Source organism: Humulus lupulus, chromosome 1 (genome assembly GCF_963169125.1).
Source record: "Humulus lupulus chromosome 1, drHumLupu1.1, whole genome shotgun sequence".
Classification (NCBI taxonomy): Eukaryota; Viridiplantae; Streptophyta; class Magnoliopsida; order Rosales; family Cannabaceae; genus Humulus; species Humulus lupulus.
Window position 1 is genome coordinate 179,912,970 of NC_084793.1, and position 72,089 is coordinate 179,985,058.

Sequence of the window (72,089 nt, forward strand, 5' to 3'; positions counted from 1 at the left end):
GAGTTTTATCAAAAGATGGTAGTCATTCCTAAATATAACTATATTTTCAATAATTTTAACATTTTATAAATTGTAAAATAACAATAATAGTTTCATAACTATGGTGAGAAATTTAGAAAGTATATTTTATGATATTATAGTAAGAGTATATCATAATCACATGTATATGAGTTATCAAAATAAGAAATCATAAATGAAGAAAATGTTGCAACGATAGAATGAAGGTGTGCAAAAATCATCTAATTCAATTAGATCTGACCGATCCAATTACAACCGACCGCCGAAAATTGGATATCTAATTATGATTGGATCGGATTGGATTTTGAAGATCCAAATTGGATCGGATCGGTTATTGAATTGTATATGCAAAAATCCAATAAAATTGAACCAGTCCAATTGTATATATATTTATTTATTTAGGATTATATTTATAATTTATGTTGTATTTGTATGGTGTTGTATCATTTTGAACAAATTACTCTTTCTATTTATAATATTATGAATTATTTGAACAAATTAAGCTAAATAAGTGCTCAAAAATATTGGATGGATCCAATACGATCAAATACATAAGCAAGGGGATACATCCAATGGATAAAACCAATCCAATCCAATGGATAATTGGATCGAATCGGATTGATTGAGACAAGTTAATTGGATTGGAACGGTTGTAAAAGTTCAACATCTAATGGATAATTTGATAGGCCTAAAAATATAGTCAAAGCATATCATAATCACATGTATATAAGTTATCAAAATAAGAAATCATAAATGAAGAAAATGTTGCAATGATAGAATGAAGAGAAGACATAGCAGAGCTTGGAGGAGACACGGAGGGCTGAATGTGTGTGTGTTTGAGGAAGGAAGGAATAATGAAATGGTGTGAAAATTGGAGGATGAGAAGCCACTGGAGTGTTGCTGAAGTAGGAGCAGGAATGCTGGCCAGATTGTGAGGAAGAGTTAGGGCTAGAGTGTGCTCATTGGATTTTACCCTTGAGTGGAAAATATGGGACAATGCTCTACTGTGTTGTGAAAGATGAAGGGTTAACTTAAGTCATTGTGTCATGGTGTAGTGTTTCTGTAACGCTCTGCGTTTAGGGGACCGGGTAAAATTCAGATTTATAAGAAATTTTATTCTCAGAAATTTTATTCCCAAGTATTTTGATACTTGTAAGAAAAATGGTATGCCTTGTAAGTAAGTTATGTGTTTAAATATTGGTTATTATATAATAAGTTTGGTTATGCAATCAAACTAAGACTGCGGCCGCGGACCAAGTCAAAATCCTTAATCATGTAAAAATCTCAGATCTAAAATATTCTCCAATAATTATGGAAAAAGGAAAATTAAGTTGAGCATAAAATAATTATGAATAAGGGAAAACAATTAATTTTAATGAATTTTCATGCAAAATTCAATATGTCCAAGCTATGGGAAAATACTTAATGCTACTTAAGGTGGAATTAAGACCAAAGGAAATTACATAAGTAAAATTATGTAATATTTATTTTTGTAAGACTAATGTCATCAAATTTTTGGTATGGCATTCAATTTTATTAAAACTCCTTTAGTTGAAAACTATAGGAAATTACATTTTTTACAAAAAGTACCATTCTAGCCTTGGGGATAAGTAGTTTTGTTTAAAAATTAAAGAAAATAGGAGGGCATAAGTCTATTTTAGAGGGGTTGGCTGGCATGTGAGTGTTAAGAGAGTCATCATATTCATATTGTCACTTCAAGTCTTACATTAAACTAGCTAAGAGGAAAACCAACAACCTATTATTCCTCTTTCTTTTCCTCTCTACACGCCTAGCCTCTCTCTCTCCCCCCTTTCATTTTTTTTATTCTTTCTTTGCACCATTTCAGCAAGAAAGCTCTCTCATCTCACTAGAAAATCTGAAAAATAAATCTCTCTCTCTCTCTCCTCACAAGAACTCCATTAGAGCGCCTCCAAGCTTGAGCTCATCAAAGAGGTAAGTTCTCATGAACATTTCTTTTTCTTCTTCCCTTCTCTTGGTCGAGTACCCTTGGGTGCTTTCTCATTTTTTTTATTGAGTTGGAACTCTATCTAGCTCAGATCATGTATGTTGAAAGAGTAGGAATCCATTTCAAGTGGAGAGAGGAGCTAAAATTTTGTGCATGTAAGCCTTATTCTAAGATTTCAAGGTAAGTTTTAGGGTTTCAAATTCTCTCAATATCCTTCTTTATTCTAAGATTGGTTTGAATCTGATCATGGAGAGTTTTGGATGATTGCTAAGGTTCCAAGAGGATAGAGGAGTGGTTCGAAAAGCTCAAGGACCCAAGAGAAACAAAACCTAGAACTTCAAAAGTAAAAAATCTTGTGTTTTGGTAATAGTTTATGTTTAATCTTCCAATCTGAGTTTTTGAGATGCATGGAAGGTTTTGATCTCTTTTTTATGTTGTAATAAGGTGTTTGATAGCATTATATGATGCATGCATGTGTTCTATGTTGATCTTTTAGTGGAACTCCAAAGTTTTCACAGGAAGTTTATAAAAATTTCTTGCTGCCAGATTTTATGGGTGACTTCCAACGAGTCAAACCCTAATTTTAAAATATGTTCTCATAAAAAAGTTTTTACCACTGCTAAATATTGGAATAGTACATAATTTCAGGCTTTTGAACCACTAAAAATGTTTTGTATAACTCAAGTAATGAGCATTTTGGGATTTCATGTGCAATCTGAAATGTTGACTGGCAGATTTAATACTGAGAGTTTCAGCAACAATTTGAATGGTACTAATTATTTGTGGCTAAATTTTTAACTGGACATTCTTTGTATATTTAATATTAAACCTATAAAATATTTTTTTTAAATCGACTATATTTTGTGAGTTATGAATTCTTTAACTTAGATGCTCAAAACGGTTTGCTGTCAAGATGATGTTGTTATGGTGGCATCCAACGGGCAAAACCTTAAGTCATTTGTCAAACTTTCAAATGGGACTTTTAGCATTTCATTATTTAGAAAGATTGCTTAATTTTATCATTTTGAAACAATAAAAAAACATTTTTTCTAGGTCAAGTTATAAGCTTTTTGTGATTGATGTGCAAGCTGGAGTGAAAAACTGACAGCTTGAAAAATGCATGTTTGAGCAACGTTTTGACAAATTTAAAATCAACATTTTTAGCTGGTTTTAATTATTTAGACTCTTTTTTATATTAATTAATAGTTCTGCAAGAGTTGACTAAGAAAGGTAAATTTGATTATTGATGCATAAAAGGGGATCATATAACAAAATTATTCCATGATAATTAAACATTACCCTTTTATGCTAGTATTCTCCTAGATTCCCAAAATGCCCCTAACATAAATTTTCATCTCTTTTTCTGATATTGTATTCTCTCTCTATCTCTCACGCTTTCCCTTCTCTGAAGCTCTCTCACTCAAAAAAACAAGGTAGCCACCATATATTCTATCTATCTATAATAATTTTGGAGCTCATCTAATCTGAGATTTGAAGTTGTTTTTTGGGCAAGTTTTGAATCCTATCAAGGCAGGAAACTCCATGTTGGGTTTGTGATCTAGTGGCACAAATCTTATGGGTAATTATATTTTTGTTATATGTAGTGAGGAAGCTTGTTTATTTACATTGCTTTAACTATTTCGAACAGATATGTGTCTGCATTTTGGATTTTTTTACTGTTTCATGATCGGATTAGAACTGGGTTTTTTATGGGTTCTCTGTCTGCCTCGATAAGTTTCGATGAAACTCAACATGCCTCGATGCTCCTCGATGTACCTCGACATGCCTCAATGTAGATTAGGAATGAAACACCTCGATTAGCCTCGATGGATCTTGATGGACCTCGATAGGGACCCATAGTGTCCTATAGATGACCACCTGAATTAACCTCGATGGACCTTGATACATAGACAAAATTTTCCATACTTTTCTACCTCGGTATACCTCGATAGGGATTCGTAGAGTCCTATAGATGACCACCTCGATTAACCTCAATGGTCCTCAATGGACCTCGATATGTAAAGAAAATTTCCCATACTTGGCCACCTTGATTAGGCTTGATTGTCCTCGAGGGACCTCGATAGGGACCCGAAGTTTCCTATAGACGACCACCTCGATGAACCTCGATGGTCCTCGATGGACCTCGATACATAGACAAAATTTCCCATACTTGGTGTTGACGCGGTTCTTCGGCAACAGGTAATTAAGAGAAAGAGAGGAAGGGGTTAGCGCGGAATGTAGAACCGTCACAGATATAAGATCTTAGTGAATGAAATAGGTGACTCAAGACACGTTTTTAAGTGGTTCAAAGGTTAAAATCCTTCTACTCCACTAGTCAATATTATTGATATATTCTGGGTATTTGGTTACAAAGTATATCTCTCCAGAGACTATTTTTTCCAACCCTTATCAACTCCCAGGGTCTCCATATTTATAGGAGAAGGCACCTGGAAGTTGGTAAGGAGGTCCTCCCGTGACCTTCTTATTTGTCATATCAACTCTGTGACATTCATGATTAATTCCTAAACCTGACACATAAGTATGGTCAAATCGATGGGTAAGGAGATAATGGGCCGCACGGCCCAACCCAGCCGTGGGTGTCTGAACACGCACGTTCCTGCAGCGTGTCCGAGAAGTCTGGGAGATATCGGACACGTGATGTCAGATATATGCACGTTTATCTTGCGTGTGTTGACTTTACAGGGGGTCATAGCCTCCATATCTAGCTCGTACCACGAGCTGTGCATCTGACCCGACCTTCGGCCTTCCGATTCCTTGCTCCAGTCTTGGGAGTCTTGGCGAGTCCTTGAGGATTCCTCGAGCTAACGGGGGTACGACCTCAAGACAGGAGCTCCAACCTGGGGGATGTTTATGGACTAACCATGATTAGTTCGAAGCTCGGCCTGCTAATCAGCCCGTGGGAAAAACCGGGCGTACATCTGCCCCCCAAGCTCCTGCCGTGGTATATGACGTCGTATATAAGACCATAGCAGGGGCTTTTAGACTTCCCCACAACTCTTCGAATTCCACTCTTTATGCAGGCGCCTGATACGTGGCACACCATGGGTGGTGACGGTACGTCTTACGAGAACCGCATTTAATGGCCTAGCCTATGCCCAGCCGTCGTTTCGTATTTCGAGTGGAAGGCCTCAGATCCCTCATCAGGGCCATCCAAGAGCCTTCTACACGTGATCCTTCACGCATATAAAAAGGGGGTGGACACCCTACGCACAGGCCACCCTTTCATTCGAAATTTTTCAAACCTCTTTTCCTCTTTCCTCTCCATATTCCAGAAGAACGAAACCCTTGACTCTGCTACTGCCATTTTCATCGTTCAAGAAGCTTAGGCGCACGGATTTCTCCGAAGCTTTGGAAGCTACTACACCGACGAAGCTCTTACCAACGCAACACTCTCATCTACCTCCCAGTCATACACAGTAAGTTTCCTGACCCTGCGTACTTTGAAAACATGCTACTGTAGCTTAGGTAAAAAAATTCACTGTAGCCGCATGCAAGGGTTTTCTAGGTTTTGTGGATATGGAGGGTGACAGCCCTTTTTAGGTTAGGGTATATTTGTTGTAGGAAATCACTTTAGAGTATGGGTTTCAGGATACTTTTTCTGGGGAAAATTTCTGGGTAGGAGTTTTGGGAACTTTGGGTGCAAAACCGGGTAGCTTAGGGAACACGCCTCATTAGCGGTTTTGTAATTTTCTGCCTATTGAAATTTTCCCCCCAAGGAAAATTCTATTCTGAACCTCCTGACACACGAATTCCGAGTAATCTGGGATCTGTTGGGAGTATACGCGCGTGTTCACTGAACCGCGTGGTTCCACTCTCCACGAGCTGGGCTTACCTCAGCTCGTGCAAATAATAATTGCTTCTTCCTCCTGCTTGGGTCGCCTTTTCTAAAGTGTTTTCTTTTTTTCGCTAGGCGACCAGATGGCTCCAAAAAAGAATCTCCCCCAGAAGAACGTTGGAAGCTCGGCCTCCCAGCAGGAGAAAGGAAAGGCGGTGATGCCTAGCTCCCCGATCCCCCGTTTCGGGCCGGCAGTGGAGAAGGAGGTCGATGTGGCCCCTGACGCATTCTTTGAGGCAGAGAGAATCGTCTCCAAGATAACCGATCAGACGAAGATTAACAAACTCTTCCTCACTCACAATATCACGTTGGGGAAAGCCTCCATCATAGCCCGACCTGCTGCGGAGGGCGAGCAGAGCTGCTCGCCGCTCGACGAGTCGTTCGCGGCCTGGAGCGGTGAACACTTTAAGGCAGGGGCCTTCCTTCCCCTGGATCAGTACTTTGCTGATTTCTTGAACTTCGTGGGGTTGGCCCCATTTCAGCTCCCCCCCCCCCCCCCCCCCAACTCCTACCGTCTGCTGGCAGGGTTGAGGTACTTATTCCAGAAGCATGAGTGGGAGGTCCCCACTCCTGCGGATATTTTATATTTCTTTTGCTTCAAAGCCAGCCCGTACCAGCGGGGGCGAGGCGACGGGTTTTATTATTTAACCCTTTTTCCCAACACGGCGGCGATCATCGAGCTGCCCAGCCACCCCAATGATTTCAAGGACCAGTTCTTCATGTCAACTGGGTTCCGGAACTGCGAGCACCACTACTTCAATCGTCCTCGTAAGTGCTCCCGTAGCTCGCCTTTTAAGCGTTATTTTAGCTCCTCCCATACTCCACTCTGACTCAAACTAATCTTTCAGCCATCTTCACGAGGACCGAAAAGTTTGTGACCCTCGGGGGCCAATATGACACGCTGGCAGGCTTGCCCCCCAGTGAGAAGGATTATCGCGCGCTCGTGACGGACGAGACGATGGTGTTCTGCAAGCTGATTTTTCCAAATCAGACCTTGAACCTAAAGAGGCCCCGTGGGCCGCCTCCATCTCGGGACACCAGACCTATCAACGTGGAGGAGGTCGCGGAAGATGAAGACGAGGAGGACGAGGGTGACGAAGTTCCGCTCGTGAGGAGCAGGAAGAGAACTTTGGAGGTCGCCCAGAGGACGAGCGAGGAGAGGATCCAATCCAGAGCAGCCACGGGTCCTTCTGGCCAAGGTAACCCTTACTTGTTTAGGAGCCTAGATAGGGCCGCTGCAGACCCCCGGCTGGCTAGGTTCAATCCTAGGCAGCTTGTCCATCGTCACAAAAGCAATCCGGACCTGAACACACTCCTGCTCCATTGTGTCGACCGGCTCGTGCTGGATCACCAAGAAAGCCGGCCTAGGGGTACCATAGTAGTAGATAATACCCTAGCCTTTAGGTCGATCCTTTTCCAAGAGTATGGGACAAACCTACGAACATGGTCATCACTCCAAAGGGGTATCTATGCTCCGGGGCTTAGGCAGTACGTAGGAGAATCTAGCCCGGAGTCGGACCTGGAGCCAGAATGTAACGACCCAAATTCAGTGTTAAGGCTTAAGGGCCTGGAGTAGTGTGCCTGGAGGGCATGATGGGATTTGGTGTGTGTTTCTATTGAGTTTTATGCATGATTATCATTTAATGCACGTTATATGACTAATTGATTATTTGAGATGCATGACTATGTGAATTAGTATGCATGTAGACCTGATTGTCTTAGAATGAGCATGATTATAATCTGGCCATGTTAAGGCATAACTGTGATAATTGTACTACGTGAATCGTGCCATGTGAGGTGGTGTTTTTATCAGGATGCACGCATCGAGACGGTCCTAGTGAGCCAATTAGTTTAAAAGTCACAACGGGATGTTGTACCCGGCTCGGGTTAAGCCTAGGGGTACTTTGGGAATCTTATAAGTTGAGCTGAGAATGGGTGGTTGGTTATTGGTAATTGAGTAACCTGGGTAACCGTTTGTAACTTCTGTGGGTAACAAGTTTTAAGATAGAAAGTGGTAGAATTGAAATGAAAGTGTAAAGACTTAAGTGCCCTTGAAGGTTTAGCTAAGGAGGGATTATTAGGAAGGGGTAAAATGGTCTTTTGGCAAGACAAATAGGCAAGTTTCAGCTGGGTATATGGGGTATACGGTTTGGGCATTGGATCATTTAGTGTCTTGATAAAACTAGAAGAGAAGGAAAAGAAGAGGAGAGAAAGGCTAGGGCAAGCAAGAAGAAGAAGAAGAAGAGAAGGAGAAGTGGGAGTCTAGGAGGAGGTCAAGGACTTTGTGTGGATTCTTCATTTGAGGTAAGGGTTTTATACATATTTAAGTTTGGATTTTTGTCTTGAATTAAGGAATTTAAATGCCTAAGCTAAGCATGGTTGAGTTTTGGGTTTGTTGCTGAAATTTGAAATCAAAGGAGTGGATCTTGAGTGTGTTGATGTTTTGATTTGATTCTAGTGTTTATGGGGTGTTAGATTGTTCATATGAGGTTTGGATTTGAGTTTTGGGGTTTAGGTATTGGTTTGGGGTGATTTGGAGAGGTTAAAACTCGGGAAAAATGCAGGAAAAACCCAGAAAATCTGGGTTCGCGATGGAGCCCCGCGGCCCTGTTTTTGGGCGCCGCGGCGCGAGGAGGCTTCAGGATGGGGCATGGGCTCTGGGCGCCACGGCCCTTGATGGGTGTGCCGCGGCCCTAGGCCATTTTGGCAGCCCAAATGTTGGAGTTTTAGGGGTTTTGCCCGGGGACACGGGGGATGGTTCCGATGCTTTGTTTTATGGATTTAGAGGTCCCGGGAGTGCGGGATTGGTCCCGGGAAGTGGTCTTGGGCTTGGTTGGTATTAAAAGTGTTCTATGTGTGTTGTGACTAGGATTTCGGAGGGGCTCGTGCTAGAGGACCGTGCTCGTGACCGTGGTGCATCGGAAAGCTCGAGATACAGGTAAGAAAACCGTAACACCCGAGAATAGGGCATGGCCCCACTGTGTGATTGCAGGGCATGGCCCCGGATTGTATTATGTGCAAATGTTTAACCTTAAATGAATCGTGATGTGTGTGAATGTTTATTTCTAATGTACTATATGTGTGATTATGATGAATTGAACGGCAAGGGCCGAGTGCGGCGTAGGCCGGGTACGGCCGTGGGGCCGAAAGTAACACACAGCACATGGGATGCTTATATTCAGGGTGGGACCCAAGGGATACATGAGTTATCCTCGCGGTGAGAACCGAAACCCCAGGCTTTGGTAAGGCCTCGGGGGTGGCATGGCCGTACTTGTTTATTATGATGGTTTTCCTATTTATCAGTGAATTATGCCAGCTATATGATTTGCATATGTTATGTACTATTTGAGTTTTCTTGCTGGGTTTCAGCTCACGGGTGCTCCGTGTGGCAGGTAAAAGCAAGGAGTCAGTCAACCGGCCATGAGCATGGAGAGCGTGGGGGCGGCGCGTACATGTTCGGCCTGCCCGACTGCTTTGGTTGGGGGCATTTTGTATATGGCTGTATTTAACCATTCTTTTGATAGCTGATCAAGTGTAAATCTATTTTGAGTTGTAAATATTTTGTAAACCTTATTTTGGGATCCCAGATGTTTTATAATTAACGTTTTAATGAAACTAAACATTTTCAAAGAGTACAGCCTTAAACTCTGGTTTATTCACACTTTTGGTTTTAGAAACCACTTAGAGTCAATTAAATGCACAATTTCTGTTTTAAACTCACTTAGTAACGGCTCTACGGTAGTAGGGCGTTACACAGAATCTCCGCCAGTTCGGGAAATAATCGTCTTAGGTTCTTCCAGCTCGGGGGGTAGGGTTCCCTTAGTATTCGTATACTTTTTTAGCTTTAACATTTTGTCTTTATCTGTGTATGATTGTTAACTTGTAATAACCATGTTCTTTGTTTGACAGAAGAGATGTCTCAGCCCGAGGGGAGCTTGCGAGGCGCAGTCTTTGGGGGAAACCCCTCAGCCGGGCCAAGACTGAAAAGGCTCCGGGGGTCCAGGAGCACTGCTGGGACCTCCACCAAGTCCCCAGCAAAGGAGAAGGAGAAAACCCCGGTAGCCCAGGACGCGGGAGCGATTCTTCTTGCTGCCGGAGCAGGCCAAATGCCTCCGCCACCTTAGCGAACTCCAACTGTCACCCAGGACGCAGGGACGGAGCTCGGGACTCCGTCTGCGGTGGCCTCCGATGTACGCATCCCGGTCAATCCCCAAGACCTGGAGAAGATCCCAGAGGCCTTCCGGGGAACGGTGTACGAATCGGCGAACTACGCCGTTAGCCATATCTATAAGTTCACCGAGAAGGAACTCCGGACTATTGAGACAATGAGCCCGGTTGACGTTATGGACTCTTCAATGAGCATGACCCTAACGGTAAGCTGCTCTATTCTTTTAAAGCTTTTACCATTACACTCCGCCTTATTTTTCCTCTGAGCCAGTTTATCTTTCATTCCTCGCAGGGTGTCGTCACCCTTCACTGGAGCATCATCAGGGCCAGAACTCAGCTCGATGACATGAGGACCGAGCACCAGGTCACCCTTCAGGAGGTTAAGGCGACTAAGGATGTCCTGGCGACCTCGAAGGTCGAGTTGGAGAGGACCCAGGTCGACTTGGAGAAGACCCGCTTGAAGGTCCAGGAGCTCGAGACCTCCCTTGCCACCTCGCAGGTAGACCTCGAGGCGGCGAAGACCGAGGTCCAGGCCGCCTTGGAAGCCGAACGGGCCACATCGGAGTAGTCCCTGCAGGACCTGTTTTATCACTGCTGGGCTTTCAACCCGGAGGCTGACTTCTCCTTTATGTCACCGAGCCTTTGGGCGAACTTGGTGGTGAAGTTTCAAGCTCGCCTTAAGAAAGAGGTGCCGCCTTCAGAAACTGGGGAGGCCTCTGGCGCGGCGGAGCAGGGTGAAACAGCGACCTCCAAAGGGCCAACTGACGGGGCCTAGGGCGCTTTTTCTTTCTGCCTTTGAGTATTTTTAAGTTCTCTTTTTTTTTGTATGTAACCTTTGCATGAGGTGTTTTCACCTCGAGACAATTTGCCTTACACCTTTAACTCATATTTTTTCATGCTTTTGGCTACAATATATATATATCTTTTTGATAAACTTAGTTCGTGTTAGCCGCTATTTATATCTCGAGCTCTTGGAAAAGAACAGCGAGCGATAAATAGATTTACATCAACGTCTAAGTTTTATGACCCAGTTAAAACCAGGAACTTATTTAGAAAACTTAGTTTGTGTTAACTTTTATCCACATCTCAAGCTCTTTAAGAAGAACAACGAAAAATGGATTTATATTAACTTCTAAGTTTTATGACCCGATTAAAACCAGGAGCTTATTTAGAAAACTTAGTTCGTGTTAACTTTATCCATATCTCAAGCTCTTTAAGAAGAACAAGGAGAAATAGATTTAAATCAACTTCTAAGTTTTATGACCCGGTTAAAACCAGGAGCTTATTTAGAAAACTTAGTTCGTGTTAACTTTATCCATATCTCAAGCTCTTTAAGGAGAACAAAGAGAAATAGATTTAAATCAACTTCTAAGTTTTATGACCCGGTTAAAACCAGGAGCTTATTTAGAAAACTTAGTTCGTGTTAACTTTATCCATATCTCAAGCTCTTTAAGAAGAACAAGGAGAAATAGATTTAAATCAACTTCTAAGTTTTACGACCCGGTTAAAACCAGGATAGGACTTAGTTAGCGTTAACCCTTATCCAAAGATTAGGATCAATATCTAAGTCGTTAAGGAGACCTGGTTATATCCAGGTACCATATGCCCCCCAAGTAACTGGGAAAGGGTCTTTCGTGGTTACTTTAAGATTACAATTGCAAATATGCGTAAAAAGCTGATTTTTATTAATACATAGAAAGTGGCTTTCCAGGCCTTACAAGTGGATCATTGATAATATTTCTTTAAGTGGATGGCGTTCCAAGTCCGTGGGACGGTCCCTCCATCAAGTCGAGATAACTTATAAGTTCCCTCCTTGATGACTTCAATGACCTGGTAGGGTCCTTCCCAGTTCGGTCCCAAGACTCCATCTTTGGGATCTTTTCCGGCCAGGAAAACTCTCCTTAGGACCAAGTCGCCAATGCTAAAGGCGTGTTTTCTGACCTTGGTGTTAAAGTAGCGAGTGATCTTCTGCTGATAATGGGCGAGCTGGAGTTGCGAATCTTCTCGCCTTTCATCAATTAGGTCTAGGGAATGGAAACGGAGCTCATGGTTCCGACCTTGGTCGTAGGACTGGACTCTATGCGACAGAACCTTAACTTCCACGGGGAGGACTGCTTCACTCCCGAAGGTTAGGGAGAAAGGAGTATGACCCGTAGGAGTCCGATGCGAGGCCCGGTATGCCCATAGGACCTGTGGGAGCTGTTCCAGCCAGACTCTCTTTGCTTCATCTAATCTTTTCTTGAGGCTCGCCTTTAGAGTCTTGTTGACAGCCTCGACCTGGCCGTTCGCCTAAGGATAGGCCACGGAAGAGAAGCTTTTCACAATTCCGTGCCTTTCACAAAACTCGGTGAACAGGTGGCTGTCGAACTGAGTGCCATTATCGGAGACGATCTTCTTGGGCAGGCCAAATCGACAGATGATGCTTTTAACCACGAAGTCAAGCACCTTTTTAGACGTGATTGTTGCCAACGGCTCTGCCTTGGCCCACTTAGTGAAGTAGTCGATGGCGACCACGGCGTAACGGACCCCGCCCTTTCCAGTGGGCAGGGCGCCCACTAAGTCTATTCCCCAAATGGCAAACGGCCAAGGAGCCGAGATCATTTTTAGCTCGACTGGAGGAGCTCGGGTAACCGAAGCGAATCACTGGCATTTGTCGCAACTCTTTACGTATGAAATCGAGTCTTTGGACAGAGTCGGCCAATAATAACCTTGCCTGAGAACCTTTAAGGCCAAGCTTTGCCCCCCAGTGTGGTCTCCGTAGAATCCTTCGTGAATTTCCTGCAAGATGGCCTTCGCTTCACTTGGAAGAGCGCACCGGAGGAGAGGTAAAGAGTGCCCACGTCGGTACAACACTCCATCGACTATCGTATATCTCAGAGCTTGATATAGGACTCGTCGTTACGTCCCTCAGGCAGCTTGCCCTCAACGAGATATTCAAGAATGGGGGTTTTCTAGGTTGGCCTGGCGTCGATCACCTCGACCTCTGCCCGATATCCTTCTATACTTGGTTTTTCCAAGAATTCTATTGGCACCAATCCCAGGGTTTCTGTCTCTCCCGAGGTGGCGAGCTTGGCAAGAGCATCTGCATTGGTGTTCTGTTCTCGAGGTATTTGTTCGATCGATCCTCGCCCAAACGCGGACAGCTCGGCTTTTACCTTGGCCAGATAGGCGGCCATCTTGGGTCCTCGTGCCTGATACTCGCCCAGGACCTGGTTAACCACGAGCTGGGAGTCACTGAAGCACTGGACGGAGCTCGCCCTTAACTCTTTGGCTATCCTTAGGCCGGCCAGCAAAGCTTTGTATTCCGCCTCGTTGTTGGAGGCCTTGAACCCGAACCTTAGCGCCGAGTGGAACCTATGTTCCTCGGGGGATATCAGAATGATTCCGGCCCCGGAGCCGTTCTCGTTGGATGAACCGTCTACAAAGATCTTCCACAACGATTGGGGCGAGGTGAGCTAAGATGAGTCCTCCGCTGGATTCTCCTGGAATCCCGTGCATTCTGCCACAAAGTCGGCCAAGGCCTGACTTTTTATGGCAGTTCGCGGAGTATAGAAAATCTCGAACTGACTGAGTTCGACCGCCCACTTTAACAAACGTCCCGATGCTTCAGGCTTTTGCAAAACCTACCTTAGAGGTTGATCGGTCATGACGTGTACCGAGTGAGATTGGAAGTAGGGCCTGAGCTTTCGCGAGGCCGTGATTAGGCAGAACGCCAATTTTTCCATTAGCGGGTATCGTGATTCTGCCCCGAGGAGTCTCTTGCTGATGTAATAGACTGGCTTCTGGACTTGGTCCTCTTCTCGTGCTAGTACGGCGCTAGCCGCGTCCTCAGTGACAGCCAGGTAGAGGAAAAGAGGCTCTCCTGCCTTGGGCTTGGATAGCACGGGCGGTTCAGCCAGATGTGCCTTCAGGTCAAGGAATGCGCTTTCGCATTCTACTGTCCATCCAAACTTCTTGTTTCCCCGAAGCAGGTTGTAGAAGGGCAAACACTTATCGGTTGACTTGGAAATAAACCGGTTCAGTGCGGCCACTCTCCCTGTCAAGCCCTGGACATCTTTCCGCGACCTAGGCGAAGGAAGCTCGAGCAGTGACCTGATCTTGTCGGGGTTTGCTTCGATTCCTCGGGTATTAACTATGAACCCCAGGAATTTCCCGGATGCGACACCAAAAGTTCATTTCTGGGGATTGAGCCTCATGCCATATTCTCGTAGTATTTTAAAACATTCTTCCAGGTCGGAAACATGGTTGTCGGCAGTCTTTGACTTGACGAGCATGTCATCAACATACACTTCCATGTTCTTTCTGATCTGGTCCGCGAGCATTTTGTTTACTAGCCTTTGGTAGGTAGCTCCGGCGTTCTTCAGACCGAACGGCATGACCTTGTAGCAATAGACATTAGTCGGGGTCATGAAGCTGGTGTGTTCCTGGTCCGCCGGATTCATCGTGATCTGATTATAGCCTGAGTACATGTCCATAAAGGACATGAGCTCGTGCCCCGCCGTGGCATCCACCAGCTGATCGATCCTTGGCAGTGGAAAACAATCCTTGGGGCAGGCTTTATTCAGATCAGAGAAGTCAATGCAGGTCCGCCGTTTCCCGTTGGGCTTTGGAACTAGCACGGGGTTGGCGACCCAAATCGAAAATTTGGCTTCACGGATAAAGCCACATTTTTTTGAGTCGGGTCACTTCTTCTTCTAGGGCTTCAGCTCGGGTTGTTCCTAGACGTCTTTGCTTCTGAGACTTGGCAGGAACGCTTTTATCCAGGTGGAGCGTGTGCATGATGACACTCGGGCTAATCCCTATCATGTCCTCGTGCGACCATGCGAATACATCTAAATTAGCCCGGAGAAACGTAATCAGCTCTGTCTTCCTCTTGCTACAGAGGTTTTTCCCGAGCTTGACCATCCGTGATGGATTTTGTGGATCAAGGTTCACCTCCTCGAGCTCCTCAATAGCCTGGAGCTCGGACCTGTCTTCGCCTATTCAGGGGTCAATGTCTTCATCAAGGGCGACACTTTCCCCTTTGGCGTTTTGAGGTTTTTCAATCTCAGGAGCCGCCAAGGGTTCCTGGGATTCCTCTTCACTCAGAATGGCCATAGCCAGCTGCCCGGGTTTAGATTTTCCCTTCATGGAAATGCTGTAGCACTCCCTGGCAGCGAGCTGATCAGCCTTGATGGTGCAGATTCCTGTTGAAGTAGGGAATTTCATGGCGAGGTGTTGAATGGAAGTGATAGCCTCGAAAGCTATGAGCGTAGGTCGGCCCAAAATGGCGTTGTAGGCCGCGGAGCAGTCAATGACCACGAACTCGAGTAGTTTAGAGACTGTCCGAGACTCTTCTCCTAGGGTGATCACCAGCTCGATCGTCCCTATCGCTGCCGATCCTTCTCCCGAAAAACCATACAGCATCATGGAGGTTGCCTTAAGATCGGCGACAGTCAGACCCATCTTCTCTAAGGTGGATCGGAATAAAAGGTTCACCGAACTCCTGTTTTCTATCAGCACCCTTCTCACTTTCCAGTTGGCAAGCTGGACTGCTACAACCAAGGGATCATTGTGAGGGAACTGGACATGGCCTGTATCTTCCTCCGTAAAAGTGATCGGTTGCTTCTCTAACCGTTGCTGTTTTGACTGACGCTGCTCCGGGACGAACTCCACTCCGTTGTGAGCTTTTAGTTCATTCACGTATCTCTTCTGGGCGCCTCTGCTCGTGCCAGCCATGTGCGGGCCTCTAGAGATTGTGGATATCTCTCCTCCGACCACGGGAGGAGGGACGTCCTGATCTATCCGAGTCCCGGGCTGACTGGCTGGGGCGTCTGGAGCAGGCCGACTCGCTAGGACCCTGTTCCGTGAGTATTGAGCCACGGGGCCTGCTCGGATGAGAGTCTCTATCTCATCTTTGAGATGCCTGCAATCATCGGTATTGTGTCTGACGTCGTTATGGAAACTGCAGAATTTGGAAGTGTCTCTCTTTCCCTTGTGGTGTTTCAATGGTTCCGGCCTCTTCCAGGGGACCCGAGTAGAGTTGGCCAGGAAGATACTTTCCCTGGACTGGGTGAGTTCGGTATATGTCGTGAACACGGGCTTGAACTTGTCTACAGACTTATTCTTCTTTTGGCTGTGTTGATTGTTTTCACCATTCCCCTTTCTTTTGCTTCCGCCAGGCTAGTTATTCTGTGTGACGTCTGGGGTCGCTACCACGACCTCCGTCCCCACTCCAGCGGGCTGCTCGGGAACCTGGCTGGTTCCCGCGGCTGAAGCTTCGGCTTCTTCCAAATTTATCCATTCTTGGGCTCTATTAAGGAATTCGTTGACCGAACTGACTCCCTTCTTTTGTATATCCTTCCAGAGATCTCCTCCAACAAGGATTCCGGTTCTCATGGCCATGAGCTTGGAGCTTTCATCCGCGTCCCTAGCTCGGGCAGCGAAGTTCGCGAATCTGCTCAGGTAGGCCTTCAGTGTCTCGTCGGGCTGCTATCTCACATTGGCCAGGGAGTCGGCCTGAACACGGGCGGCCTGGGAGGCGCGGAATGCCCTTTTGAAGTCAGCTGAGAAGGTCTTTCAGGAGCTGATCGATTGTCTTTTACTTTGCTTGAACCACTGTCTGGCAGGTCCGATCAGTGTGGAGGGGAAGATCAAGCATCTCAGCTCTGGGCCAATATTATGGGCCATCATTAGGGTGTTGAACATCCCTAAATGGTCCGACGGATCTCCGTCCCCGTTGAACTTCGACAAGTGAGGCATACGGAAGCCAGATGGGTATGCCGTCGCTGCTATGTTGGGGGCGAAGAGCTCCATCTCGTCTCCCGAATCATATTCGACTTTTTCTTTTTCTGATAGGAGCTTCCTCATCAGTTCCTCCATCTGAGTTAGGCGCTCGAGGGTTTGGTCTTGAGATCCTTGGTTATTCCGAGGCTGCTCAACAGCTCCGGATCCATTGTACATATTAGGTGGGTTATTGCCCCTCCTATCTTGAGATAGGTTGTTTGGGACATTCCCTCCGTTACGTACTTCGGATCGCCCCCCCCCCCCCCCCCCGAGCAAGCCTGACTACCATCTCTAGCTCGACACTCTCTGTGAGATTTGAGGTGATCCCGAAGGTCGCCTCCCTGGGTGGTCTGTTGACTTTGTGCCGAACTTAATCGCTGACGCAGGTCTCCTCCAGAGAGATCACTTCGGCGATTGCCGGTCCAATGACTCCGGCTGGATAGGCTTGGAGTCCGCCTTTGGTGGCGAGGACCTGAGCTTTCTTCCGGCGCCCTGCTACGCCGAGAAGGTCCCGCTGATGCTAGGTTTCTCCTACTACTCTCGTAAGCTGGGATGTCTCGGACGGGCCGAGGAAAAGACGGATGTCTGATCGGAGATGGAGGATGCCGGACTGGAGAAGCGATCCTGGTTCCGTCTGGACGGATCAAATTTGGTGGGGGCCTTTCGGCCCTGCCAACTAGCTGGTCCCGCGCCGAGCGATCTGGACGGGGCGCAGGACGGTCTTCGGGGACGGGCTGACGTCACGGGCCCTCCCCGGATCTCCTTCGATAATTTCCTCAAGCTCTCCTGGACGTTCTCGAGGATGGTTGAGAGCTAGGAGTCGACGTCCTAACCGAACGGCTGTACTGCCGTTGTCCGGTCCCAGGCATTTCCCCGAAGTTTGCGTCTCGATGGTGCGATGAAGGGGTGGAGTTGGCTGCTGGAAGTCTATCCGAACGGCTATGCCTGGACCGATTACCCCGGCGAGACTTAGGAGCCTCACCTTGCCTCTCTCCAACGTTAACGTTGGTTGTGAGAGGGGGCAGTCGAGCCAGGATATCCTTGATTTGCTAACTGGCTCCTCAGCTGAGCGTTCTCCATCTCCACCGCAGTATAATAACACGGGTTCGGATTAGGTGGCCGGGGCGCCGAACTACCAGTATCGTCTTGGCCCGCCGGCTGCTTTCCTGGCCGCTGCTGGACTTCAGGAATTTGTTCATCAGGGATGGTGGTATGCTGAGCGTCCTGCCCATCACGTTGTTCTATCTCGTTGCCATGCCTGGATCGAGTAGTCACCATAGTTGGATGTTTGCAGCAGCACTAATCGAACTTGCTCTCAATGAAAGCACCAAACTGTTGACGCGATTCTTCGGCAACAGGTAATTAAGAGAAAGAGAGGAAGGGGTTAGCGCTGAATGTAGAACCGTCACAAATATAAGATCTTAGTGAATGAAATAGGTGACTCAAGACACGTTTTTAAGTGGTTCAAAGGTTAAAATCCTTCTACTCCACTAGTCAATATTATTGATATATTCTGGGTATTTGGTTACAAAGTATATCTCTCCAGAGACTATTTTTTCCAACCCTTATCAACTCCCAGGGTCTCCATATTTATAGGAGAAGGCACCTGGAAGTTGGTAAGGAGGTCCTCCCGTGACCTTCTTATTTGTCATATCAACTCTGTGACATTCATGATTAATTCCTAAACCTGACACATAAGTATGGTCAAATCGATGGGTAAGGAGATAATGGGCCGCACGGCCCAACCTAGCCGTGGGTGTCTGAACACGCACGTTCCTGCAGCGTGTCCGAGAAGTCAGGGAGATATCGGACACGTGATGTCAGATATATGCACGTTTATCTTGCGTGTGTTGACTTTACAGGGGGTCATAGCCTCCATATCTAGCTCGTACCACGAGCTGTGCATCTGACCCGACCTTCGGCCTTCCGATTCCTTGCTCCAGTCTTGGGAGTCTTGGCGAGTCCTTGAGGATTCCTCGAGCTAAGGGGGGTACGACTTCAAGACAAGAGCTCCGACCTGGGGGATGTTTATGGACTAACCATGATTAGTTCGAAGCTCGGCCTGCTAATCAGCCCGTGGGAAAAACTGGGCGTACACTTGGCAACCTCGATTAGACTTGACAGTCCTTGATGGACCTCGATGGAACTTGATATTTTGCAGTTTTTTTATGTTAATAAATTTTTTACCTTTTTCTTTTGGTTTTTTTTTTTTTTGTTGTTAATACAAATTCGAATGTTTCTATATTTGTTGCATACAATGGTTTTTGGGACTGGAATATAAGGATTGGATTTTCTGAGATGCTGAAAATCAAGTTCTCCCTTTGGAGAAGAGCAAGACATACGAGCAACTGGTTGAAATTTTGTATGATGAGCTTGAAGTGGATAAATGTGTGTACTACTTGAAACTTGACGTCCCGTACACATGCATCTCACAACCCTTCAAACCTACCATTATAAAAAATGATAGTCATGTTCGTGCATTCATGGGCTTAGCATTGAAATCTGTTGAGAAGATGATTCCTCTGTGCGTAACATTGGTTAAGAAGGATTGTTTAGGAAATGCTTCAGCCTCTCCTAGCGTTAATAAAGAAGTTTGATTTAAAGTGAACATTTCTCCCCCATATCATGGTTTCAAGGGAACTCAAAGTGAGATCGGGACATTTGTTCCAGAGACAAATCCAGACGTTATTGTCCATGATGATATCCCTGTTAGAGCTCCGCCACATGTTCTTGACACAGCGGAGTACGATACCTATGGCTACGATCCTTATGCCAACGATGATCCAGTTGTTGATGCAGCAGTAGATGATGGACCAGATATTAGAGCAGATTTTCCAACGGAGAGTTAAGATGTTATGGTAGTTGAGGAGTGCAAAAAAGAAGATCGACAAACACCTGGGACCAGCAATAGTCGTCCAGGTCTAGATAGAACTGAAGGTAGCAACATATGGAGTTCTCTTTTGGACTTAGGTGAAGATCATAGAACTTGGAGTGCTCCCATGTTTACCAAAGAAGATATAGAAGCCTCACATCAATATCATCCTTCCTCAACCGACACATCTTTAGGAGAATTGTACCTCGGCAAGTTCTTTCAGAACAAGCTCGAATTGAAAACCAACGCAACCATCTTTGCGATGAAGAATAATTTTGAGTTTATGGTGAAGAAATATTGTACTGATGTGTGGTACATTACCTGCAAGGATCCTAATTATGGTTGGATATTGAGGGGAAAGAAAAAAATGCGGTCCAAAATGTTTGAGATTACTATCTACAACGATGTACACACTTGCTCACAAGAAATTCGAGAGAAGGACCACCATCAAGCAGCACCATGGGTTTTTGGCCACCTAATCAAGAGGAAACTTGCTACCGATGGTGCACGGTACATGGAAAACAACATAAGGGAGGACATGAAGCACCATTTTGGGGTTGAAATGAGCTATGAGAAGGCATGGAGATGCAGAGAAAAGGTACTTATGAATTTTAGAGGCACATGTGAGGATTCATACTCCATGTTACCTGGATGCATGTGTCAGTTGGAGCAGAAGAATCCAGATACAATTACTGATTTTGTAGTCAAATATGGTCGTTTCTTGTATTGCTTCTTTTCCCTTGGTGTTTCTAGGAGGGGATTCCAGTATTGTCCTCCTGCCATCTGTCTGGATAGCACATTCTTGAAGAACAAGTATGGTGGCCACATGCTCTATGTTGTTGTGTTGGATGTGAACAGACATTTGTTTCCAATTGCGTTCGGACTGGTGGACAATGAGAACCATAACCCTTGGACTTATTTCATGAGAAAATTGAAGGAAGCCATAGGGGACGTTGACAACCTAGCCTTTGTATCGGACATGCATGCAAGCTGTTGACGGTGAGAACTCATCAACTAAGTTAAGTTAGAAAAATTGCAACGTAGAGATTATCAAAAGAAAAGCTTCAGAAATCTAAGTAGGAACTCCAAGAATAATTGCAGAAGAAAAATGGTGAAATCAGTTTGTATTGATTATGGTGCAATGCTACAGTAATTTTTCCAACCCCTTTCCATGTGGAATTGGGGTTCATTTTATAGTGGGCTCTAATGGCCCTGGATACATGATGGTCCAGGGAACCAAGTGGTACACAAGTACACTGTCAGGAGAGTGGTTTCAGAGGTAGTGGTGTTGATACTAGTACATGGCTAGGTACCATGAGGATGTCTCCAATACTCGACCGTACGAATGTCAGAGGAGTGGTGCAGGTGGTAGTGGTGTCGACTCTGACATCTGGTTGGATGCATGCAGGCCATGTCCTCTCTCCTAGTACTCCCACTACTTGTCTGGTGTGTGCCTTGTGTTCGTACTCTGACTCCTTCTGACTTTGCATGAATCGCTTTGAGGCTTCCCCACTTCATCCTTAAGGGTGCGTTGAAGATGTCCTTGATATTACCTCTTGTTAGACCCACAGTATGGGTGGTGTCCCTCCACCAGCACCTATCTCAAGCGGAGAGATTAGGCCCCTCCAACGAGGCCCACTATGTACGCAACCCCTAGTGGCACGGATATGATGAGCTGAGGTGGGGGCGTCTCTCGCGAGGCCCCTGGCGCGGCTGATGCGCGGGCGAGGTGAGGGGCGAGGACATGGTCTCGCGAGGCCCCTAGCGCGGCCGATGCACTGGGCGAGGTGATGGCGAGGCCTCCGTGGCCCCTCGAGTGCACGCGGACGAGGTGAGGCGGGGCCTCGCGTGGGACACTCGGGCGTGCGCGGACGAGGCGAGGCGGGGCCTCGCGTGGGACACTTGGGCGCGCGCGGACGAGGTGAGGTGGGGCCTCGCGTGGGACACTCGGGTGCGTGCAGACGAGGCGAGGCAGGGCCTTGCGTGGGGCACTCAGGTGCGCGCGGACGAGGCGAGGCGAGGCCTCGCGTGGGACACTCGGGTGCGCGCGAGTGATGCAAGGCGGGGCCTCGCGTGCGTGGCTGGGGTGCGCAGCCAAGTTTCCATACGGACGCGGGTCATGGACGGTCGTGTATAGTGAGACCCTTATGGCCTTGGCAGGTACTCGTGCATGTTGGGTACCCTCGCATGGAAAGGCTCTCGGGGCATCTTCATTAAGGCCTCCTATGAGACATGGGTTGTGGGGGGAAATACGGGGTCGCTTGGATTGCCTGAGGCTAATGAGGGTAAACCTCCATATTTTCCCTTGGTGGAATTTGAGCATCCACACAAGCATTACTCATGCTTTGGAGGTTGTGTTCCCAAATGTCTACCACGATGCTTGTTACCGCCGCATTTGTATGGATGTGGTGGAAAAATTCAAAATCAACCACTGTCAAGACATCATGGGGTGTGAAGCATACGCGTATCGAAAGATAGAATTTCACAAGTTCTTTAAAAAAAAAATTAAGGTAATTGATCCTCCCATTGCTCAATATCTTGAGAAAATTGGTTTTGAAAGGTGGACTCGAACTTATTTTCCTAGAAATCGATACAATATCATAGCGAGAAACTACACAAAAAGCTTTAACAATAAAACCAAGGAGGCAAAGAGCTTTCCACTTTTCTTGAAGTCATACAATTCACTCTACGGACGTGGTTTGCTGATAGATGTGAAAAAGTAGAAAAGGCAACAAGTGTGTTAGAACCACTGATGGAGGCATATTTGAAGCATATGGTTCTTAAAGAAAATTTCCTAGATGTCCAAGTCCTTGGTCATCATGAATTTCTTGTGGTTGATGGTGATGGTGATGGTGATGGTGATGGTGATGGTGAGGTGAACTTGGCCACAAAATCATGCTCCTGTTGCATGTTCCATGCCATTGGGATAGCGTGTGTCCATGTATTTGATGCAGCTAGAAAAAGGAGCATAAGCATCTACTTATTGTGTTCCCCTTACTACGGAATCGAGTCATGGAGGGAAAAGTAAACTATTTACCCTGTTAGTAACGAGGATGAATGGGTGATCCCTGATCATATCAGATATATGGTTGTCAGCATCCCTGCTGAGAAAAATCTTGTAGGAAGGCCGAAGAAGATGAAATTGGGTAGGCCGAAGAACAACCGCTATCCTTGTAGCAGAGAAAAGGTCGTCTAGTCACGTTACTGTAGTAGATGTGGTGGTAGTGGGCATAATAGGAAGTCATGTAATGTTAGGCTTTAAACATTGTCCTATCAATGTGTTGTTATTTTGTTGTATGCAAACTTTCGGTGTATGAATTGATGTCACTGGAATATTGTTGTTATTTCATTTAGGTTCTTCTGCTGTTATTTTCTTGGTTTTGATCTAAATTAAAAAAAAAACTTAGCAATGTTTTCCCTGTCTGCCTCGACAGGCCTTGATGGGCCTCGACATGCCTCGATGGGGACTCGAGGTTTGTCGAGGTCTATCGAGGCCCATTGAGGTCGATATGTTCATAGTTTGATTTGGCTCCATCGAGGTTCATCAAGGTCTATCGAGGTCACTATGTTCATTGCTTGATTTGGCCCCATCGAGGCCCGTTGAGGTATCATCGAGGCTCATCAAGGTCGTTATGTTCATTGCTTGGTTTGGCCCCATCGAGGTTTTTCGAGATAGCATCGAGGCCCATCGAGTCGCTATGTTCATTTTTGGTTTGGCCCCATCGAGGTCTGTCGAGGTAGCATCAAGGCCCATTGAGGCAGATTTATTTTAACATTTTGAGGGTCCTTAGTTAGTGTTGTCGAGGCTTATCGAGGCAGTTTGTTTGACCTATCGATTTTTGTCGAGCGAGATAGGTTTATATGATTTTAATTGTATTTTTTAATACTAGTTAAAATTTTGGGTCGAGCCTAATCGAGTTCTATCGAGGAATGAAATTAGTGATATATAAATATTTTTTCCAAGTATGTACAAAAAAATAATGTTCACATATTCAAAAATATATATATAATCACAATGCCAATGTCTTAAAGAATAGGTCCACACACCATTTGGTCCTGAAATGCTACATGTTCGCATCGGTAACGATATCGAGTGGTAGCCTGAAAACCAAATGCTCGATATGTTTGATGGCATACATACCACAATCCCCATTGCATATAAGTGAATTTGTGTCAATTATAAATAAATTTTGTATAATTAAATTCAATAAACATATTTCAAATACCACTAATTAAATAGGGGAATACCTTGTCATAGTCTGAGGCATCTTCTCAGGGTAATGACAATAGTACTGGAATGGCTTTGATTTCTGGCCAAGATGCAACTGGAGCTCGTCATGGTCATCAAACAAACCAAACATGAACAACAAAGAAGGCATCAATAAACACCAAGGCTTAATGACTTCCGCCAACAGAGACTTACTATCCACGGTATTGTTGAAAACATATATGTTAATGCGCCACAATGGAATGGAAACTTCAATGGCAAGCCAATGTTGTGCTTGTGGGATGTGCAAGGAAAAATATACGTCTTCAACAGCTGCTCAGGAACTGAGGTATTGATCTGGGTGGCCCTTCAACATTTTAAGCAAGCCATCATCCCATGTATACGTCTCCCCAGTTTGCTTGAAATGATTCCAACGACCTAGACACACCTGGGGGAAGGTGGTGTTCATGATAGCAGCAGATTGTCGAAATGCGGCATGATAAAAGTGGTGTCAACGGCGTAGCATGTTCAGAGCGGCATTAATATGCTGAAAAAACATGTAAATTCGTCAGTTCCATCAATATGTTTAAGGATTGAATATAAAACATAATTTTAATTTACATACCGAATCATAAAGCCAAGTCCGAATTGTGTGCAACTGCAAGAACCATTCCACACCGTGTGTCCCAATATGGACAAATCAATCCCTCTTATTGTCAATCTTCCCGATCAGCCACTTATGGAAACTATTCTCTTGTTGTTGGTCACACTTCCTCAAAGAGTATATAACTAGTGCATATGTATCTAATATTAGCCTCTTCGTAGGGTCAATGAAGTCATCATAATGCTTAGGCTTGTGTTTCTTCCTGATAAATTCAAGGCCAGCTGCCTCATCAAGCTGTAACACTCGTACACTAGGACTACCGTCATCACTGGCAACAACAGATGTCTGGGCCTGTGGAGTGGAAGGCGGATCATCGGGCTTGTAATCATGAGGAATAACATCTGACTCTGTATCTGAGTATGGGTGGGTGGGTGGGTGGGTGGGTGGGTCGACTCTGTTCCCTGGATCGATTAGAGACCACTAAAATCAAATGTGTCAACTGATCCATGATCGTAGTCTGATTCTTAAGTAAAGTTGCTTGGCCCTCCTCAACTCTCGAGAGCCTCTGCACCAACTGAGCATAATCAGACTGCCCATCCTCAATCCTCTGGAGCCTCTGTATCAACTTCTCATAATCAGGCTAGGAAACCTGACTAGAGGAAGGTGCAGCGGCTTGTGTAGTGCCCTCCTCAACCCTCGGGAAATCCTCGTAAAAAATAGAAGTTGCATTTGCAACCTCCGCCAGCTTCTCTGCCTCCTTCTCGGGCTCTACTTCCTCCACTATAGTCTTAGCCTTCACTCCAACTGATCCCTACTCAGGGAATAACTAACCATCAACGTCTAGGAGACTATTGTAGTAGTCCACCTCATCAAGACATGGCTTCAACATGAAAAATACCACCAACTGTATTAACAAATAACATATGTCAAAAATACTTTAATAAAGCAAAATGTCAATAAATTAATTTGTCACATTTAAGAAGATAAAGTTGAACTTACTCAAGTCTTGTCGAACAACGGAACCAACTGAGTTGTGGAAGGAAAGACATCAGTCTTTGTAGACCAACTAAGCATCCTGGGAATCTGGTTCCTAATCTTTTCACTGAATTTCCTCCCAATATCTGGCATGGCCTCAAAGGCCCAATACTGAAGTGCGAGGGCATAGCCATAGAAACTGTACTTGGAATCCTTCTGTTGTATCCTAGAACCCTTTTTCTTCTTGTCCTCGTAGAGTTTCAATTGCTTCTTCATGTATTTTTGAACTCCTCTAATCAACTTCTTAAAGGACAACTTCCCCATGGATACTTGAAAAAGTAATCAAGATCCTCAACCAGCTTCAGTGAATCACTCCATATGTTGGTTATCTTTTTAGGGGCATACAGCACCCCCTCTATCAAGTAGCATAATGTTGGTTTTTATTGATCAAATCAGAGATTATGCGCAGCGGAACAACAATCAAATTGTCAGATTAATCCCATAAGATTTCTAGATCTACTTCTTCACACTCATATATATATTGAATCAAGGACAAGAATAGAAACATTACCTCAGGTCCTTCCTTGCTGCTATCTTTTCGTATGGCTGAATTCTTGAGATCTCACACCAAGATCTTCCAAAATGTTCTCAGTCACACAAAGAACGAGTGTGGGCTCGCTATACAAATAATAGGCAATAACTATTTATCAGATATTCTCAACACATGAGATCTGATAAAGTTTGGACCTAGGTTTTGTGAAGAACAATGACCTTTGTTTTTGTCACTGATCTTTTTCTCTGAGAGAATCCTAGATATTTTTCTATCCCTGAAAACTTACGTTCTGTGAAAACTGATATCCCATATTTAATAATATCCAATATATTAAAATATTTGTTATTTTAAACAAATTCAAAATAACTGATCAGTTATCAGATTTTTGTTTAAATAATAATATTTTAATCATATTAAAATATCTCATTATTTATTTAATATTTAAATAACTAAAATTGTGGAATCAAGAGACTCAGTCCATCTCTTATGGGTGTAGCACAGTGCCTGTGCACTGTGCCACACGTGTACCACATGCATGTGCATGCATGTGATTTTTCCCAATTTTTTATTATTATTTAAATACCAAAAATCCCAAAAATAAATTAATTCAAAATTAATTATATTTCTGATAAATCAAATAATTAATTAATTCTTAATTAATTAATTACACATAATTAATCAATAATTATGTTTGATACATAGAAAAATATTTTACTTATCACATAAGTCCTTTTTGCCCATTTTTGTATTTGCCTTTGACAGTGATTATTTGAGCCATTTCGGGGACCATGGACCTATAACATTAAGATCCAATAAATTGAAACTAAATAATTAAACTCTTTAATTATAATAGTTAATTTATTAATTCTGATATTACTCCACTATAAATTCAGAATTGCACTCTTTATGTTATAGATATACTTTTACAGAAATCTTTTTCTTAAGTCATCCATAGATATAACCATCTTGCAATAGTTCAACCCTCTAATTAATTAGTTCATAAATTAGAATGGAAGAATTACCATTTAACCTTTCTAATTTACTTCTTATTCCTTAAGTACCATTAATTCACTAGTGAATAATTAATCTATAATCTAATTATAGATTTGAGCTCAAAATCATTCAGTTCCATAATTAACCCTTAAGGGAACTAATATACGATCCGTTAGGAAAGATTAGATTCCGTATTGTTGATACATGTTCCCAGCCATCCATGATATTAAATCTCCAAAACAAAAGTCATTAGCCTCATTCTATGAAGAGACCTTAACGAGTGAATCAAAAGATTTAATAAATATGAACAGGAGTTCATGAACACTCAGGATTTAGGTTGATCTATAAATGATCATCTGTTATGATATGAATTACAAGTCTTTATTGTTAAATGGTTTTTTGATAAAGACTTTAATTCATATCGGTCCATGTCATATATAATCATATTATATAAAGCACCTTTACCGAGATGTCTTTCCACATCAATAATCCGAATCTAGATTATTTGTATCATTATGATACTCAGTAAACCGTACTTACAACTCCAATTAAAGAATTCCATAACTTTAATTTGTTGTTGTTGACTATTTTTATTCATTCATGTGATCTTAATTCTCTCGTACTAATACAAGATCACACCCTCAATAATGAATATGGAATTTTTATGATATTTACAAAATTATTCAAACAATAATTTAACAATCTAAATATGACAATAATAATAAACCATTGTATTTATTTATTCACAGAAAAAACAAATGTCTTTACATGCTTTTAGGACACACTCCTAACACATAAACCCAGCTTAAATGCATCTTCTGGGTTTTTTGAGGCCTTTAGAGCATCTTCCAATTGATCGAAACTAACCTTCGCCTCACAATTAAAATATTCCTGGATGATCTGATCACTTGAAAGATGTTCTTTCAACTCATCTAGGGATGGATTTTTTCCAAAATTCAGGCTTGTACCCAGGGAAAACTCCACAATATCAAATCTACATAGACTGTTTCCCACGTAGAACTGACCCTCTTCAAGCTTCCTACTTTCCACCTTACGCAACATCAACTAGTGTAGTAGAACCCTAGATAAACTAAAGGCCTTGGCATTAAAGAACTGTCCCAAGGGCCATGCCTTTGCCCGCTCAATCAGCCCATGCCTCTAAAACTGTTCTATAAGGGTATCCAAGGAGGCACTACCCCTATAAGTAACACGAGCAGGAAAGTGCTTCTCCAATGGCACAATAAGGTCAGGCATCTGAAACAAAAAAAGAAATAGTTACATAATAGATTTGCAAGTAATCTGGTAACCATCGAGGCCTATCGAGGCATATCAAGGCTATACATGTTCAAAGCAAAACTACATTTATCGAGGCACATCGAGGCTTGTCGAGGCATATCAAGGTACAGTTAAATAAAGAAATCATCGAGGCCTATCAACGCATATCGAAATTATACAACTATCAAGGTCTATCAAGACCTGTCGAGGTCTATCGAGGAGCCACTAACATTAAGATTTTTCTAGCTACTTTGAAACCTATCGAGGCCTGTCGAGGTGTATCAAGGCACTAGCTAAACCTGTCAAGGTACTTAAACTCCTACAATACCCAATTTTCCCAATTTAAATTGAGGCTTATTGAGGCCAATCGAGGCTTGTCGAGGTATCAATCATCGCGGCCTGTTGATTTCTATTGTAAATCTAGTAATTACTAGGTAATACTAGCACTCGAGCTGGTGACCATGGTAAGGGGAAGTACAGTCGGCCAATGAAATGTTTAAACAGGTAGTAAGTACCTAGTGAATTTAGTGGTTGTGATCTAAGAGGTGCTTGAACATCTCATTATATTTGTGTACCTCTTCATTGATTTTTGGTAGCCATTGTAGAATGGTGTTATGCACTTATATCTTATATACACTTGCTCTGGGATTTTCTGCGTGCAGGTTTACTTAGTTATAGAATCTGGTTATTAGGCATGACCATAAGTTATCAGGACGTTTACACGTTCTTGAATTGTATGTTAGGGTTTGGTCTTTCCGAAACCCTATTTATGGTTGAATATATGTATAATCACTATTAGGCTTCCTGATTGTCTTCTTTATGTTATGTATGTTAAGTTGTTCTTACTAAGTGTTTCGCTTACCTAGTTGTTTCATGTTGTAGGTAAGCAAAACGGCAAGACGGATCAGTGAGCGTTGGAATTTGTCATGCGGAATGTACACGTTGCCCAAATATGGAAGTCGCTACACTTTATTCAAGTTTTAATTTATGTAAAAACTTAATGTCATTTATGTTTAAGTTGTTTTAAAGTTTCAAATATTGTAATCTTATTTTAAGCATACGCATGCTTCTAAACTAAGTAAATAATTAAAGAGTTTTTTTATACGAATTTTTGGGTCTTTTAACTAAATGAAAGTAAGATGTTTTCAGCAAATGATGTATGTTTTCCGCAATTATGTTGGTCGTTTGTACTGGGTCGTTACAATTGGTATCAAAGCCCAAGTTGAGCCGATTCTATAGACAACCCACATGTACATTCGCAGCGATAGACCGACATTCAGTGTACGTATTGTTTTTCTTGTATTGTGTGTATTTCTGTAGGTTGTTGTACCTGCTTAAATTCTATAAATTTTAGGTTAAATGGCTGACCTACCTATGTTAGAAAAAAAGATAAAAAGAAAAACCTTATATTAGTCAATCCACCCATAGAGTACACCTTGGAGCAGAGGATCGATATTTACGTATCATTCGACTGCATGGATCCTAAGGAGGATCTAGGAAACAAGATAGATGACAATGGCATCGTTGGTGAGACACTTGAGGACTTCGACGAGGACATCAATACTGACATGGGCATACTCGTCTAACTTAGGTTAGTAATTTCCCGGTGTTAAACCCTTATGTACAGAAGAGTATGTTTACTTTTACCCGACTGCTCACTTTTGATTGCAGTTAGGGTAGATCCAAGTAGGAAACCTAGTGGCGGTGTGACAACTAGGTCAAAAACTACGTAATCTAATTATGGGCTTTCTTGGTTTTTGTGATTGGATGCTTATGTTAAATTTATGCTTTGTCCGAAGCAACCCATTATAGTTGTTATTTCTATGTGTGTATCCCATGATTTACTCCCTATTAAAGTATCGGAGTATACCGTAGTAGCTAATGTTATATCCCCTATGACTAGAGCGCATGGGGATAAGCTCTTGGGGATGGCACCTCAAGTAGGACCAATTTATGGAAATCAAATCCACGCAACAAGGCAAGCATCGGGACTAGCAGAATAACTAAAAGAATTACGATGAGTAGTGAAAAGACGAGGCGCCTAGAGTGAACAAGGAAAGGAAACACTGAGGCATCTAAGTAGTGAAGGTTATGAACCGACTATAAGGGAATATAGTGAAATTCGTGGACTCTTGGAAGATTTGATGCAATCAAGGCAGATGTAATGCAAATGGGTGTTATAGTTCTGCCAAGCTGAGACACTTCTCCAAGGAATACCCAAACTCGAGCAGGAAGGACGGGAACGGTAAGCAAAGGTGGATAGGAGCATCACCGCTTGTTTATGCACTCACATAAGGTGACAAGAGAGTCAAGCCATCTAAGGTGGTGTTAAGTAAAATTCCTATCGCCTGAACCTTGGCATGTGCATTAATGAATATTTGGGCATCACATTTTTTTGTAGATACTATCTACATTAAGAACGAGATGGAGCGCCTAAATCTACAAAATATATATAGTGTATCATTGACTTCAAGGGAGGATATGATGGTTCAATTTTGGCGTAGAGTTGTACCAATTAGGGTAGCTAATCGCAAACTAACAATTGTCCTGTTAGTATCAAACCAATGCAAGTACAATATGGATTAGCTATCTATGTATGGCGTTGTAGAGTCCAAGAACTTTACTTAGCTAGTTAGATAGTAGTAGTAATAGTAATAGCTAGTAGTAGTTATAGTATGTTTATTACTGTGGATTTTGGTTCAAGCCGGGACTAAGTTGGACACTCGTAGCAACACTTGTAGATTTTATAACTTTAACCTATAGTTTAAGAATATTAATTATAACCTAAGGTTTTATTAATATGACTGATTATGAAGATGATAATTATTATACTATATGGTTTAGATAGACCCAATAAGATATTAACACTTGTCATGTGTATGTTTAATGAGAAATTAAGTATTTTTTAGGAATAAGTTTATTAAGAGTAATATTTGAAAATCCTAGAGTCTGCCAGCAGCTTTGAAATCGTTAAAGGACTTAGTCAAGGTTGTTTACTCAATTCAAATTAGGCTGAAAAAGTGTAATTACGTGTATAATATTTTAGCGTATGCCGATATATCGCAGCTCTAGGGAGCGATATATCGCCACACTGAGATACGAAAAACACGTAACTTCGGACGACCATTTCGACAAGCCTCGAGTATATGAGCCCAGGCGATATATCGCCTATGGTAGGCGATATATCAGCTCTAGGGCTGTATTTTCAAATGATTTTGAAACCGAGCTCATTTTAATCCTTAACCTCTTGATAAGTCCATAATCTTTTTTACCGAGTCTTCAGCCTCTGCTGAACGATTATTCAAATGTTTTTAAATTAGAAAGCCATTATTCTATTCAAGCTAAATGAAGATCTTTTCATTCTTGAACTCTATAAATAGGACCTAGTACTAAGCCATTTCTTCATTCATCAAGTTGAGTTCAGAGCCTACAAGCTGCTAGGATTACTTTAGAGTGTTAAACACTTAGGTTGGGGTTATAAGCTTTATCATTATAAGCTTATCAAACACTTGGGAAGTAAGGTTCATAGTATATTTCGGTTTCGAGGTGTAGTTCGGGTATAGCAATTTCAAAGGTATTCCTATTCTTAGTTCTTTCAGTATTGTTTCATTAGTTTTTCTCTACTTAATTCCTAACTCAACATTCTTTATTTCTGGTTAGGCATCTAAGTTCTTTGAACTTGAGGTTCTTGTTGGTAAGTATCTTCTCGATGGTTTAGTTCATTTCTTTCATCTTTTTCTTTTAGAATACTCACCTTTCTCAAATATGGTTTTAGGAGTGTTCCAAAATCCCGACCTTGTTCTCATCATCCCGGTATTTTTGGTAAGGAAAATAGGATAGTTCTTATGTGATATGTGCTATGTTTATATAAAAGTGTTATGATTATGCTATAGTATGACTTTATGTGTTATGATATATGTATGTTTGGGGCTTATAGTTGTTATATAGAAAACCCTATCACATTTATGTTTTGGGGCTTATAGTTGCTATATAGCAAACCCCAACACTTTTATGTTTTTGGGGCTTGTAGTTGCTATATAGCAAACCCCAACACTTTTATGTTTTTGGGGCTTATAGTTGCTTAACTAGCAAACCTCATTGTAGTTTGAGGCTTATAGTTGCTTAGTTAGTAAACCCCAATAGTTACCATGTACATGGGTTAGAATTATGATATATGTGTTATAGTATATGATATATGTTCATAGTTTATATGTATGATTATGTTTCATGCTTGTAGTAGATTTTCCTTGCTAGGCATTAGGCTCATTCCTTTATGTTCTATATGTGCAGGAAAATAGTATGGCGGCGAGAAGGTTCTTGGCAGCTTGGGAATGTGTATTGAGGGAGAATGGAAATCAGTGGACTGCACGAACGATTCGAGGATGAAGTTGTTTAAGTCTTTTAAAATTATGCTTTACCTGTATTATCCGCACTTTGTTTTGTAAAGAATTTAAGATTTAAGTATGTTCTATTTTATTTTCAAACAATGGGATCCCATACCCTAACCATATTTTTATGTATTTAACCTTTGCTTTATAGTTGATAATAAAGTTATGGTTATTTCATATGTATGTTTTCCTTAAGATTAGTGTCTATGTATAGTAGTTATTAATGGTCCAAAGTCTAGAATAGTTGGGTCGTTACAGGCGCAGTGGTCACTTGCAAGAAGAGGAAAGTGGCCTTCTATCCGGCAGGCGAGGAACTGTGCACTTTTCAAGGAACGTCCAGAGACAAGAAGTTGCCATGGTCTCGGCAATGAAGGCGAGTAAGATGTTGGAGGATGAAAGTATTGGATATCTATCTCATGTTGTGGATAAGAACCAAGAGGAACATGTGGTGCATCTAGAAATGGTCCTCCAGTGTTTGATAGAACATAAGCTTTATGCTAAATTCTCAAAGTGTGAATTTTGGGCAGGAAAAATAAAGAGTAAGATTTTTAGGTCATGTGGTGTCGAACAGTGAGTCAGTGGACACCCCCGAAAAATGCCCAGGAGGTGGGAGTTTCCTCGGGTTAGCAGGGTATTACAGGGGGTTCATAGAAAGGTTATCGTAGACAGCTACACCCATGACCTCCCTTACCCGTAAAAAAAAGGCTAAGTTCGTATCGACTAAACAATGTGAAAGGAGTTTCCAAGAGCTGAAAACGAGATTGAACACTACCCCGATGTTAACTATGTTGGGAATAGTGCCCTTAAAGCAATTGTAGTTGACAAATGTTTTAAATGAAATAAATAATTGAATTGAATTATTATATATATAGACTATGTCCGATATTATATGATAATATTATGTGACTATCAGAAAATTCCAAAGTTTATCTATGTGTTCTTAATCTCATATTGGTATGGGAGGATCGAGATTAAGATAATAAACATAAATAGTTCGCAGTAAATAAAGTTATGGAATCTTTAGATTAATTACTGCTAGTACGGTCTACTAGTATTATGAATACATGTGACCTAGATCCGGGTTACTAGTGTAGTAGGACACTTTAGTGGAGGCACTTTGCATGTTGAGTGTAGCGTCCCAAATTTGCTAATAAGGCTTAGGGCCTTGATTAGCGTGCCTGGAGGGCAATAATGGATTTACTATGTTAATATGTCAATGTGATAACTATGTGATTAGAAATGCATGTGTTAGGTGAATTAAATATGCATGTGGGCCCCATTTGGTTATTAGGGGCATATTTGTAATTTCAGCCCGCTGAGGGCATAAATGCTATATTTATGAATATTGCGATTGAAACCATGAGTGAGTGGTGATATATATGTGATGCACGATCCGAGACAGTCCTAGGGAGCAGTTTAGCTAGAGAGTCACAACGGGGTCGAATACCCGGTTCGGGAGGAGCCTAAGGGTATTTTGGGTATATAATATGATTTTGGGATTTATTGAGTAACGGCTAGTAATTTAGTAATGATTTGAGTATGCCGGGATTAACGGGGATTTGTAGGAGTACTCGAGGACTTAGTGGCATTTGGTAAATGATTAAATTACCCTTGGTGGTATTTGAGGACTTAGACTAACTTATAGATTTGGAAGCTGGGGACTCTAGAAACACTTAGATAAAACAGAGGAAAGGAAGGAAAAGAACCAAATTTCTCTTAGTTCTCTCACATTCAGTTCTCTCTCTCTCTCTCCATGGTGTTGGATTTTTGAAGAATCTTAGGCCAAAAATTCAAGAGTTCAGAGGCTTAGTTAGGATTAAGGGCAAGTTTTAATTCAGTTCTTTGTTGAATTCTGTTGGGAAATGTTGTGGTTGGGAGCTGATTTGTGTTTTGTTTTGTGGGTTGTTGGGATGAATTTTTGGCAAGGTTAAGCTTAGGAGTCTAGTCATTTAAGCTTTGAATTGAATTTGAAAGCAGCTCAGGGTCGAATTTCTACTTAAGGAAAGAATTTCATTGATTATTGAAGTGAATTTTCTGGTGTGGTTAAGTTTCTATGGAATTTTAAACCACTATGTGATTTTGAGCTAGCATGGATGTTTGAGTGTATTTCTGGTGTTTATGAGTTGTTGTACTGTTTATTTGGAGTTTTAGGTTGAATTGGAACTTGGGTGTACTTGGGTAATGATTTGGGTAAGTTCTGGCTCGGGAAAAATGGTGGGAAAAACCCTGTTCTTCTGTGCCGCAGCGCTGCAACAAATCAGGATAGGGAGCTCCTGCTGGGCGCCATGGCACCTGTAGGGATGTGCCGCGGTGCTAGGCCATTTTCAGGGTCTTGGATTTTGTGTTTTTAGGGCTTTGGCCCAGGGGGCTCGGGGGACGTTTTCACCACCTCATGTGGGGAAACGGAAGGTCCCAAGAGCACGGGATTGGTTTCGAGGTACGATTATGAGTCGATTAGTAATGAGAACATTACCTGTGTGTTGTGACTAGGTTTTTAGCGAGGCTCAGATTAGAGGAATGTACTTGGGATTTCGGTGCTCAGGAAGCTTGGGACACAGGTAAGAAAACTGTTGTACCCGTAGAACAGGGCATGGCCCTATAATTTGTATTGCAGGGCACGACCCTATGTGATTGAATTGCAGGGCGTAGCCCTATTATTTATGCTTTTTATGTGTTTAAGTATTTCTTGATTATATGTTATGTATTGCATACTTGTGAATGAACGGCGAAGGTCGAGAACGGCAGGAAGCTGAGTACGGCAAGGGGCCGGGAACGACGTTAAGCACGTGGAGTGCAAGGCCGAGTACAGCAAGGGGCCAGGAGCAGCGTTGAGCACGCGAAGTGCAAGCCGCTAGGGTGAGACCCTTCACGGATGCATGAGTCATCCTCTCGGTGTAGACCGCGAACCCAGGGCCTAGTAAAGCGCCTGGGACGCCATGGCCACTATATGTTTAGCCTGTTGGCTGCTTTGTTATATGTTGGTTGATAGATATGCATATGTTGATTATTTGTGTTGAGTTTTCTTGCTGGGCTTCGGCTCATGGGTGCTCTATGGTGCAGGTAAGGGCAAGGGAAAGGTCGACCAACCATGAGTACGGAGAGCGTGAAGCGACGTGTACATGTTTCGGCCTACCTGGCTATCACAGCCAGGTTTATTTTGGGAAAATGCAATGTTTAGACTTGAATTTGTCTCCTGGTCGACCTTAAATGTATTTTGAGATGTAAAGTATTTTCTAAATAGTATTTTGGGATCTGAATTGTATAACGCTTTATAATTTCAATGAATGACTACATTTTCAAATTAAATTACTTTTATTATAGTTTATCCACACTTTTAACCTAAAACCTCGATTAGCGAGTTAATTACACGTTTAAACCTCACTTAGTAACGGCTCTAAGGAAGTAGGGTGTTACATTGAGAGTATGTAGAACTGGATTAGATGTGATTTGTTAATACTTGTTTAAACACCATTTCAAACACATCAAACTATGATTATATACATGATGATCTTAATCCTTAGGTTACTATGAACTCCTATATATGTCATCTAATCTTTTGATTCATGCATTAAGGTTTGTCAAAATGAAGAGGCTAAGAAAAATTATTTTGGGGACTCAATGATCTATATGGCTGGGGACGTAGTTTAACAGATATGGAATCTATACCTTCTTATAGATTGAATAATGGTTCCCTATTGGGTTGACTTTTGGAACTGAAAAGGTTATGAGCGCTCACGTCGCAAACTTGTTGTGACACAACCTTCACTAGTAAAGTCAATGGTACTCTAGGAACAAGATATTGCCAAAAGGGTAAAATGGTAATTTTATTCCCTTTTAATTATGAACCATTAATAAAGGATTAATGTTATATGTAATGATTATATCAATGGACACTTTATTCTTTATAAAGTACTCAGTAAATATATGTCTATAATTATCAAGAGTTCAATCTCATATTTTTAGTGAAGTAATCATGAGATTAATAAATATGATTATTTAATCAAAGAGCTTTGATTAATAATGTAATATTTATTGGAGCTTGATATTATAGGTTCATAGGTCCCCAGGGTGGCTCTATCAACACCATCTCAAGGTAAGAGTTGATACAAGGGTATAACTGCAATTTGGGAATTTGAGAAGAATTTTATTCTTTGGGTCAAGTATGCAATTATATGATAATTGAGGTTGAATAATTGATTTATAACTAATTATTAATTTTGAAAAATATATGTATTAATTTAAATATATAAATTTCTGAATTTCATATATATAAATAAAGAAATAAATTTTTGAATTTAATTATTTTATTTGAGTGGGAGAAAATAAAATTGGTAAGTCAAATATAGTTTTTGATTTATTTAATTTTAAAAGATGATGATAATGATGATCATCAATTTGAATATTGAATTTTGAATTTAGAATTTAAATTTGAAATATGGTTGTTATCTTTTCCTTAAAAAGATTAATACCTTATTTTGTAGGAGATTGATTTAGTTAAATAACTAAATAAAATAAAAATGCAAAATCCCTAAAAATGGAATAGTAGTACACGTCTGACACAGTCCAAGGATTGTGCCATGCGTGTACCACTATACAGATATTGTATCTGTGCAGTTTTTATTTTATATATTTAATTATTTAATAATTTGAAAATTGTTTTTTAAATTTGGTAAGTTAGATATTTGCCTAAAATCTAATCCTATCATCATTATTATAATATATATTTATATTACTATTATTATTAGAAATAATAAAGTAATCTGAATCTATATATATATGATATAGTAGAAGAAGAGAAATATACACAATACACAAAAAATATACATTAGACACAACACAATTTACAATTCAGAATAGTTCTTAGAGTATTTTGTTAGACAAAAACTCTCTCTTTCTTCTTCTTTATTCTAGTCATGCTCATACCATAATCCAGTTCTCATGTGTTGAGAAATACTTGTAATTCCTAAAATACAAACCCATGTTCTTTATGTGCCCACACACATCTTGAGGTGTAAAGAACACTCCAGAATATTGTGGTTTGAGTGCTCAAAGCTTTGGATAGGAATATCGTTAAAAATACAAAAAGACTCAAGGACACTTGATAGGCTTCAAGAGGTAAAAGTTTATGTTCTTGATATTTTTGTTTTTTGTGTTTATATGTTGTATATAAATATATTGTATATTTATATACATATTTGTTGCATGATTAACAGTATTGTATGATAATGTTTCAGGATTGTTTTCCTGGTCATATAAATTATTTATATGATTAATGAAAAAAATGATTGTTATAGTGTTGTTGTTAATAAACAACAATGGGCCCACCATGCAAAGTTTTCAATGCGTGCTCTGAATGGTTTTCCAACAAACTATCCCTAGCGGGATGGAGGGATACATGATTTACAACGATGCCTAGAGACAAGGAATGGGGGCAGTTCTAATGCAACATGGCAAGGTGATCGCTTACACGTTGTGATAGCTAAACAATTTCGAGAAGAACTACCCAACACAAGACCTAGTGCGGGCTGTTGTGGTGTTCATACTAAAAAATCTGGAGGCATTATCTCTATAGGATACACTGCAATATTTACATCAATCACAAGAGCCTGGAGTACTTCTTTACTCAGAAGGAATTGAACATGAGGCAGCGCCGATGGTTAGAATTATTTAACGATTATGATTTGAGATATTCTATATCATCCCAGAAGGGCCAATAAAGTGACAAATGCTCTGAGTCGGTAGTTGATGGCGTATGTGATGACAATACGAGAAATGTTATCAAAGTTACAAACTAACATCTCTTCGTTGGATCTCAAAGTGATGGTAGGTAGATTAGCGAACCTTTTGGTGCAACCCACCATTATGAAAGCCATACAAGGATGGCAACTAGTTGAGCTCTGGTATGAGCAGATCAAACACGAAGTGAGGAAGGATATGCGACCGGGGTTCCCATATCGGAAGATGGGGTGTTAGGGTTTAAAGGCATATTTTTTTTTTCCAATGATGCAGAAATCAAGAAGCAAATCTTCTATGAAGCACATGATGTCCCCTACACAATGCACCTCGACACCACGAAGATGTACCAGGATCTACAAAAGTATTTTTGATGGCCGAAAATGAAGAAAGAAGGGGTGGAATACATGGCTCATCGCCTAACGTGTCAACAAACAAAGGAGGAAGGAGGAAGTGGCGAAATACATGGCTCATTACCAGCGGGGTTGCTACAACCATTAGAGATTACATAATGGAAATGGGAGATGGTCACGATGGACTTTGTCACTGGCCTGCCCCTAACCCCAAATGAGGAAGATACCATTTGGGTCATTGTTGACAGACTAACCAAGTCGACACACTTCATGCTAATTAAGATTTCATACTCTCCGGATAAACTAGCAGATTTGTATATTGCAGAGATTGTGCGATTACATGGAGTACCTACATCTATAGTATCGGACTAGGACGGAAGATTAATTCGGTATTTTGGAAAAGGATGCACGAAGGTTGGGGATCCAGCTTAATTTTAGTACTGCCTTTCATCCCCAAACTGACGGTCAAAGTGAATGAACTATCCAAACATTGGAAGATATATTAAGAGCCCGTGTGCTCGATTTTTCAGGATCATGGAATGCAAAGCTGCCATTGATGGAGTTTTCTTATAACGACAGTTACCATGAATCCATTAAGATGGCACCATATGAAGCCCTGTATGGGAGAAAGTGCCCATCCCCAATATATTGGCACGAAGTGGGTGAAAGATGATTCTTGGGACCGGACAAAGTCGATAAAGTTACAGAGGACATCAAGAGGATACGAAAAAATATTACAGACCTCAGTTGACCAACAATGCAAATATACAGATCGATGTCGAAGACCTTTAGTGTTTGAGGTTGGAGATAAAGTATTCCTGAAGGTATCCCCTTTAAGGGAGAGCCTTGCGGTTTGGAAAGAAATGGAAACTATGTCCGAGATTCTTTGGATCGTTCTAAATACTGGAAAGAATCAAAGGAGTAGCTTACTGATTAGCTCCTCCACCCGCTTTGGCTCAAGTGCATGACATATTTCACGTATCTATGTTAAGGAAATATGTGGAAGATCCTACTCATGTACTCAATTACGAACAATTGGATGTAGATCCAAAGCTATGCTACAAGAAAAAGTCAATTATGCTTTTGGATTGGAAGGACAAGGTATTACGCAAATAAGATTATTCCCTTGGCCTGCAATTGTCTTAAGTTTCGAGGATGAAACTTGTATAAATTGTAGGTATTGCAACGCCCCGCGCTTAGGGCACTGGGTAAAATTCGGGTTTACAGGAAATTTAATTTCCAAGTATTTTGATACTTGTAAGAAATATGGTATGCCTTGTATGTAAGTTATGTGTTTAAATATTGGTTATTATATAATAAGTTTGGTTATGCAATCAAACTAAGAGTGTGGTCGTAGACCAAGTCAAAATCCCTAATCGGGTAAAAAATTTGAATCTAAAATATTCTCCAATAATTATGGCAAAAGGAAAATTAAGTTGGGCATAAAATAATTATGAATAAGGGAAAACAAATCATTTTAATGAATTTTCCTGCAAAATTTGATATGTCCAAGCTATGGGAAAATACTTAATGCTACTTAAGGTGGAATTAAGACCAAAGGAAATTACATATAAAAAATTATGTAATATTTATTTTTGTAAGACTAATGTCATCAAATATCTTTGGTATGACATTCAATTATATTACAATTCCTAAGCTCCTTTAGTTGAAAATTATAGGAAATTACATTTTTACAAAAAGTACCATTCTAGCCTTGGGGAATAAGTAGATTTGTTTAAAAATAAAATAAAATATGAGGGCATAAGTGTCTTTTAGAGTGGTAAGAGAGTCATCATATGCCTATTGTCACTTCAAGTCTTGCATTAAACTAGTTAAGAGGAAAACCAACAACCTATTCTTCCTCTTTCTTTTCCTCTCTACTACACCCCTAGCCTCTCTCTCTCTCCTCTTTCATTTTTTTTCTTCTTTATCTGCACCATTTCAGCAAGAGAGCTCTCCCATCTCACTATAAAATCTGATAAATAAATATCTCTCTCTCCTCACAAGAACTCCATTAGAGCACCTCAAAGCTTGAGCTCATCAAAGAGGTAAGTTCTCATGAACATTTCTTGCTCTTCTTCCCTTCTCTTGGTCGAGCACCCTTGGGTGCTTTCTCATTTTGTTTTATTGAGTTGTGGCTCTATCTAACTCAGATCATGTATGCTGAAAGAGTAGGAATCCATTTCAAGTAGGGAGAGGAGTTAAAAGCTTGCGCATGCAATCCTTATTCTAAGATTTCAAGGTAAGCTTTAGAGTTTCAAAATCTCTCCATTTCCTTCTTTATTCTAATATTGGTTTGAATCTGATCATGGGGAGTTTGGTATGAGTGTTAAGGTTCCAATAGGATAGAGGAGTGGTTCGAAAAGCTCAAGGAACCAAGAGAAACAAAACCTAGAACTTCAAAGGTAAAAAATCTTGTGTTTTGATAATAATTTATGTTTAATCTTCCAATCTGAGTTTTTGAGATGCATGGAAGGTTTTGGTCTCTTTTTTATGTTTTAATAAGTTGTTTGATAGCATAACATGCATGTGTGCAATGTTGATCTTTTAGTGAAAATCCAAAGTTTTCATAGGAAGTTTATAAGAATTTCTTGCTGCCAGATTTTATGGGTGACTTCCAACGAGTCAAACACTAATTTTACAATCTTTTCTCATAAAAAGGTTTTCACCACTGCTAAATATGGGAATAGTACATAAGTTTAGGTTTGTTAACTAAAAAATGTTTTGTATAACTCAAGTAATGAGCATTTTGGGATTTCATGTGCCATCTGAAATGTTAACTGACAGATTTAATACTGAGAGTTTGAGCAATGATTTGAATGGGTTAAACTAATTATTTGTGGCTAAAATTTTAACTAGACATTCTTGGTATATTGAATATTAAATCTATAAAACATTTTTTTTAAAATTGACTATATTTTTTGAGTTATGAATTCTCTAACTTAGATGCTCAAAATTGTTTGCTTCCAAGATAATGTTGTTACAATGCTTCCAACGGGAAAAACCTTAAGTTATTGGTCAAACATTCTAATGGAACTTTTAGAATTTCATTATTTAGGAAGGTTAATTTATTTTATCATTTTGAAACACTAAAAAACATTATGTCTAGGTCAAGTTATAAGCTTTTTGTGATTAATGTGCAAGCTGGAGTGGAAAACTGACAGCTTGAAGAGTGCATGTTTGAAAAATGTTTTGACAAGTTTAAAATCAATATTTTTAGCTGGTTTTAATTATTTAGACTCTATTTTATATTAATTAAAAGTTCTGCAAGAGTTGAGTAAGAAATAACCCATAGATTTTGAGTTTTGATTTTTCTAAATTGTCAAATCAAATTATGTTTTGGAGAGATTTGAGTTTTTAAACTTTAAGTCATAATTCACTTGTCAAATCATTTTTCTTTTTCTTAAAGTAAATATAAGGTAACTTTCTATGGATTAAAGGTTAAGATTTAAGTGGCTTAAAATATAATGAGGTTTTATATTTTATTGAAAAATATTAGGATAGTACTCTTGTGTGAGACAGGACTTTATTTTTTTCACAAAAATAATTATCACTTAGGAATAAAATTTGTTTATTTGGTTAATTGAGAAAATAAAATATTTTTGGATAATAAAACTTATGGGTTTCTTAATTTACTGAAAATAGACCTTTTTAATTTACAATATTAATAAAATAAAAATCTATTGTTTCAAACTTGGTAATTCTAATTTCAGAATGTTTTCCTTTACAGTTTTAATAAAGCGGGAGATAGCGTTTAACACTTTTATTTTATAAGAAAAATAAGAAAGCGGTAATGAAAAAAAAATTAGGCTTAAGAATGTGGCCTCTTTATGCAATTGGGAATTTATTTCCAAATTTCCAGGACCATTATTTGTAGGCATGTTTTTATGAATAATGTGATAAGGCTATAAATTCAAGGGTTAAGTCTAACTTATAAGATTTAAGAACAAATGCTTTTAAAATATTGAAAATTTGTTAAGTCATCCCTAATCTCTCAACTTAAAGGCATAAACTTAATTAATCAAACGTCATAATTAATCTGAGTCATTGTATGAATTCCATTACAGTGTTATTTTCACGGGAAAGCTCATTTATGGACTCAGGAATCCCGCTTATCCGCTAAGGACAACTGGTATGACAACTTATGAATGTTTGGCTACAGCATGACATGACTATTTTTAATTTAAGACTTAATTACATAGTTGAAAACTAGTTCTAGAGGGTTACTCAAGACTGTTGTCCTAAGGGGGTTCACATACTCATAAGTAAGGTAAGTAGTGATGATTATGACACCCGGCTAGCTACAGGTATCAAGTAAGTAAGAATTGGGTATCTTCCAATAAGTAAGTAAGCAAGCATCGGATGCCCCCGATGACTTGGTAAATAAGCTCGATTGGCCACAGATATAAATAAGACGTCTGCCTTAAAACTCGTGACATAAGAGTCTAGTTAAACTCCGTGACACATGTATGTAAGATGATTCTTGAATCAAACTATTAAGATTATGAGAGTATGTTGAATTCTCCTAGGAGTCTTAGTAACTGGTGTATTTTAAGTATGCACCTGTGTTTATGGTGAGTAAGTTATGTAAGTTAATCTTGACTTTGTTGGCTACAACATGAAACATGCTAGTGTATTGTCTGTTATAGTTCTTTACACTAGATTGATTAAGGGTTGAATTAGTAATGGGTACGGGGTACTAGTAAGTGTATAGAATGTTCCAATGAAATCCAGTGATTACTAGGTAATATTGGTATTCGAACTGATGACCGGGGTAGGGTGAAACACGGTCGAATGTCTGTTGATTTGTGACCAGGTTAGGGGGAAGCACGTTCGATTGACTATGGACTGATGACCGGGGTAGGGGGAAGCACGGTCGAATGTCTGTTGATTTGTAACCTGGGTACTCAATAGGGAGTCTAGTTTGTGTGTGAATGGATTATTGATATGTGAATCTGGCTATCTACTGGGATGATTAATTGTTGTATTATTGTGAAATCCATTATGTGTACTGGGACCGCATTATTGTAAATCCAGTGATTACTAGGTAATATTGACACTCGAGTTGGTGACCGTGGTAAGGGGAAGTACGGTCGGCCAATGAAATGTTTAAACAGGTAGTAAGTACCTGGTGAATTTAGTGGTTGTGATCGAAGAGGTGCCCGAACACCTCATCATATTTTTGTAGCTCTTCAATTATTTTTGGTAGCCATTGTAGAATGGTGTTATGCATTTATATCTTATATACACTTGCTCTGGGATTTTCTGCGTGCAGGTTTACTTAGTTCTGGAATCTGGTTATTAGGCGTGGCTATAAGTTGTCAGGATGTTCACACGTTCTTGAATTGTATGTTAGGGTTCAGTCTTTTCGAAACCCTATTTATGGTTGAATATCGGTATGATCACTGTTAGGGCTTCCTGTTTGTCTTCTTTTTACTATATATGTAACGACCCAAATTCCCTCATAAGGCTTAAGGGCCTTGATTAGTGTGTCGGGAGGGCATAACTAGATTATATATGAATTAAGTGATTAAAAGCATGTTATATGATTATTTGAATACTTGCGGTGCATGACTATGAGTACTAGTATGCATGTAGGCCCTGATTAGGTTAGAAGGGCATATTCGTAATTTTGGCCCGTTGAGGGCATAACTGTATATATTTGTGATGAATTGTCGAGACCACATTATTATGTGGATATATTTGTACTCTATGACTCAAGGCGATCTTATTGAGCGGTTTAGCGAAAAAGTCACGGCGGGGACTTACACCCGGCTCGGGGAAAGCCTAGGGGTATTTCTGGAAATTTAGGGAATATATTGAAGTTTATTTTGATGTTGAGGAATATAATTGGTGATTAGTTAGGCGTTGGGAAGTAAGCAGAAAATATTAGAGATACTCGAGGAATTAGAGGGAATTGGGAATAAATGACCAGAATGCCCTTAGAAGGATTAAGGGCTTAAAATTTAATGGGAGGGTATTATGATCATTTGGCTTATAAGGGATAAGAGTTAAGTTGATTTATGCCTTAGTGGAAAGTCTAGAATCTGAAGGAAGCTGAAAGAAAAGAAGAAGAAAAAGAAATAAGGAAAACAGGGGTCATTTCTTCTCCCATTCGGTTTAGGTTTCTTCCTCATTTCTTGAAGGAATTTGGAGTTGTAACTCAGGGGGAGTCCGGGCAGGAGCTTGAGGCTAGGGTCCTTGGTTTGGCTTGAGGAGTTAGCAAGAGTAGTCCATCCATTTGAGGTAAGGTTTAAGGTTACTTTTCAGTTTCTGGTTCTTAAAGTAGATATGGATTTTGAGCTGATTTTTGGCGGGAATTCTAGGGAGTGGAGGTTGAAGCTTTGAGGGGTGAAAGCTAAGGAAGAGTGAAGGATAGCCTGAGGTTGAACTTCTCTATCTAAGGTAAGAAAACTGCACCCGGTTATGTGTTTGTGATGGGACTAAGAGCTCCTTATATCTGTATGATGTCATAGATGGTATTATGCCATGGGACATGTGATTAACGGCCTAAGGGTGCCATAAATAATACTTGCGCATAGGGCGCAGCTCGGCCACTGGTAGCTGAGGACAGGTTAATATTTACTGAGCTCGGTTTAAGTGGGCCAGAGTCAGTGGGATAAATAGAGGGTGCGGCCTAAGGGCGTTAACCCTGGTTATCATATGTGAATTGATTATTGATATGAAATGATATACTTGGTATGCTGAATACTTGAATAACATGAATGCTTAGACTGTTGAGTACATGTTTATACGGTATGAGTTATCTAATTGTCTGCTTAACGATTATGCTCTGTTATTGTGTTTTCTTGCTGGGCCTTGGCTCACGGGTGCTACGTGGTGCAGGTAAAGGCAAGGGCAGGTTGGACCAATCCTGAGATGGAGAGCTGCGGGGCTGAATGTACATAATTAGCTGATCGGCTGCCACGGCCGAGGAGTGGATCGGGACAAGAAAACCTTAATTGACTGTTTTTCCTTAGAGTGGCTAATAACTGTATTTTAATCCCAAAATTTTGTAGGCTATTTTTAACTTTACTATTTTTGGGATCCCATGTAAGGAAAAATGTTTGTTTATAAGTAATGAAGCTTTTGAGACCAAAATCTTTTAACCATAGTCCAACTGTAGTTTCAGTGACACATTTTAAATTAAATGACTTGATTAGCAAGTCTTGCACTTTAATAAACACAGGTTCTGTAGAGATTGAGGGAGCATCAGTTGTACGCCAAGTTTAAGAAATGTGAATTTTGGTTACCAGAAGTGACATTCCTTGGACATATTGAGGGTGCAGATGGGATCAAGGTGGATCCATCTAAGGTAGAGGCAGTTAGGGATTGGCCGAGGCCAAGGAACGCCTTGGAGGTGCGGAGTTTTCTTGGTCAAGCGGGTTATTACAGCCGGTTTGTGGAAGGCTTCTCGAAGATAGCGGCACCGATGACAGAATTGACATGGAAGAATTTGAAGTTTATCTGGTCAGACAAGTGTGAGGACAGTTTCCAAGAGCTGAAGCGACGACTTATTACTGCGCCTGTGTTGAGTCTTCCTTCGGGGGAGGGGAAGTTTGTTGTCTACTGAGATGCATCGAGGTTGGGTTTAGGCTATGTGTTGATGTAGAATGAGAATGTCATAGCTTATGCATCACGACAGCTGAAGGAGTTGAGCAACGGTATCCTACCCATGATTTGGAGTTAGCAGCGGTAGTATTCGCACTAAAGATTTGGCGACATTATCTGTATGGGGAGAAGTGCGAGGTATACACTGACCACAAGAGTCTGAAGTATTTCTTTACACAGAAGGACATGAACATGAGACAGAGGCGTTGGCTAGAGTTGGTGAAAGACTACGATTGTGATATTCTTTACCATCCGGGGAAAGCCAACGTAGTGGCGGATGCATTGAGCCGGAGGAGCCCAGGTCAGTTGTATAGCTCCACCCAAATCTCGAGAGAGTTAGCTGATGAGATGGTCAGAGCGGGGATAGAATTGGTGGTGGGCTGGTTAGCCAATATTACTCTACAGCCGACCCTGCTAGAGCAGATTAAAGAAGGGCAATTGGTAGACGCTCAGTTACAGGAAGTTAGAGAGAATGTCTTAGCAGGAGTAGCTAAGGACTATTCTATTTCTGAGGTTGGTTTGCTTCGGTATCAGGGACGGATTTGTGTTCCAGCTGATGAGGGGATTAGACGAGAGATACTGGATGAGTCTCATACGACACCGTACTCACTTCATCCGGGTACCACGAAGATGTACCAGGATCTACGGACGTTATATTGGTGGACTGGGATGAAGAAGGATGTGGTGGAGTACGTAGCTAGATGTTTAACCTGTCAGCAGGTGAAAGTTGAACATCAGCGACCAGCAGGGTTGCTTCAGCCTTTGGGTGATCGAGTGGAAATGGGAGGATATTACGATGGATTTTGTGGGAGGTTTACCCAGAATTGTAGGGCTTCATGACTCGGTGTGGGTGATAGTAGACAAATATACCAAGTTAGCCCATTTTCTTCCAGTGAGGTCGACATATACTGTAGATCAGTATGCAGAGTTGTATGTGAGGGAGATTGTACGTCTCCATGGGGTTCCTAAGTCTATAGTGTCAGACTGAGATCCTATCTTTACCTCCAAGTTTTGGGGTGGTTTGCAGAAGGCTATGGGGACTCTGTTGAAGTTCAGTACAGCCTTTCATCCTCAGACTGAAGGACAATCTGAGAGGACGATTCAGGTATTGGAAGATATGCTCAGAGCATGTGTGATCAACTTTGAGGGATCATGGAGTAAGTACCTCCTGTTGATTGAATTTTCGTATAACAATAGTTACCAATCAACGATTGGAGTGGCTCCCTACGAGATATTATATGAAAGGAAATGTAGATCACCCATTCATTGGGATGAGATGGGTGAGAGGAAGTATTTGGGGCCAGATATGGTTCAAAGGACAAGTGAAGCCATAGAGAAGATCCGAGCTAGGATGCTCGCCTCACAGAGTAGACAGAAAAGCTACGCTGATCCCAAGTGTAGGGACATGGAGTTCTAGGTTGGGGACCACGTGTTTCTCCGAGTTTCACCATTGCGAGGGGTGAGGAGATTTTGTAAGAAGGGTAAGCTAAGCCCTAGGTTCATCGGACCTTTTGAGATCCTAGAAAGGATCGGTCAGGTGGCTTACAGGTAAGTCTTGCCACCATCACTGTCAGGAGTCCATAATGTATTCCATGTTTCTATGCTTCGAAAGTACGTCTCTAATGCGACACATGTGTTAAGGTATGAAGACTTGGAACTGCAGACAGATCTAGCCTATGAGGAGTAACCGGTTCAGATATTGGATCGGAAGGACAAGGTACTACGGAATAAGACGATTCCTCTTGTTAAAGTACTGTGGAGGAATAGTAGGGTCAAGGAGGCGACCTGGGAGCTTGAGACAGTGATGCGAGATCAGTATCCCGAGTTGTTCAGGTAAATTTCGAGGACGAAATTCTCTTTAGGAGGGGATAGTTGTAACGACCCAAATTCACTAATAAGGCTTAAGGGCCTTGATTAGTGTGTCGGGAGGGCATAACTAGATTATATGTGAATTAAGTGATTAAAAGCATGTTATATGATTATTTGAATACTTGTGATGCATGACTATGAGTACTAGTATGCATGTAGGTCCTGATTAGGTTAGAAGGGCATATTCGTAATTTTGGCCCGTTGAGGGCATAACTGTATATATTTGTGATAAATTGTCGAGACCACATTATTATGTGGATATATTTGTAATCTGTGACTCGAGGCGATCTTATTGAGCGGTTTAGCAAAAAAGTCACAGCGGGGACTTATACTCGGCTTGGGGAAAGCCTAGGGGTATTTCTGGGAATTTAGGGAATATATTGAAGTTTATTTTGATGTTGATGAATATAATTGGTGATTAGTTAGGTGTCGGGAAGTAAGCGGAAAATATTAGAGACACTTGAGGAATTAGCGGGAATTGGGAATAAATGACCAGAATGCCCTTAGAAGGATTAAGGGCTTAAAATTTAATGGGAGGGTATTATGGTCATTTGGCTTATAAGGGATAAGATTTAAGTTGCTTTATGCCTTAGTGGAAAGTCTAGAATTTGAAGGAAGCTGAAAGAAAAGAAGAAGAAAAAGAAAGAAGGAAAACAGGGGCCATTTCTTCTCCCATTCGGTTTAGGTTTCTTCCTCATTTCTTGAAGGAATTTGGAGCTGTAACTCAAGGGGAGTTCGGGCAGGAGCTTGAGGCTAGGGTCCTTGGTTTGGCTTGAGGAGTTAGCAAGAGTAGTCCATCCATTTGAGGTAAGGTTTAAGGTTACTTTTCAGTTTCTGGTTCTTAAAGTAGATATGGATTTTGAGCTGATTTTTTGTGGGAATTCTAGGGAGTGGAGGCTGAAGCTTTGAGGGGTAAAAGCTAAGGAAGAGTGGAGGATAGCCTAAGGTTGAAATTCTCTGTCTAAGGTGTACGCTAGGGCTCAGACGGGGTCGTGCTTGAGGATCAAATTGAACAAAGCTAGCGAAATCTAAAGGTAAGAAAACTGCACTCGGCTATGTGTTTGTGATGGGACTAAGAGCTCCCTATATCTGTATGATGTCATAGATGGTATTATGCCATGGGACATGTGATAAACGGCCTAAGGGTGCCGTAAATAATACTTGCGCACAGGGCGCGACTCGGCCAATGGTAGCTGAGGACAGCTTAATATTCACTGAACTCGGTTTAAGCAGCCGGAGTCAGTGGGATAAATAGAGGGTGTGGCCTAAGGGCGTTAACCCTGATTATCATATGTGAATTGATTGTTGATATGAAATGATATACTTGATATGCTGAATACTTGAATAACATGAATGCTTAGACTGTTGAGTATATGTTTATACGGTATGAGTTATCTAATTGTCTGCTTAACAATTATGCTCTGTTATTGTGTTTTCTTGCTGGGCCTTGGCTCACGGGTGCTACGTGGTGCAGGTAAAGGCAAGGGCAGGTTGGACCAACCCTGGGATGGAGAGCTGCGGGGCTGAATGTACATAATCAACTGATCGACCGCCACGGCCGAGGAGTGGATCAGGACGAGAAAACCTTAATTGACTGTTTTGCCTTAAAGTGGCTAATAACTGTATTTTAATCCCAAAATTTTGTAGACTGTTTTTAACTTTACTATTTTTGGGAGCCCATGTAAGGAAAAATGTTTGTTTATAAGTAATGAAGCTTTTGAGACCAAAATCTTTTAACCATAGTCCAACTGTAGTTTCGGTGACACATTTTAAATTAAATGACTTAATTAGCAAGTCTTGTACTTTAATAAACACACAGTGTAACGGTCTTAGTTATCCAGGGCGTTACAATATATGTTAAGTTGTTCTTACTAAGCGTTTCGCTTACCTAGTTGTTTCATGTTATAGGTAAGCAAGACGGCAAGACGGAACAGTGAGCGCTGGAGTCTGTCATGCGGAATGTACATGTGGCCCAATTGTAGAAGTCGCTACGCTTTTATCAAGTTTTAATTATGTAAAAACTTAATGTCGTTTATGTTTAAGTTGTTTAAAAGTTTCAAATATTGTAATCTTATTTTAAGCACGTGCATGCTTCTAAACTAAGTAAGTGATTAATTATTATTTTTTGGTCTTTTAACTAAATGAAAGTAAGATGTTTTCTGCAAATGATGTATGTTTACTGCAATTATGTTGGTCGGTTTTACTGGGTCGTTACAGTTTGAATTAGAAGAAAGGGTATGATAGGAATATTGATTATAAAAATGGGTATAAAATCAAGAAAGTTAAAAAGTGGATAAAAATTAAATGGACCATGTAAAAGTGGGTATAGATCTAATTTCTACTTTTTTATATGTTATACTCGGATATAATTACTTTTGTAATTGTTATTGGGCTGCTAGCCAGCTTATCCTAATTGTAACACTAGTCACTTTTTGTTTTTTCTTTCATTCTGTATTTTTTTTTTTTTTTTGTTACCTTTTTTTCTTTGTTGTAACTTGCATTTGATGTTTACTCCTTATTGCAAGTTGATTTAATGTTTTGGAAATAATGTCACTCGATATAGTTTATTTATTCTCTATATTTTTATGATTTAGTAGTTTAATTAAAAATATAATATTTTATTTCGTCAATTTAAAATCAATGATATTTATTTCGTCAATTTAAAATTAATGATATTTAATTTCTAATAAGCTATTGTAATATATATTAGAAGTAGAAGACTTATTTTTGTTTTATTGAGAAAAATGATTTTTTGTACATCAAAGTTTAATACAATACAGCTTATATATGATGTTGAGTTACAAGGGTAATATTGGGAAAAAACAAGACTCACTCAATAACAAACTAAACCATTTTGTAACAGAAGATGAACTAATTTTGTTACTAATTCTAAGACTCCCCCTCAAGAGGAAGTGGAAGTGTATAGATTTGTTACACTCATCTTGGACAATTGAGCATGAAATTAAGAAGGAAATAATGGTTTGGTTAAGATGTCAGCCAAGTTGTTTTTTGAAGCAACATGGATTAGTTTCAACTGTCCTCATTGAACTCTTAAGGCAGGAGTGGAATGAGTGATACCAAAGTCCTTCAAGAGGGCAAGCAGCCATAATATTTCGCAAGCGGTGTTAGTCATAGCTCAATATTCTGCCTCTACTGAAGATCTTAAGACTGTGCTTTGCTTTTTTGATTTCCAAGACACTAGATATTGTCCCAAAACAATACAAAAACCATAAATGGATCGTCATGTGTTTGGACAAGTTCCCCAATCTTTATCAGAGAATACATTTAGTTGTATATCAGCTTCTTTGAGGTTAGTTTTAGCAAAGGCTTGAAGTTGAGGTTGGGACTTTGAGTGGAAAAAAATTTCCTGGCCAGGTGTGCCCTTTAGATATTGTAGAATTATATGAGCTTCTTGCATATGTGGCTGCCTTGGTTCATGTAGATATTGGCTCACTCTATTGACAGCAAAGGAGATATTTGGCCTTGTAGTTGTTAAATAAATAAGCTTTCCAATGAGGCTTCTATATGTTGTGGGATTGGCCAATAGCTCTCCTTCATCTTTACTGAGCTTGATATTAGGTTCCATTGGTGTTAATGATGCTTTGGCACCTAAGAAACCTGTGTCATTTAAGATTTGTAAAGTAAAGGGGCGTTGTGAAACAGAAATACCATTGTTAGAACGACCAATTTCAAGACCAAGGAAAAAATGTAATGGACCAAGACCTTTAAGTTTAAATTTAGAGTCTAGCTATTTTTTGAAAATGGAAGCATCAATATCATTATTTCTAGCAATTACAATTTCATCAAGATATATCAAAACAGCAAGAAAAGTGTTAGAATTAGATCTTATGAAAAGAGTGATCGGAGGGGGATTGTTTGGAGCAAAGCGGTGCTAAGTTTAGGAAACTACTATCTTGAAGCTTGTTTAAGGTCATATAAGCTTTTATTTAGCTTGCAAACGACATTTATAGGAAGCTCCCCCTTATGTTATAACCTTGAGGAATTTTCAAGTAGACTTCTTCGTCTAAATCACCATGTAAAAAGGAATTATTTATGTCCATTTGGTGTAATATCCAATTATTAATAGCAGCTAGAGCAAGGAGTAATTTTAATGTGTTAAACATTGCAACCGGGGCAAAAGTTTCAAGGTAATTAATACCTTGTTGTTGAGTGTATCCTTTGGCAACTATATTTGTATGCTCCTTATATCTTTCAATATCATCATTAGATTTGTATTGATCTTGTAAACCCATTCTAGAGATGTGTTATTAGTATGTAGAGCTTGAAGCTCATCTTTCATGGATTTTTGCCATTCGGGTAGATTAGAAGCTTGAGTATAACAAGTAGGTTCGATAACACTATAAGCATTTAGTATAGCATTTCTAAAAGAAGTATTGAACCTATAATATGATATGAAATTACAAAGAGGATGAGCTGTAGAATACTCACAAATGTACTCCTTAAGATGACTTGGCCAATTTATTGATCTACCAACTTTTGAAGTATGAGTTGGGACTTCATTTTTTATTGAAGTTGTAGATGGGTCATGTGGTGTTTCAGGTATAATAGGGATTGTACCTGATGTTGGAGAAGGTGATAGCATATGAGATGAGTTTTTGTTAGAAAAAAATGAATCATAAGCATCATTAGTTGTAGTATTTTTTAGAGGGAAGATGTGTTCATAAAAAATGACATATCTAGAATGAAAAATCTGGCTATTCTCTATATCTAGAATGAAAAATCTGGCTATTCTCTATATCCAGCAGTGTATATGCTTTCATACCTGGTGGGTGGGTAACCAATAAAAACACAAGCACGCGATCTTGGAGAGAACTTATGTCTTTTACTATCAAGTGTAGAAGCATAGGCAAGACACCCAAAATTTCTAAGATGTTCATAGGAGGGTAACTTATGATGTAGCAACTCAAAATATGTCTTAAAATTAAGTAATACAGATGGTGTTCTATTACGTAAATATACAGCAGTAGTAATAAAATAACTCCAATAGGACAAAGATAAATGAGACTGAATAGCAACTGCTCGCGCAACATTTAAAATATGTTGATGTTTTCTTTCAACCACAGAGTTTTGTTGTGGTATTTCAACACAAGAATGAAAGAGTTGTATGCCTTTAGTTGCATAGAAGGTTGTTAAGTTTAGTTCTATGGTATTGTCCGACCGTATGGCCTTTATATTAGTGGAGAATTGAGTCAAAACAAAAGCAAAAAATTGAGGAATAATGTGCTGAACATCATACTTGCATTTGAGCATATAGACCCATGTGAAGCGTGTATTATCATCTACTATAGTAAGAAAGAAATGGTACCCTTCTAAGCTTATTGTGTTAAAATGACCCCATATGTCCATATGAATCAAATCAAAGGTTTAGGTGCCATGTTATTATTGGAATTGAAAGGAAACTTTTTTTGTTTGGCCAGGTGACAAATATGACAAGGAGTAGAAGACTTATAAACAGAAAAAATGTAAATTTTTATTAAGAGAATTCGTAATTAACATCGATGGAAGTCCAAGGTGTGAATTTCATTGATAAACATCATTACAAGTACTTTTAGATTGAACAAAACAAAAAGAAGGAAAAAAATTGTCTTGTTGAAGAAAGTAGAGATGGCCAACTTTGTTAACAGTCACAATTGTTTTCTTCTGTGTTGTTGCCTAAATAATACAATTAGAATGAGAAAAAGAGATTGAATGGTAGTGTTTTTAAGAAATGCAGGGACTGAGAATTGGTTCAACTGAAATTCAATGACATATAATACATCTGTTAAGAAAATATGGGCATTTACTTGAACAGAACCAGAATTAAAAACTAACTTGTAATCCAGTAGGCATAGTAATGAACTTAGCAACAAAATTATCATTGAATGAGGTAAAACAAGTTATGGCAAAGCATACGTGGTGAGTAGCACCACTATCAACTACCCATAAAAAATTAGGATAAGTAAGTGGGTTACCAGAGATGTTGGAAACCACGGGTTTGGAGTCATTGTGAGACTGAGTTTGTTTGTTTTGCTGGAGTTGGTGACTGAGTAAATTTATCAAGCCTTGGATTGAAGAATCGGAATCAGATGTTGAGGCATTAAGACCATTGAAAGTGACCTGATGCGCAGAGGGTGTGGGAGATGGTTCAGTCAGCCTTCGAGTCCCATATCCAGGGGAAATCTATGGTGAAAATAACATTTCTCTTTGAAATGTCCTGTTTTCTTGCAGTGAGCACATGATGGGTGAAGCTTTTTGTTTCTTGATATAGGAGTAGGATGAGTGGTGCTTGTAGAAGCAGTAGCAGCAATCAGATTTGAAGAGTGGGAAAGGCCAATCTTACGTTGTCTTTCGTGTTGAATAACCATAGAAAATACCTTGGAAAGACAAGGAAAAGGTTCGATCAGTAGTATCTAAGCCCTAACAGCATGAAAGGAATCATTGAGACCTGTAAGGAATTGTAAAACCTAATCTCAACAGAGGTTGCACAGGTACATGGAGTTCTTGGCCGAAGCTCTTGTATTTCATCCCAAATAGCTTTCAGTTTAGTGAAGTAGGTACTTACGGAGTCGTGACCTTGATGAAGGTTGATGAGAGACACACGAAGCTCAAATATCTTTGGCCCATTTCCTTGATTGAATCTGTGATTGAGTTTACTCTACATGGTTGTTAAATTTTCAAGACACATGATGCTGCTCTTGATTTCAAGAGATATAGAGTGAAGGATCCAACTCATTACCATTTGATTGCATCTATGCCAAGAATTTAACAGAGGATCATCGGCTGAAGGTTGAGAAAGGGTGCCATTGATGAAGGCGACTTTATTCTTGGCTCCAATTGAGATTCTGAAATCTCTTCGTCAGCCCTGAAAGTTTTGTTCCGTGAGTGGGGGAGAGGCCAAGATGAGACCTGGGTTGTCACCGGAGCCCAAGAAATAGGGGCTTGTTGCATCTTCATGTATAGGACGATCTTGAGAGTCTTGTGTGGAAGATCGATTTGGTACCGAAATAGGAGCACCATGTCCGACAGAGCTTAACGGAGGTTGATTGCCATTCTCGACTGAGCTGAGCGGAGGGTTGTGTATTGAGCTTGACGGAGGCAAACCGTTTATGGCTGAGCTGGGCGGAGGATCGCCGACAGAGCTAGATAGTGGTGGTGCGCCATGGTCGTTGGAGCTGGACAGATTTTGAGAGCAAGCTTTTGTGCATGTACAAGTCATTTTCTTTGATGGTGTATTTGCTTCTGATACCATATTAGAAGTAGAAGACACCTATTTTTGTTTTATTGAGAAAAATGCTTTTATGTACATCAAAGTTTAATACAATACAAGTTATATATGCTGTTAAGATACAAAGGTAATATTGGGAAGAAAAAAAAAACAAGACTGACTCAATAACAAGCTAAACCAAAGGTAATATTGGAAAGAAAAAAAAACAAGATTTACGCAATAACAAACTAAACCATTTTGTAACAGAAGATGAACTAGTTGCAAAATATACTATTATTTAATGTTTTTTTACAAAAATGGTGTTTTTATTTTTATAATTTTTTTGTATAATAACCTCCAAAATTTCGATAAGATTTTCATGTCTTCAAGGTATCAAACAAGAAATCGGATGTTCTTGAAGATCATTTGGTAAAATATTATAAAATAAAGTGTAAAGTAGTTATATATATTCATTTTACATTAAGTAATTTCAATTGGGAAATTTCACAAATAATACTTAATAATGCCTAATATTACTAAAAATCCTAGTACTATTAATTTTTTCAATTTTATGCTAAACATTTCTCTCATACCCAAAATACCACTCTCATTATATCAAAAATTATAAAACCTTATCTTCCTCTTTCTCCCCCTCTCTCTTTCATTCTCGCGAAATCATCCCTAATACCTATAGATTTGTATGATTTTCTTGTCAAAATCATTATTAGTCATCTCCATTGTCTCTGTGAAGTCGTTAATATCAAAGGCAACATCTATTTTGAGGATTTTTTTAGGAGAAAAACCATGGGTAATAAGATTGTACATTTTATGTGTTGGGTATTATTTATTTATATTTTTTTGGCTATTTTGAACAGATTTGAGCCTATATTAGTGTGTTTTTTGGATTTTTTAGAGAAATTCCGCGATCTACGTTTTTCTCGGTTTTCTGCAACTTTTTTGCTCGATAGGAGCTCGATAACGGTTCGATATGAGCTCGATGGTATGTAGAGAAAGTCTTTTATGAGCTCGATGTTGCTCGATATAGCTCGATAAGTTTAGGTTTTGTTGCTCGATTGTGCTCGATGGCAACTCGATAAGGGTTTCATTGGACCCTAGAATATTTAGTGCAGTTGTTTTCTTGATATGTGCTCAATAGGAGCTCGATAGGGTTCAATGAAGGTTTTGGTTAGATTTTATGTTCGGTTTATGAAATGGCAGTTCGATACTAACTCGATAAGAGCTCAATTATGGGCTCGATTCTAACTCGATAAAGTTTAATGATAGCTCGATAATGTTCTTTTTTCATGAATTTCTAAAAAAATGACAGTTTTCTTGACAATTTCAATGTTTTTTTTTTCCAACACAGGTTCTATTGTCTACGTTTTTGTATCCTACTCTGGTGTTTGGGAATTACAAGGCAATAAGTGGATTTTCAAGGACCCTCAATGCATGGTGATACCGATGGAGGATATTATAACGTACTTGCAACTTCTTGACATATTGCGCAATGAACTTAAAGTTGATAAACAGATGTATGGGTTGAAATTGGAGGTTCCTTACACATGCGGCGACCAACCGTTTACACCTGTTCATGTTGAAAGTGATCTTGGTGTCCGTGCATTCTTAGGAGTAACATCTAAAGAAATGCTGGTCTTGTGTGTCACTCCTGTTGAAAAGATTGTCATTGCAGACCCATATTCCACTCTCGGACCTGAGGGAGCAGCCAGTACTTTAGGATGTCCTATTGGTGACCTGAGGGACAACCAATATGAGTACAACCCCTATGTGAATGACGATCCAGTAGCTGAACATAATGAGGACTTAGGATACAATTCAGTGAATGACAATCCAATAGCTGAACATTTGCAAGTAGAACAAGCATAAAAACAACCAATATGCACTACTACAAAAATTACATGATAAGTCGGTTAAAAATTGACTTCTGAATGTTCATAAGTCAGTTAGGAACATACTTCACATGCAGTGACTTATGATGTAAAAACACAGTAGGTCCGTTGGCGCCACACCGACCTCTGGTGTAAGACATGGTAGGTCGGTCAGAAACTGACCTTTGGTGTAAATCATGGTAGGTCAGTGTGGCACACCGACCTCTGGTGTAAAACATGATAAGTCGGTTCCCAACCGACTTATGGTGTAGACATCTATTGTCTTTTAGTAGAACCGACTTATGGTGTTTTTTTTTATTAAAAAGTGTATTATGTCCAAAACAAATCTTGCTTTTTATACAAACAAAACAAAATAAATATCATAGTAATATAAAAGAGTAGAATTTGAACTAAGTATCCAAAATAATGAGTCTTAAGTTAATTAAAAAATGACTCATATAAGCATTGTAAACTAGTTAGACAACAAAAGTGTGTATATCTTCAAGAAAGTCTAAGTTAACATTGTAAGTGTATCTCCTTAAAAGTCTAAGTTAACAAAAGTGAGTGGACATATGTAGTACTAATCAAATCCATGACGCATTGTGCCAATTCTTCACGCACTTCATTGATCTTATCATTTGTGTAAGAGTTCTTCCCGCCACACTAAAAAAAAATTCACTACATGAGTTGAATTAATATACTTAATCTTGAGGTATAGCTAGAACTTTAATAATGAATATTTTCACTTACGTTACTAGTTAGCCATCGCATTGAAAAATCATTTGTCACGAAGTCTTTTATCATCCTCATAACATAGAATCCACATTGTAATGGTTGACGAGGACACTTAACAGTTCTCCACGCGACTTCCTTAGTTTTCGCATTATTTGTGCGCAAATGTTGAAAGACACTAAGCAATCAAAACATAAACATATAGATGTTGTAAATTTTTAAATAAATTTAAGAGTATATAGTTAATTGGTTAGATTTTTACCAAGAAATGAGAGATTTGATTTCATCTGGTAGAAAATTGTGAAGAGAATCCAGGAAATAGCACAATTGGTGATCAAAATAAATTATTATAAGCATCCAATGCTTTCTAACAGAAACACAAAAACATTTCATTATTAATATTATATATATTCACTAACAAAATACTAAAAGTAAAAAACTTACCCCTTATGATATGGAAACAACCACATCTGACCCGTATTTGAATCAATCATACGCTTTGATACCCATTTAACTCGTTCTTCTTCAGTGGATCCAACATTTGATAACCAAATTGGCTCAACAAAACGAAAAAAGTGACTGATCTCTCTTTTTACTAATTGGAAGTATAAAATCCTACATAAAAAAAATATATCTTTGTTAAATTTATAAAATAAGTTATCTACAAACTTATAATTATTTTTAAAATCTTTGATACCTGATATATTGTCTGCATTGATACCATCTTTAAAGTAGGCAGAGCAAAATGAAAACAAAAAGACACCATCTGAAAAGACATTCCACATATTATCAAAGAGAAACCAGCAACTAATTACTCATCACTACAATGACACCTTCTTAAAAATGGTCAAAGATTAAAACAGAGAAAAGTGCCAATATTTCTCCTATCGATGGACCTGGGTTTTTGTGTGGTACTGGTCTTGGTCTTAGGCATCTTGGCAAAAATGAGGTACCAATGTCTTGTTCGAAACTCCCTATAATGATCTGAGACATATATATATTGTATATGGTTTCATTATAAGATTTTAAGCCACACATTAATATATATATATATATATATTGTATATGGTCGCCTAGTTGAGGCATATTATGAGAGTCGTTGTTTCTCTTAGAAGTTAGAACATTTATATATATATATATATACATACATATGACTTCCTATACGTTGACAAAGTCTATAACTGCGTGGTTGAAACGACACTCATATTTTGATATTTTGAGTAAAACCCATTTTAAAGAAAAATAAAAAAAAAATGCAATATATGTATTGACATTGTTGCTCAACTTGGTTAGGATTGGTTTTTATCTTCTGGCACTTTATTATATCTTAATCCTCATGTTAGTGCTAACTAATAACCTTGCTTAGTTCTCAAATATCAACACACATTATTTAAAAATAACACAATCACAAGTATTACTCTTTAATCTACACTACTTATACTTGGTGTGTGAATATATATATATATATATATTATGTATATACAGTGGTGCAAAAGAATAATGGTGATGGTGATTGGTGATTGGTGAATGCACATACAGATACAGTAGCAAAATAATATTCTTTTTGAATAAGGAAAAGAGAGAAGCAGTAAAAAAAAACATAGACCATGATTGAAGGAAACAAGTGGTGACAATGTGGAACTTGTTACTATAATCATAATAAGGTGTATAGCACTTGCATAGCAGAAACAGTAGGGACTAACTAATACGTAATGGTAGTGAAATGTAATATAGCACTTGAGTTTTAGTGCTTGAATTACAATATGTAAAACTAGGCATTAAAAATTAGCTGAAGCCATCACAATGGTCTCATTTCTATGGATATAGGGAACGAACTGCCCCTCAATATGGAAAAACTTTTTTTAGTTCAATAAAACTTTTACTAGGCGAAAAAGAAAGCATTAAAAATTGTTCCATTAGATTTCTTCATCAACACCCATCTGGACGTTCTGTTCTTCATCAACACCCATCCTCTTGGCATTATGAGTATCGACCAGAGACAGACCCCAATATATATATATATATATATGAATAAATAGACTTGTGATGAACGACTTACCTGACCGGAGACCGCTGGTGAACGATGGAAGGAGGATGTCGCTGTCGTGGCCGGAGTTGAGGAGGGAGAGCTGCTGCCGTTTGGGTCATTGGCGAAATGAAGTTGTGCTCGCGAGGTGTATAGTGAAGAAGATAACTGTGCGCGGGTACTTCAAATTTATTTGGGCTTTTATTTTCTATGCCCTAATTTTAACATTGTAAGTCAGTCCATTAGCAACCGACCTATGATGCAACAAAATAAGTCTATTCTATAACAGACCTATGATGTTAAAATTAAAAAATATTTAATTTTAATATATTGATATTTTATTTTAAAATTATAAATCTCCAACTTATTTAATTTAATTTTTTCTAATATTTATAAATATATATTTATTCAATTTAATTTTAAAATTTTAAAATATATAATTTAATTAAAATTTTAATTTATTCTATGATGCTTACATGATAAGTCTGTTCCCACACAACCGACTTACCATGCCACATGAGAAGTCATTTCCCAAACTACTGACCTAATATGTCACATGAGAAGTCATTTCCCACACAACCGACCTACCATGTTATTTAAAAAATTATTAAAGAGATACTCTAAAAGTGTTTAATAAGTTTTTTATATCACAAATACTATTAAATCAAATTATTTTCTTATTTATAAAAATTAAATTAATTTTTTTTAATTATTAATAATTTATTTATTTATATTTCAAAAATTATAGTATATATGATATTAATAAGTACTTATACCACACCCAAATAAATTACATATATGTATTGTTTAAATAAACTAATATATTTTAAAATTCCAATAATCTAAAAACAAATTAGAGTATATCTTTAATAATATATTTTTATAATGACATGTGTTGACCCTGATTTTGGTCAACTGACACGGAGTCAAAATTGCTTGATTTGGACAGAAATGTTAAGATGAGAATAATGACAAAAACAATAAAACACACAGGAATTTATAGTAGTTCGGCCCCAGAATCTGGTAATAACCTACGTCCATTTGAGCTGTTATTGATATAAGATTCAAAGGAGTGATCAAAGAACTAGGGTTCAATGAGTTTCACAAACCTCTGAAGAACAAAGCAATATATCGAATGTGATAGCTCTAATACACTTGTAAAACTCTAATCTCAAATAATTAGAAAGCCAAAAAGTCCCTTCCCTTGAGCTATCTTTCTCTATTTATAGGCTCAAGGAAGATTACATTAATTTGTTACAGATATTCTTTCCTAAATAATCGGATACTCAGGAAATCCTGGGAGATAATTTTGGATATGATTATAACTGCATAAGATTTTCTCCAAATATAGCGAGTATACGACCAGGCTGGTCGTATATAAAGCTTGAGCGTTGTGCCATAGACATCTCTTTGTTCGATGGTCGAACAAGACTCCTGCCAGATGTCAGCCACGTGTATTAAATGTTTGTCATGTCATTCATGCCTGTTTTTTGGATAACATTTGCCCTCCAAGTTTGTTTAGTGCGACCAACAATAAAGAAACTTTAGGGAAACAACCGTTCATATACCCCACGAAATCTGTCAGAATCCTCGTGCGTTTTTGAAAACCGTGACATAATTATGTCTAATCAAGCCCTTTCGATTTTCAAGAAATCAATTCGACGGCTTATACACTCCCCCACGTTTTGAAAATGGGAAAGTCATGATTGCCACTTTTTGTCATACTTCAGCCTCTATAAGTAACCTCTTTATCTTTCTTATAATTTTTTACTCATTATTCCAATCAAGAACTTCAAGAACTTTGCTTCAGAGCGCAAAATTTCGAAACCATTCAGACGTCCTGCCAAAGGTCTTTCCGACTCGAAATTTATATCTTTTCTGAATCTCCACCCTTTGCCCAGGCAATCACTTCGTCTTTTAAACTCTTCATTATGCCATGCATGCTGTTACTGTGCTCTGCGATTTCCTGCGTTCTTGAGTAGAAATTATGAGGATTTTTGTATAAACCATCTGATGCTTGGTAAGAGAGTGTATTTCTGCTTTATATAAGTTAGGAGCTAGTTTGATAGTAAGGATCATAGGTTTAGGGCGTAAGAACGACGTAAAAATTCAATCTTTAAGCTAGTTGAAAAAACTGGGTTTTTTCCCGCCCTTTAGGAGTTGAAAAAGTTCCTTTTCAGAAAACATTTTATTTCCCTTTTGATCCGTTTTTCAAGCTACTAGCACCAAACTTAGTGTATGGGTAGGATGTTGCTGGTCAATAGACGCAAGAAACGTTATCCCAATCTCCCACGTAACTCTGCAGGCTATGTGTCTTATCTCCTCCTTTGTCTGTTTGCAGTTCATATGCAAGACCCTTGGGGAGGAGAAAGACCCATTGAAGACGACCTCCTAGCTAGCTCAGCTGCTTGAAGGTGAAGAAAACCCCTCTACTCTGATACCAGATATCCCTTTTTCTCGCCCTAGCCCAAACCCTCCTCCAGTCCTAACCCAGAGAATGGCTCGAACAAAAACAAAAGCTCAAAAAAGGAAAATCCCTAACTCCTCGTGCCAGTCTACTGCTGATGCTCCCTCGACCAGTGGTCGAGATGAAAATTTTCTTGATGCCAATGTACAAAGGCATGCCCGCCCTCGACACGCTGATCAGCCAGATGTCGAGTGGCATGTTGTTCCCCAAAGTAGAGTGACGATGCAGATGATCGCCAACTACTTAAATAAGTATAAACTGACATGGGTGACTCTGGTCAGACCTTCTATCGACCAGAGGGCCAACCTGCCAGGCGGGGCCTACAGCGCCTGGTCGCGGTTTCACATTGAGGCAGGTGCCACTTTGCCTCTTCACCCGTTCTTTCAGGGGGTGGCAAATTACTTTGGAGTTGCCCCCTTTCAAATCACCCCAAATGGATATAGAATGCTGGCCGCACTCTATATCCTTTATAAACTCAGAAAATGGCCAGAGCCCACTCCCCACGAGGTCAACTTTCTTTTTGACCTTAAGTCCAACCCTAAACAAGAAGGTACGGGGTTCTTCCACTTTTGTCATCAAGAAACCGGGTGCACTTTCTTGTCTGACACTACTCATATCTCCAATGTGGGGAAGTATTATCAGGAATACTTCCTTACTCCCGACTTAGCCGCAGACAACCTGGCCTTCACCCGAGGAGGTAAAAATTCTTACATCACTAGCTTCTTCGCTTAGTGTTTTTCTGCCACAATGTTTTGAAATTCCACTGTGTTCCAGGCCCATGGTTACGTCCAATCCCAACTCCAAGGATGGAGTCAAGGGCGGCACTCTTAGCCAGCATGTCGAATGCTGATAAGAGTGTCAAAAATTTAGTTAATGAGGCTAACCTTAGGCTGGTCGGCCTCTGGAATCCTCAACCAGCGACGAGCAAACCTTCGGCGGAGAACGCCCAAGCCAAAGTGGAACCTGAGCAGTAACCCCAAGCGTCTCCTCCGCGGAGGAGACCAACTGGGGTTACGATCAGGGAACCTGTCGTCCCTCGTCGAGCAGAGAAACCCTTGGCCCCTGAGGGCAAAGGAAAACAAAAGGCTGTTGAGCCTACCGAACTTTCTGACGACTCGTCGGATGAAAATGGTACAATAATCTCGCTTTTAAATCATTTGCCAATTCCCTCTCATCTATTTGATGGGGATGGAAATTTTAGGAATGCTCCCTCCTTAAATTCATATTTCTTCCAGGAACTAGGTAGCTCAGTAAATAATGTTACGACCAGTAGTTATAGCACGGGTACTTTCCTTGTAATCCTTTTACTTTTATTCTTTTATCCTGCATGACCATTTAGTCTTACTTCTTGTGTTGCTTCCTTTTGTGCAGGTATGGACTCTGAGGACGTCTTTGAGCACTATCAAGCTGCCGCTACCTCTTCTGTCCCGAAGAAGGATAGCAAGAGGGCTCGAGGGGAAAGCAGCAACACCCCCTCGAAGAAGGCTCGAACAGACAACGCTCCAGGCACCGCCCCCTCCAAGGGGAACTCACCACCTCCGCCCCCTTCCAAGCAGACGACTCCCACTCCTGTTAATCCACAGCCTTCTTCTAGGGCTGCTGACTAGGAAGCATTGGACAACTTGCCCGAAGGCTCCCTGCCCAGCTTTGTGGTCGGCTCAGCCAGGGAGAGGATATACAAACTCTCGAAGCACAGACGCAGCCAGGCCGCCATTACTGAAACTGCCTCAATGGAGGCTGATCAAGTTGTCAACAGAGGGTTGAACGAGATAGTTAGCATAAGTCATCTTCTGCTACTTTATCATTTATGTCTGATTTCTTTTCCTTACTTTATCTCATTCTTTGTCTTCAGGGGCTACTAACTTTAACTGCTGGCTAGCACCGTGTTAGGGCATTGGTTTCTCGGGGAAAGAACTTCGACTCCAGGCTTGCCCAGACTAAGCAAGCACTTGAGGCTGACAACAACAAGCTGCTCGAGGAGAATAAGGAGCTGTCCAAGCAGAACGAACAATTGTGCGAGGACCAAGCCATTCTCACCCAGGAGCTTCTGGACGCCCAAGATGCCTTGAAGAAAGCCAACGAATCCAGAGAAAAATTCAGGGAGAGTGCCAAGCTCATCACTCAAGAATGTAAGCAGCTTGAGCTCGATCTGATCGCCAGCAGGCAAGAGACGAGGGAGCTTGAAAAGCGAGTGCAGGAGCTCGAGGAGGATGGAGCCAAGAATTTGAAGAAGTACAAGGAGGCCACTCACCTCTGCTTCTACGAATTCTGGAAGCACAATCGGGAGGCAAACTTCAACTATCTGTCCGAGCGGTTGAAGAGGACTCTGATGGCGCAGTGCGCCATTCGGCTAGAAAAAGAGGAAAAGGCCAAAGTGCCTGCCGCTGATACTGAAGCTGGTCCTTCGGCTGACCATAGCACTCCTCCCAATCCTCAGGACCCTCCTGCTCCTTAAAAATATTTTTTTTCTTTTATTTCGTTTTCATGGCCCACGGGTCGTATTGTAAAGACAATTTGTTTTTATTGCTGTGAGGGCAGCTTTTTACTTTGCTGCAAGGGCAGCTTTACTTTTAATTAAACAATTACATCCGAGCAGTACTGCTCGCGGTGTAAAAGAATGCCTTTTGATATTATAATATTTTTGTCTATTATAACATATGTCCGCATGACCGAACTTAGCATAGTACTTTGGCTTGATTTAACAAAATATAAATCTTGAAAAATACTCTAAGTACCGTAGCATGCTTTCACTCATTTTGTTCGTGTGTTTACATACCTCTTGGTATGCTTTGCTATCGATGTACCTTATATTCCCCCCAAGTGATCGAGGAGTTTTAGGTCCTTGGTCACTTGCCTTGACCACGACCTGTGCGAACATTACTGCTCGGTAGGAAACATAACACTTATAATACAGCAAAACAACACACGTAATGAAAAAATACTTGTAAAAATAAATTTACAAAGGTTGGCAAGAATGACTGGCTGTGCACAGTCCCTTATAATCTCGTATTAAAAATGGACTAAACATGTCTTTACGAGTGATCTTAAAAAGATCTTACAACGTGGCTAACCCTTTTTCGAAACTTGTAAAAAGTAAAAATTAATACAAGTCAGTCCTTTAAAAAGGACTGTTTATTAATAATACTTGCGCATGTGTTCTCCGTTCCAATAGCATGGAACGAGATCTCCATTTAAGCGTGCAAGCTTGTAGGTGCCTGGATGAAGGACTTCCTCAATCTGGTAAGGTCCTTCCCAATTTGGTCCGAGCACTCCAGCAGTTGGGTCGCGGGTGTTTAAGAAAACTCGTCGTAGTACTAGGTCTCCGACGTTGAATTTTCTTTCTTTCACTTTTGAGTTAAAATACCGAGCGACCTTTTGCTGGTACGCAGCTACTCGGAGTTGGGCTCTTTCCCGTTTCTCTTCAAGTGAGTCTAAGGACTCCATCATCAGTTGGCTATTTTGGTCCTGGTCGTATGTAATTCGTCGATGGGAGGGCGGATCTAACTCGACGGGCAACATAGCCTCATACCCGTATGCTAAGGAAAATGGGATATGACCTGTCGCTGTTCTGTGAGATGTTCTGTACGACCAGAGTACTTCAGGCAGTTGTTCCGGCCATGCTTCTTTTGCGTCTTCAAGTCTTTTCTTCAGGGTATCTTTGAGTGTTTTATTCATTGCTTCGACTTGCCCATTTTCTTGTGGATGTGCAAATGAAGAAAAGCTTTTGACGATTCCATGTCTCTCGCAGAAGTCTGTGAATAAGTCACTGTCGAACTGGGTGCCTTTGTCTGAGACAATTTTTCGAGGCAAACCATATCGGCAAACAATGTTCTTGATGAAAAAGTCAAGAACTTTCTTGGTCGTTATGGTAGCGAGCGGCTCAGCTTCGGCCCATTTGGTGAAGTAGTCGACTGCTACGACTTCGTATTTCACTCCACCCTTTCCTGTTGGCAGCGATCCAATCAAATCTATCCCCCATACTGCGAAAGGCCAAGGAATCTGGATCTTCTTTAACTCGTTGGGAGCTGCGCGTGGGATCTTGGAAAATCTTTGACACTTATCGCATCTTCGCACAAACTCCATTGAGTCTTCATTCATAGTCGGCCAGAAATAGCCCTGCCTTAGAATCTTTTTTGCCAAACTTTTCCCCCCAGCGTGATCCCCGCAGAAGCCTTCATATACCTCCTTCATCAGCTCTTTAGCCTTTTCCAGTGTAATACATCTGAGCAGTGGCATGGAATATCCTCTTCAGTAAAGAACACCATCAACCAGTATGTACCTAGCAGCCTGCCTTTGGAGGGTTCTGGCTTTATTTCTATCTGCTGGTAGTACACCATTTGCGAGATACTCCAAGTATGGTGCCATCCATGTATCCTCCATCCGGATTTCCATATTAGTTTCATCTGCTCGTATGCTCGGCTCGCACAATCTTTCTACTGGCACAATATTCAAAGTGTCAGCGTCTTTCGCGCTTGCGAGTTTGGCTAAGGCATCTGCGTTCGAATTCTGATCCCGAGGTATTTGCTGGAGGGAATACTTCTCAAACTGAGCCAACAGATCTTTAGTTTTATTTAAGTAGGCCACCATTTTGAGGCCCTGTGCTTGATACTCCCCTAAGACTTGATTCACTACCAGCTGTGAATCACTGTAAATATCCAGCACCTTTATACTCATGTCTTTTGCCAATCTTAACCCAGCGAGGAGTGCTTCATATTCGGCTTCATTATTTGATGCAGTGAAGTCGAACCTAATAGCGCGGTGAAATCGATGCCCTTCTAGCGTTATCAATATCACTCCCGCTCCTGGGTGAGATTCATTGGATGATCCATCTGTGAATAACTTCCACGAAGGAGCTTCATCCTAGGGCTCAGGCACACTAGACTCTTCGCACTGTTCGTTGTCTGGGAGCTCAGTGAACTCGGCAATAAGATCAGTCAAGACTTGTCCTTTTACTGCTGCTCACGGTGAATATGTAATATCGAACTGCCCGAGTTTGACTGCCCATTTTAATAAACGCCCAGCCGCCTCTAGTTTTTGCAGGACTTGCCGAAGGGGCTGGTCAGTTAAGACTGTAATGGGATGGGCTTGGAAGTAAGGACGTAACTTCCTCGAGGCCAAGATTGAGCAATAGGCTAATCTTTCGATGGGAGGATACCTCAACTCTGCTCCGATTAGCCTCTTGCTTACATAGTAAACCGCCTTTTGTACGCCTTCTTCTTCTCGTACTAGTACCGCACTAGCAGCAACTTCGGTGATCGCCAAGTAGATGAACAAAGTTTCTCCTTTGATAGGCTTTGATAAAATAGGAGGTTGTGCCATATGGGCTTTTAGGGCTTGGAAAGCCTGCTCGCAGTCTCCTGTCCATTCAAACTTCTTGTTGCCTCTAAGTAGATTAAAGAAAGGGATGCATTTATCCGTCGACTTGGAAATGAATCTACTTAGTGCGGCAATTCTTCTTGTTAAACTTTGCACATCCTTGATTTTCATTGGCGATTTCATGTCGATCAGGGCTTTTATCTTGTCGGGGTTGGCCTCGATTCCTCTTGAATTAACAATGAACCCCAAGAATTTCCCTGATCCTACTCCGAAGGAACATTTGAGAGGATTTAACTTCATCTGATATTTGTTCAGAACGTTGAAACACTCTTGTAAATCCTTCACATGTCCTTCTGCTTTTTCCGACTTTACCAGTATGCCGTCCACGTACACCTCCATGTTTACTCCAATCAACTCCTTAAACATGTGATTGACCAATCGCTGGTAAGTCGCACCAGCGTTTTTCAGTCCGAAGGGCATTACTTTATAACAATATAACCATGTATCGGTCCGAAAGCTAGTGTGATCCTCGTCAGGGGGATGCATACTGATCTGATTGTACCCTGAGTATGCGTCCATGAAGGAGAGGATCTCATGCCCTACAGTTGCATCGACCAGCTGGTCGATCCTTGGGAGTGGGAAGCAATCCTTTGGGCAGGATTTATTGAGGACTGTGAAATCCACACAGGTTCGTCATTTGCCGTTAGGCTTGGGAACTAGTACTGGATTAGAGACCCACGATGGATAAAACGCCACCCGGATGAACCCATTTTCCTTCAGTCTTTCGACTTCCTCTTTTAAGGCTTTCGATCTATCCTTATCGAGCAGCCTTCTTTTCTGTTGCACGGGTGGAAAATTCTTGTCAACGTTCAGGACATGGTTGATAACTGCAGGATCTATCCCAGCCATGTGTTTGTGTGACCAAGCAAAAACTTCCTGGTTTTTTCGCAAAAATTCCACCAGTGCATGCTTCGTAGTTGCTTCTAATTTTTTCCCGACCTTTACAACTCTGGTCGGGTCTTTTTCGTCAAGTTGGACCTCTTCCAGGTCCTCGACGGGTCCAACATTTTCCTCAAAATCCCCAAAGCGAGGATCTAAATCCCTATCCTCACTTTGGGCAACACCCTATTTAGTGACTCCATCACCGGATTGGGCTTGTGTATCAATAGCCATCTGCGACCTATCTGGGGGAGTGCCCTTTGACGTTCCCTTCTTCGCCTTTGTGACTAAGGTGTTGTAGCACTCCTTGGCTTCCCTCTGATTTCCCAACACGCGTCCTACCCCTGCGTCTGTCGGGAATTTCATGGCCAAGTTCCATACTGAGGTGACGGCCCGAAGATCAACCAGTATGGGCCTTCCAATGACAGCATTGTACGCCGAAGGACAATCGACTACTATAAAAGTAACGAGTAATGTCCTGGTAGCAGGCGATGTACCTGCTGTGATTGGAAGTCTGATTGACCCTGTTGGGGCGAGTCCCTCGCCAGAGAAGCCGTAAATTGTTTGGTTGCAGGGCTCCAAGTCCTTGATGGACAACTTCATGTGTTCTAGCAAAGATTTGTATAGGATGTTCACTGAACTTCCTGTATCAACTGGTACTCTTTTCCCGCGAGGTGCAGGCCTCCACAGATGGTGAGTAAAGTGCCAGCTATGGGGTCAGGCTGCAAAGGTGGCGAGCGTTGGCGTGTGGGCGCATGCTCGTTGCCACCTGGAGCTTCTCGTTGGGAATTTCTCGAGGCCCATACATATCTTCTCAAGTGTCCTTGTCTAATAAGGAAGTCGATTTCATCCTTCAGCTGGTTGCATTCATTGGTATCATGTCCGTAGTCGTTGTGATAACGACAGAACTTAGTAGTGTCTCTCTTTGAAATATCTTTTCGAATGGGAGCAGGTTTCTTATAAGGCACACTGGAACTCGTGGCCTGATACACCTCTCCCCGAGACTCAATAAGGGCGGTGTAGTTAGTGAATCGAGGTTCATAATGATTACCCTTGGCTCATTTATTGTCAGAGGTGGAAGGCTCATTATGCGGTCGTTTCCCCCCATTCTTGCCATTGCCATTACCGTTCCCGTTTCCTTTGCCGTTGCCATTGGGTTTCGACCCATTGGCGGCTTTGGCGGGCTTGGCAGTCCCCTTATCTTTGCCTGGGGGCTTTCCTTCACTGGCTATGGCATCTTCGAGCTTGATGTATCGATCAGCTCGATCTAAAAATTCCTGGGTAGTCCTGACCCCATGCTTTCTGAGGCTGTTCCAGAGAAGCGTGCGGCACTTAACCCTGCAGTTATGGCCATCATCTTGCCTTCGTCTCCCACTGTTTTCGCTCCAGCAGCTGCTCGCATAAAACGTTGGACGTAATCTTTCAGTGGTTCTCCGTCTTACTGGCGTATTTCGACCAGCTGATTTGCCTCAGTTGGGTGCACACGACCCGCATAGAATTGTCCGTAAAATTCCTTCACGAACATCTCCCATGAAATAATACTTGTAGGAGGGAATTTGAAAAACCACTCCTATGCTGCATCAAAAAGTGTTGCAGGAAAGATCCTGCACCGAGCGTCTTTGGACACTTTCTGAATGTCCATTTGTATCTCAAACTTGTTGACATGAGATACTGGGTCACCATACCCGTCAAAATTCGGAAGCGTGGTCATCTTAAACTTGCTAGGAGTTTCTGCCATAGCTATCCTTTGAATGAAAGGAGTGCCCTTTCTCCTATCGTGATCGATATAAGACGTTCTTCCCCCGACCAGCTGTTGCACTGCCTGGTTGAGGGCATCTATCTGGGCTTGCTCGGCGCTAGGAATCGATGGGGCCTCTGCTGCTGGGGGAATGTCCTCATCGTGTTGTTCCCTGTGATCGTTGAGTACATCTCTTAAATCCTCCTCTCTTCTCCGCTGCTCGCTAGCTCCGAGCCGGTTAAAGACGTTATTATGTCTGGGCTAGCCCCCAGCGTCACGTCTTTCGGGATGGTCATCCCTAGGTGGTGGACTTCTGCCCCCACCTCTTTCTTCATTCCTCTGACCGGCGTTTCCTCTGCCTGAGTCAGCCTCGTTATAATCGTGGCCATCTCTGAATCTTGATTGGCTACGATGGGATCGACTGTTCCCTCGGTTGCCTTCCCGGACTGGAACCTCCCGAGCATTAGAGGGTGGCCTGCGTTGGTCGGTAGGTCCCCGTGCATTATCATGCCGTGGGGGGCCCCGAACCGCAGAGCCTGTCTCTGAGTTCCTTCTGTTTCCAGAAGGACGCTGTCCTCTGCTCTGAGGGTTTTTCTCTTCGCCCCTATGGCGTCTAGGACTGCGGGGCGGCTGCCCGGCCCTATTCTGCCTTGGCTGTGGGGGATTGCCGCGACCAGCCTGGGATGGAGGCTGTGCTTCAGGATCCCTTAGAGGGACATCATCCTGAGGCATTGGTGGCTGCTCGGGCCTTTGGGGGCTCGAGGGCTGGATCGGCGGGCTAGGATTAGGACCCCTTTGGGGTGGCCCATTTGTAGGTTGATCAGGCTGCGATGCAGGTGCAGCCTGACTCCTAGCCAGCTGTAGGGCTGCTTCGAGGGCTGCCATGGCCTCTCTCTGACGGCGGTCCATCTCCGCCTGCCTTTCACTCAGTTCCAAGCGCTGTCGCTCGATCTCTTGTTGCTGCCGTGCCATAATCTCGGCAGCACTTTCCTGGCTGGCCCTCAGATTGGCCAGTTCGTCCTGCAATACCCCCAGGGTATTCTTCAGCGTCTCGGAATCCAATTCTTCCTCATCGAATTCCAAATGTGGCTCATCTTCAGTCACGTTTGGAGGAGGAGGAGGCGGCTGAGATGGTGCAGCGCTAGCCATCTCTTTGTTCGATGGTCGAACAAGACTCCTGCCAGATGTCAACCACATGTATTAAATGTTTGTCATGTTATCCATGCCTGTTTTTTGGATAACAACATGATAGGTCTATTCCCACACAACCAACCTATCATGTCAGATGAGAAGTCATTTCTCATACAACCGACCTACTATGTCACATGAGAAGTCATTTCTCATACAACCGACCTGTCATGTTATTTAAAAAATTATTAAAGAGATACTCTAAAATTGTTTTATAAGTTTTTTATTTTAAATCACAAATACAATTAAATCAAATTATTTTCTTATTTATATAAATTAAATTAATTATTTTTAATTATTAATAATTTATTTATTTATATTTCAAAAATTATAATATATATAATATTAATAAGTATATATATTTTTAATACTTATTCCACACGCAAAT

The 72,089-nt window shown here is 40.7% G+C and overlaps 3 long non-coding RNA genes across 5 annotated transcripts; 1 reads left to right on the forward strand and 2 right to left on the reverse strand.

The window, feature by feature from the left end:
• The first annotated feature begins 1,689 nt into the window (after window positions 1-1,689).
• On the forward strand, window positions 1,690-2,614 carry LOC133800947 (uncharacterized). 2 transcript variants are annotated; one of them, XR_009876672.1, is made up of 3 exons: window positions 1,690-1,971; window positions 2,071-2,164; window positions 2,257-2,614. It is a non-coding gene; the product is annotated as an uncharacterized LOC133800947 (long non-coding RNA). The 2 variants fall into 2 exon arrangements; XR_009876666.1 differs by having other exon boundaries at window positions 2,076-2,164.
• A 25,056-nt stretch (window positions 2,615-27,670) lies between these two features.
• On the reverse strand, window positions 27,671-55,668 carry LOC133800955 (uncharacterized). 2 transcript variants are annotated; one of them, XR_009876675.1, is made up of 3 exons: window positions 54,178-55,668; window positions 52,655-52,783; window positions 27,671-28,230 (listed from the first exon to the last, which is right to left on the reverse strand). It is a non-coding gene; the product is annotated as an uncharacterized LOC133800955 (long non-coding RNA). The 2 variants fall into 2 exon arrangements; XR_009876674.1 differs by lacking the exon at window positions 27,671-28,230 and adding an exon at window positions 50,912-51,823 and having other exon boundaries at window positions 54,178-55,662.
• A 2,099-nt stretch (window positions 55,669-57,767) lies between these two features.
• LOC133823312 (uncharacterized) lies at window positions 57,768-58,896 on the reverse strand. The gene is made up of 4 exons (XR_009888243.1): window positions 58,725-58,896; window positions 58,290-58,642; window positions 58,046-58,205; window positions 57,768-57,958 (listed from the first exon to the last, which is right to left on the reverse strand). It is a non-coding gene; the product is annotated as an uncharacterized LOC133823312 (long non-coding RNA).
• Window positions 58,897-72,089: the final 13,193 nt, after the last annotated feature.